The sequence below is a fragment of the Nicotiana sylvestris genome, chromosome 4, assembly GCF_000393655.2.
Source record: "Nicotiana sylvestris chromosome 4, ASM39365v2, whole genome shotgun sequence".
Taxonomy (NCBI): domain Eukaryota; kingdom Viridiplantae; phylum Streptophyta; class Magnoliopsida; order Solanales; family Solanaceae; genus Nicotiana; species Nicotiana sylvestris.
The window spans coordinates 9,089,174-9,161,262 of record NC_091060.1 but is presented as its reverse complement, the minus strand read 5'-3'; the positions used below and the strand labels follow the sequence as shown (position 1 = coordinate 9,161,262).

The 72,089-nt window shown below is 37.2% G+C and overlaps 3 protein-coding genes and 1 long non-coding RNA gene across 4 annotated transcripts; 2 read left to right on the top strand and 2 right to left on the bottom strand.

Moving 5' to 3' along the window:
* Positions 1–48,018: 48,018 nt before the first annotated feature.
* On the top strand, positions 48,019–49,863 carry LOC104234568 (14-3-3-like protein A). Its single transcript, XM_009788156.2, has 4 exons — positions 48,019–48,607; positions 49,127–49,249; positions 49,363–49,479; positions 49,574–49,863. Exons 1-4 carry the CDS (start codon positions 48,134–48,136, stop codon positions 49,625–49,627), a joined length of 768 nt encoding a protein of 255 aa, XP_009786458.1. The 5' UTR covers positions 48,019–48,133; the 3' UTR covers positions 49,628–49,863.
* Positions 49,864–52,783: 2,920 nt separating this feature from the next.
* Positions 52,784–53,644, top strand: LOC138888969 (uncharacterized). The gene is made up of 2 exons (XR_011406494.1): positions 52,784–53,252; positions 53,376–53,644. It is a non-coding gene; the product is annotated as an uncharacterized lncRNA (long non-coding RNA).
* Positions 53,645–55,584: 1,940 nt separating this feature from the next.
* Positions 55,585–60,299, bottom strand: LOC104234566 (receptor kinase-like protein Xa21). Its single transcript, XM_009788153.2, has 2 exons — positions 56,466–60,299; positions 55,585–56,292 (listed from the first exon to the last, which is right to left on the bottom strand). Exons 1-2 carry the CDS (start codon positions 59,518–59,520, stop codon positions 55,946–55,948), a joined length of 3,402 nt encoding a protein of 1,133 aa, XP_009786455.1. The 5' UTR covers positions 59,521–60,299; the 3' UTR covers positions 55,585–55,945.
* Positions 60,300–60,437: 138 nt separating this feature from the next.
* On the bottom strand, positions 60,438–64,471 carry LOC104234567 (probable LRR receptor-like serine/threonine-protein kinase At3g47570). Its single transcript, XM_009788155.2, has 2 exons — positions 61,204–64,471; positions 60,438–61,060 (listed from the first exon to the last, which is right to left on the bottom strand). Exons 1-2 carry the CDS (start codon positions 64,259–64,261, stop codon positions 60,714–60,716), a joined length of 3,405 nt encoding a protein of 1,134 aa, XP_009786457.1. The 5' UTR covers positions 64,262–64,471; the 3' UTR covers positions 60,438–60,713.
* Positions 64,472–72,089: the final 7,618 nt, after the last annotated feature.

The window sequence follows — 72,089 nt, the reverse complement described above, 5'->3', positions numbered from 1 at the left end:
ATAAGGGAGGATCTCGCTAACAAATAAATAAATAAATAATACAAAAAATTGCAGTCCTCCAATCTTATTTATTTATTTATTTTTATATAAGAAAATAACTAGATTTCAAGATGGGCGATTTAGTAAAATTCACGGTCTTACCGAATAATATCATAACGCGTAGTATTTTGGCGCATATTTAATAAGGTTATTTTATTGAATACGGGTGTACATTTATGTAACCCAAATCACAATCTCAACCGAGTCGAAATATGTCAACAACCATGGGTGCATTGATGTAACGTGGTTCGAGATATGTTTTCACGACGTTGCAATTCTTGATAAAATAACAGTAAATGACAAAAGCGGTTTAAAAGTTAAATTTTGCACATAAGTTCACACTTGTATAAAATCAGATAATCAAGCCGAATATAACAGTTGAGCGACCGTGCTAGAACCACGGAACTCGGGAATGCCTAACACCTTCTCCCGGGTTAACAGAATTCCTTATCCGGATTTCTGGTTCGCGGACTGTAATACAGAGTCATTCTTTTCCTCGATTCGGGATTAAACTGGTGACTTGGGACACCCTAAATCTCCCAAGTGGCGACTCTGAAATAAATAAACAAATCCCGTTTCGACTGTCCTTTAATTGGAAAAAACTCCCTTGTACCCTCGCGGGGGCGGAAAAAGGAGGTGTGACAGCTCCGGCGACTCTGCTGGGGACTATTTTTTTAAAAACCCAGAACCACTGGTTCAGGGTTAGAAATTCGAGCTTAGATAAATTGTTATATTTGGCTTTATCTGATTTTTACATGTTTGAGCCTAATGTGCTAAATGCTGCTTTTACCGCTTTGATATTATTTGACTGTATATATAAACTGTGTTGAACCCTTCTCTCTTCACCTCCGGGGATGTGCTTACTGGTTGAGACTCCCTATTCTGTTAGTGTTATACCCTGAAATAAGAAAGAGGTCGGACAAGTTACGAAGCCGGATGGCCTTTTGGTTCCCGGTAAGTTGCCCCCTCCTCGACTCGAGTTGTCCGCTCGGGTACACAGTCTAGTACACTGACCCAGGTTTTGAATATAGAATAACGTGACTTCATGCCGGATCCCTAGTAGGAACGCTTATTTGCATCACGTTGCATTTGACTTAGGGGACTCAACACAGGGGTTGGGTCCGTCTAGGACTAGCAACCTGAAATGAAAAGACCATTCTGATGCATCCTACTTGCTCTGTACATATATTTGTTTCGAACTTGCATGTTGACCGGTTTCTGAATCTCGGGAATGTTGGAAAATTGAAGAAAAAAAAAGGAAAAAGAATATATCAGTTAGGGAGTTAATTGATTATTTTAGAAAAAAAAATCAATGACCAATTACTGGCGAAACTCTGCCGAAATTTTGAAAAAAAAAGAGGAAAATATTTTATTTTATTTTACTAAAAAATATAGAAAAAAAAGAGTCTTTTATTTTTATTTTATTTTTTGAAAAATAGATTGTTTTATTGTTTGTTGAAAATGGAAAAAAAATCGTTATTTTGTCTTTTTCAAAAATAGAAAAGGAAAATAGATTGTCTTGCCAGGAAAAAATAAAAATGGAAAAGAGTCATGTTTTAAAATAGTTCGGTTAATTTGCCCGAACTACGCGGGTTTGATTCTCACCGGATGTGAGATACGTAGGCAACCCTCATCGGGTCCAACCCCCCTTTTGCTAAAAAAGCCAAAAACAAATATAAAAAAAACAAAAAAAAACATGTCAAGATTTTTAATTTTGTCATAAATAAGTCGGGTGATGTCAACTTCCCCTTTTACAAAAAATAAAAAATAAAAAATAAAAATAAAAAATAATAGCAAAATATATATGTCAAATTTCTAAGAAGTCGGGTGACGTTGTTTTATCAAGACATAGCCGAATGTTCCCGAAGGGGACGCCGAAAGGCTGACTTTGCATAAACAACCACTTTAGGGTCATATTTAAGATTTGGTCCAGTTGACCCACACAGCCTTAAAAATCTTCGTCCCCGAGACGTTGAAAGGCCGTATTTGCAATATTGAGTTTCCTAATTTGAAAAACGATAAAAAAGAGTCATAAATAAGTCAGGTGATGTTGTTATGTCATAAATAGCCAAATATTCCCAAACGGGGCACCGGAGGGCTGACTTTGCATAAACAACCACCTTTGGTCGTATTTTGATTTTTGACCCTCACAGCCTTAAAATTTTCGCCCCTGAGGCGCAGGAAGGCCGTGTCGCAATATCGGGTCTTTTATCTAAAAATATTAGAATTAAGAATTGAGTTCTTCATTTGAAATATAGGGTTAATTTTGAGTCGATAATATAGATAGTAGTTTTTGGAGTTAAATAAAAGTTTTCTTTTGCTTAAACGCTTTAATAAATGTGCAGGATGAGCACGACAATAAATGAGCCTTTTTCAATAATGACCAAAATCCCTTTTGAGCTGCAATTGTGGTGGAATGATTTGGGCAAAGAAGGGCAAGACGAAGTGAGAAAATATTTGAAAGACCTTCCGGATTTATTAGACATTCAGCCTCGGGGGGATATCATCAGGGCATTGGTCGCCCATTGGGATTCGGCACATAATGTGTTTCATTTTTCAGACTTTGAACTCACCCCAACAATAGAAGAAATAGCGGGGTACATTGGAAGTGACCAAGCTCCATTGAGATTCAAATACTTGATTGCTCCTAGAGCCATTACCATACATCGATTCCTGGATTCCTTGAAAGTACCCCGGACAGTTCATCACTCAGATTTTGCAAAGGGTTTCTGCAGTTTCCGCTTCGTGTATGATAGATATGGCCATGTGGGCGGGTTCAATAATCCAGACTTTAAGCTTTGCAGCAGAAATAGCCGACAAAAATGGGAGGAACACAGGCGAGTGGCATTTATGGTAGCTTTTTTGGGTCTCGTAATATTCCCAAGGAAAGATGGTAATATTGATTTGAAAGTAGCAGGCGTCGTCAGTACTTTGCAAACCATGGGGAAAAGCACTTTAGCACCTATGATTGTGGCTGATATCTTCAGAGCTCTCACTGCGTGCAAAGCTGGGGGCAAAGTTTTTTAGGGATGTAACTTATTGTTACAAATGTGGATGATTGAGCATTTGTGCCCGCGCTCTCAGTTATTGAGTTATGGCTCGGCTGAGAAAACTTGTATAGGGGAATTTTGTACGAGAATCAAAGGGGCTGGTCTACCTGAAGGAGTCACGGCTTGGGCATTATTATTTCGGAACCTCGAGGCTAGCCAGATACAGTGGGTGCTTGGATGGTTGTCTGTCGAGGAAGTCATATATATGCCAGCAGCCCGACCGCATTTTTTGTTAATGGGACTCAAAAGCATACAACCTTATGCACCGTATCGGGTTCTGAGGCAACTCGGTAGATATCAAGTAATACCAAGAGATGAAGATTTGAGTACCCAAGTGGTCGAAATTAGTCCTGACGGTCGATTCCCCGAGGAAGAGGTTCGTCAAATTTGGAGTGAGTGTCAATATCTGATGGCAAACACTTGTGTGTCTGATAGAGTCAGAGGGGAAATTGCTCCAGGGTATCACGAATGGTTCAGAGGTGATGTGGCATATGGGAGACCGGCTAAAAGACCTCATCTCGAAGATTTTTCCAAGTCGTCCCAAGAGCAGTGGGATTGGTTAGCAAAGGAAGAAAGCTATCGAGTTGAGATTGGTAAATTAAAGCAACAAGTCGAGAGTCTAAAATTTGAGAACAGTGTACAGGTTGCCGAGGATCAAGGTGAAAAGAATAGACTAGTCAGAGAAAATGATGCTCTTAAGGCCCAAATCCGACAGTTGAAGATAACCATCGATAAGCAACCGAGGAGCCGATCCGATGAACAATTGGTAAAAATATTGGAAGGCGAAGTCAGAGAATGGCGGGATGAGCTAGGAAAAGCTGAAAACGTCATGGAAGAACTTAAAGCACAGTGGGCGACAAAAACCGAAGAGCGTCGCCAATACTTGAATCAGTTGAAAAGGGACCATGAGAAAATTGTTGCCAATTTAATGAGAAAAGTAGTTGCCCTTGAAGGTAAAGCGGTTAGGCAGGCTAGAGACTTTGAAACTGAAAGCGGACATTGTTACAACTTGTTAGCCCAAATGGAGGCAGAAGTGCAACAGCTGCAAAACCAGCACTTGCAAGACTCCCGAGCTTTAAAGATGTGCAGCGATCAGATAAGACGCTTGCTCATAGAAAAGAAGGCCCGAAATATGCTATCAACAACTCATCTTTTCCCCCGGCCCCTCTCATTTTGCTACAGAAACCACGCAGATGGGCTACTGGGTCACCGTGCCCCTCATATAAGTCAAACTTCGGCATTTTAAACCCCGCAGGCAACTGTACATCAGGAAAAGGGCACAAATCTTTGTATGCGACACTAACTTGGTTTCCTAAACCATGCATGTTCCTGAAGGATTGCTCCAGGCTTTTGACTTTACGAATCACCTCCTCTTGTTCTGCATTCTTAACCGGTTTCTCAACTTCTCCCGGGATTTCAAAATGGGGAGAGGAGGTATATGGCTCAGGCGCTTTGAAAGTGGGTTCGGGAGGGTAATATTGGGTGTCGTGAGCTTGGAATAGCGGCTCACTGGATGATCTATGTAGTGGAGCTGGGGGAGGTGCCACAAAGACGGGAACCATGGGTGGTGGAGGGTTTTGTTTGGAGGGTGGAGCTGGGGGAGCGTATGACGTGGTACCATAACCCTGGGCCTGATAAGGGAAAGCTGAAGATTTGTGGGAAGTGGTAAGACTTCTGTTCATGATACGTAGGCAATCTCCATAAGATTCGACCACAAAAAAAAGGAAAAAATGAAAAGAAAAAAAGAAATCGAAAAAAAAAGATGTTGTTAATAATGAGGACCGACTGAGTCCATTCTAACCTAGTTTGTTTTGAATCACAAAGAAAGTTAAGGTGGTTGGTTTGTGGTAAGCCGGAAATACAAGACCCAAAAGCACACTTTGTAGGGATCAGGCCTGATAACAGAAGCACTCGAATCTTATTGGGACTTGTTGACTAAAGTTGATGATATTGAAGCTGGCAATGATCTGGACAATACTGATGCGAAGCTCAGTGGCTAAGATGCCAATTTTGATAAAGTAGGAGGACGCTCCGTTCCTTGGTTAGTAAGAGAGAAGCTTGTGGTGGCGTATTTTGTTGTCATTTCTGTTGTCTGGATTATTCTTAGGGTTGTAATCCGGATATTGTCTTGTGTCAAACCTTCTTATCTTTTCATTTCGTCATAGCGGTCTGTTTAAGTTTTGTCCAGTTAGTTTAAAATTTTATTCTGGTTTGTTTTGTTTGTCTTGTCATTCAAACCATTTCACCGGTAATCTAATGCAAAATCCGGCCCTTTTTATTTCCATTCATCTTTTTGTTTGATCCTTTTATCATTTTGTTCAGCGCCGATTCTAGTAACATGACATGCGCACACAGTTTGGACCTAGACTTTAAAGTTAATCATAAAACCCCGGAAAGGCAATCAGAACATTTAAAAGAAATAAGAACGGTTTGAGATTATTTGAAGCCCGATTCATGTGGAACTGGGGCAAGTAAAACATAAAGAAAATCGTTAAATGCAAGATTCATCAAATTGGCATGAGGGTCGTTCATGAGAGTGAGAGTGTCGCCCAACGGTGCTTTAGAAATGACAAATGAAAAAGCAAGTGTTTAACATAATTGTCAAGTCCAGCACCATCGGAAGAGACTATAAATCTATGATCAATTGTGTTGTTTGCACTTGGCATGTTTTGAAGACTGGAATGACGAAGGCATTTTGTTCTGCTATCTAAACATTTTATCCTTCGTTACCCCCCTTTGAGCCTTATTTATTTTCTTTCATACCCCTCGTTCGGAATCAATAGCAACGACTAGGAAATACGAGCCTGGAAGGTAAAAAAAATAAAAAAAAAACGAAAAAAAGAAGAAGAGAAAAATGATAACAAAAAAAAAAGTCAAATGAAAACAGAGGAATTGGGAACTACGTTTGACCTGATTCCTCAAAGAGGATACGTAGGCGCTTCACGGCTCGATCATAATTTTGAAAAATGAAAAATCAATTAAAATATCCCCAGCAGAGTCGCCAGAGCTGTCACACCTCCTTTTTCACATACCCGAGGGGGTACGTGGGAGTTTTTTCCAATTAAAGGACAATCGAAACGGGATTTATTTATTTATTTCAGAGTCGCCACTTGGGAGATTTAGGGTGTCCCGAGTCACCAATTTTAATCCCGAATCGAGGAAAAGAATGACTCTGTTTAACAGTCTGCGCACCAGAAATCCGGATAAGGAATTCTGTTAACCCGGGAGAAGGTGTTAGGCATTCCCGAGTTCCGTGGTTCTAGCACGGTCGCTCAACTGTTATATTCGGCTTGATTATCTGATTTTATACAAATATGAACTTATGTGCAAATTTTATCTTTTTACCGCTTTCATAATTGTTATTATTATTTTTACAAGAATGTGAACATCGTTTAAAAACATGTCTTTGGATTGCGTCACATAAAATGCACCCGCGATCCGGAACGTATTTTTATTCAATGTTTTAGGATTTGGATTTGGGTCGCATAAATGCGCACCCGTGTTTAAGAATGTATTATTATTAAATCGTGCCTAAAGCGATTAGCGTATTATTATTTATGGGTAAGACTGTGGAATTCACTAAACAGTCCATCCCGAATTCTAAATACTCAATTAAATATTTATTGAGGGCCCCACAATTTTGTATTTTTTATTCGGCGAGGCTCGTCTCATTTATTTTTAAAAGACAATCCTAAAATGCCTACATTATTCTCTATTAAATTTGTCTCTACAAAATAAAATAAAAAAAACGTCTTAATTTATTTACAGGCTGAAATTGACCAATAATATTTAATTAAACAACATTCTTCCAAGTTCCAAAATGGTCTATTTTGATAAACTAACGTGTTTTTTGAGACATGATAATCATCCAACAATAGCGAATTAACTAGACGAAGTTACTACACCATTTATTTATTTTTAGGCAATATATAGGTAGTTCGTCCGTTAAGCTATCATCCGATGTTTCACTATATGTATTAAATATCTACATGATTCTGATTTTTTGCAAGCTAAATAATTTATACATACAAATAAAATTCAGAATATAATTAAATATAATTCAAAATTTCAACTCTTCATTTTTCGTATTCATACTTCATATTTCGGATCACAATAACCAGCGTGTCAGTTTTGTACCTGATTTGGAAGCAAAAGAAAATGAAAGATGAGAATCAGCAATAGTAATAACAATACAGCACAACAGCAACAATCCAGCAACAATAACAACCCAGGAACAGCGTTTGCAAACCGGTGGAGTATTAATCCCAAAACAAAAATTTCAAGTTTTGATGACACAACAACAATTAATGTTAATTTCAAACAATGAAAGAAAGTAGAATATTTTTTAGTTTTTTTTTTATTTGAAAGTTTAAATAATTTTTCGGATTTTCTCTCTCTTAAATGTTCAGCCTTTTTTTCTCTCTCTTATTCTCTTTCTGTCAGATTTTTTCCTCTCTTTTTTCTCTATCTGTCCCCTTATAAATCAGTTTCAAGACTTCTATATATATCTCATCCCATAAATCTTTTAATCAATTAAAATCAATCCATTTTCTCTACCAAACCCATTATCTTCTCACTCATCCCCATTACATTAAATAAATATATCACACCACCCCATTATATTTTGTCCCTCATGCCTAACATAAACAAATACAAGATTCCCCACACTAAAATTTGTCTTGTCCCCCCTTTATATTAAATAACTATATCACAACCCACCCCATTTCATTTTGTCCCCCATGCTTCACATAAAAAATTACAAAATGTACAATTCCTAAACTACCCCTCCGACCTTATTGCAATTACTATTTTACCCCCAAATGTACTGCGATTTACCAAATTACCCCATCAGCTATAACAAATCAATTAATCAAACTTAACCAAAATATAGTCAATATGACCAATTTCTAACAATGTTCAAACAACAAATCACATGAACATGATTTCTTCAACATTTCAACAACAAATCACATGAACACAAATTGAACAACAAAGAACAACTAAAATTTTGATTGAACAATATTTTTAGCAACAAACAAACCTATTTTCAGATTCAACAACAACAACAACAACAAACAAGTATATTCAGATTTCTAAATTCAATAATATTGAACTTAAAATCAACTCTAACAACATTACAACCAACAATTCCTATATTAAACTTAAACAAGATTATGAGACAAATTCAAGAAATAATCATAAATGATAAACAAGAAATCAAACTATACAAATTTCGGATTCAAGATCAACCAAACAAAGTATGAACATGAATGAAAATATTCAATAACAATAACAAACAAACTTTATTCAAACTTCGAATTAAACTTAAACAAAACAAATAAACATATTCAAATCACTAATCTTCAAATAATCAACTAATCTTTCTTAAATTAAATCCAACAAAACTTATAACAAAGATACATGATCCAAAACATAACTTCGCATTAAATTACTAAATTAAAAACGAACTTCAAACAAGATGAACACGAACTAAATCTATATTAGCAACAAACAATGGATTTAAACGATTTAAACTAACACCTTTCTATATTAAAACTAAATCCTCTTAAAATTAATAAAACAAACTGAAAAATAATTAAATTGAATCTTCAACTTAAATCTAACAACAATATAATTAAACTAACAATTTTATCTAAAAATAAATAAGCAAACTTACACTAATTCCAAATCTGAAAATATCAAACAAATTACGGACAAAAATAAACTTAGAACAACTAACCATAAATGACCAACGACGAACTCGAACGAATTTTAAACGAATCCAAACGAAACTTTGACAGAACTTCGCCGGACTTTAACCGGACTGCTTTTGTTTTCCTCCGTGTGTGTGCGTGTAGTTGTGGAAGTTGCTATGGTGAGAAGCAGCAGCACTTGGACGTGAAGAACGCAGCGGGCAGCAGCGATTTGGAAGCTGGAAGAAGCTGCCATGGCAGCAACGACAACGAAGAAGAAGCAGTGGGCAGCAGTCCGCGTCGACGGGAAGAAGACGCAGCAAACAGAAGCGACGGGAAGAAGAAGAAGCCACGGGCAGCAGCAATAGGCAGCAGAAAATGCAGCAGCAGCTGCATGAGCAGCAGCATCAGCGGCTGGACGCGAACGACGTAGCAGCTGCGACGATGGTCGTTTGGATGCGACGACGAAGAAGAAAGGCAGCTTGCTTGGCGTTTTGTTTGGAGAAGATGTTGTTCGTTGGAGCTGCTGGTTTTGTCAACGTCGGGCAGCCATGGTTGAGCTTTGAGGGGGAAGCCATGGATGACCTTGGAGAAAAATAGAGAAGAAGAAGATAGGGAGGGGAGTGGCGGATAGCTTAGTCTTTTAGGGTTTTTCTTTGGGTTTTTTTTTGTTTTTGTTTTGTTTTGTTTTTATGAAAAATGAAAGACAAAGGGGGTTTGGGTCTTTTGGGTTATGGACTGGGGCGACCCAGTTCGAAATGGACTGGGTCGTTTGGGAAGATTGGGTATTTGTTGGGCTTGTAGCTTGAATTTGAAGAAGAGGCTCAATTCCGACTTTCTTTATTTTTTGCTCTCTTTTCTTCTTTTATTTTTCTAAAACTAAATTATAAAAATACTTAAACTATTATTAAGAACTAAATTAAGTTATAAAAGCGCAAATTAACTCCCAATAACAATTAACGCACAATTAAGTAATAATTAAGCATAAAATTGTATATTCGGACATTAAATGCTAAAAATGCAAATGATGCCTATTTTTGTAATTTTTATTTTTTTGTAAAACAAACTTAATTACTAACAATTGTAGAATTAAATTCTACATGCAAAATGTGACATATTTTTTTATTTTTATTAATTTAACAAATAAACATGCACAGACAAACATACAAATAATTACACAAAAATAACACAAAATATCAAAAAATTGCACACCAAAGAAAAATCATTTTATTTTTGAATTTTTGGGAGTAATTCTCATATAGGGCAAAAATCACGTTCTTACAGCTGCCCCTCTTTGCCCGAAGACACGAAGGGTTTTCGTGCAAAGATAAAGCGAGCGATTTTTGCCCATCCGAGTACTCCGTGTGAAGCATTTTTTTTTTGAAAAAGATTTGACCGAACATTTGCTTCAAAGGTTTCCTACATATCCTGGGCTAAACAGGAATCAGGTCAATGTAGTTCGGGAAGTTTTGGTAGCTGGGACTACCGTGGGACTGCAATGTTACTGTTGTTGCATGCTATTACCACTGCTTACCGATCTCCTTGTTACACCATGCTTAAAAGAAAACAAGAAGCTAGGCTAGAGTACAATTTGTTTTTGTTGCCTTGCTTCCTTGTCTGCTTGCATTTCTTCCGGTGCTTTTCTTCTTTTGACACATGTACTTGAGTTTGTACTGTGACCTCTTGTTGCAACCTTCTGTTTCCCGGTGCCGGGGAATTTTGTTGTTTCCTGCTGGGGATTCCTATTGTAACCCTCTGTTTTATTGTCCTCTGACTTGATCTTGAAATGTATGCCTCTGTTCTATGGGCGGGCTCCCAACTTCAATACTTGAAATTAAAGACTGAATGTATGCCTCTGTTATCTGGGCGGGCTCCCAACTTCAATGCTTGAAATGTAAAGACTGAAATGTATGCCTCTGTTATCTGGGCGGGCTCCCAACTTCAACGCTTGAAATATAAAGACTGAAATGTATGCCTCTGTTATCTGGGCGGGCTCCCAACTTCAACGCTTGAAATATAAAGACTGAAATGTATGCCTCTGTTATCTGGGCGGGCTCCCAACTTCAACGCTTGAAATGTAAAGACTGAAATGTATGCCTCTGTTATCTGGGCGGGCTCCCAACTTCAACACTTGAAATGAAAAGACTGAAATGTATGCCTCTGTTATCTGGGCGGGCTCCCAACTTCAATGCTTGAAATGAAAAGACTGAAATGTATTCCTCTGTTATCTGGGCGGGCTCCCAACTTCAACTCTTGAAATGTAAAGACTGAAATGTATGCCTCTGTTATCTGGGCGGGTTCCCAATTGCTAACTTCGAAATGGAATATCTCTATTCTCCAGGCAGACTTCTGACTTTTAAAATTTAAACTATGTGTCTCTGTTCTTCAGGCGGACTCCTGACATCAAACTTGAAAAGTATGTCTCTGTTCTCCAGGCGGACTCCTGACTTTTAAAATTTAAGCTGTATGTCTCCGTTCTTCAGGCGGACTCCTCACATCAAACTTGAAAAGTATGTCTCTGTTATCCAGGCGGACTCCTTATTGCTAAATTTGAAATGAATGTCTCTATTCTCCAGGCGGACTCCTGACAACTTGCATTTATCCTAATTAGTGCTTGTTTTTCCTTCCTGGAGAATTCCTCTTCAACAACTAACTTTTCTCCCCCTGCTCAATCAAAGAAAATTTTGTCAGTTTAAAACGGTGGTTAGTTGATGGCATTCTTGCTGAAAAATCCTTCCACTGCCTTGCTTTGTGTTGACTAATTTCCACGCACTGACCCTGAACCGCTTGACTTTCTGACCAACTTTTAAATTTTCCAACCTCTGGCGACCTAAATGTTTTACACCCCTGCTGTTATTTCACTTTTCTGACCTTTTTGTTTGAGCTTTCGCCTTTCCCACGACATTCCCCAATCATTTCACCGATGAAACTTCCGTTAATTCCCTGTATTCCACTTGACATCAAGTTATTTTTGACATGCTCTGACCACGTTGTGCTTTACAATTCTAGAAGCTGGTAGTGAACTTTGAAGTCCTTTCTGCTTGCATTGAACAAAACTGGCACTGAAACATCTCAGCTAGATAAAACCCTCCAAAGAAAATGAAATGCCATGATTCTTGAGTTAAGGATAAGAAGAATCCAAAACCAGATGACTGTTTGAAAAGAGAAGGAAAAGAAACTTATCTGAGCGAGACAAACTAGTACCAATGGTCATGACATGCATTTTGGATTAATCAGCCCAATCTGTCCAACCAAACAAACTCTCAATTGTCGTACCTCATTGCCCAGAACTTCCATCACTTGTTTGATTTATCCAGACCTTAACCTTGTTTCCCTGCGGTACCGCGAAACGGTTTCTATCAACAGACCTTTCTCAGTTTTCCAATTTCTTATCTCACCTTCGCCTTGAGGTGCCCGTAAAGGTTTTCACCAACAAGACTCTCTCATTTATTTTTCTCTCAGCTCTCGTCGCCTTACGGTGCCCGTGAGGGTTTTCACCCATAAGACTCTCTCATTTATTTTTGTTCTTCTTGCTCGAACCAGAGTGTTGCCCCTGTCGTGGGTTATTCCTACCTGTTCATCTTGGCATTTCTCAAAACTGATCATAAGGTCTTTCTTTGGTCCGTAATGTAGGCTTTTGGATTGATTTAGAAAGAAAGGTATAAAAGGCTCAAAACAATTCAAATGGGTTCAAATTACAACTTTCGGAATCCCACTTTCATAACAATCACCACTTCTGCCCCAGTTTCTTGCTTGGGGATTTTTGGATTTCTATTTGGTATTACTGAACCTCGGAGTAAGGCTGCCTACGTACCCTTTCGGGATCAAGTCAAACGTAGTTCACTTCATAGAGACTACGTTGTTATGTTTCTCTTCTTTCCCTTTTTTTTCTTTCACTTTTCTTTCTTTTCTTTTTCTTTTTTTTTTCTTTCCTTCTTTTCTTTATGTTCGGCACTAGTGTTCTCTGATAGTGCCACTGATTCCGAAAGAGGTGTATGAAAAATAAGTAAGGCTCGAAGGGGATAACAAGGGATAGGAGTGTTTGAATAGCAGAACAAAATGCCTTCATCATTTCAATCTTTAAGATATGCCAAATACGAACAGATACATTCAGAAAATAAAGAAATCATACATAATATCTCTTGACCGCATCGGAATTGATGGTCATTTCTACACATTTTCCTTCCACATCTGTCAAATACAATGCTCCGTTAGACAACACTCTGGTTACTACAAATGGTCCCTGCCAGTTTGGGGCAAATTTTCCTTTTGCCTCAGCCCAATGAGGCAAGATCCGCCTCAGTACTAATTGCCCGACTTCAAATTTCCTTGGACGTACTTTTTTGTTGTATGCTCTTGCCATTCTTCGTTGGTACAGTTGGCCATGACACACTGATGCCAATCTTTTCTCATCGATCAAACTCAACTGCTCAAGACGGCTTTTCACCCATTCATCATCATCGATCTCAGCCTCTGCAATGATTCGCAGAGATGGGATTTCCACTTCTGCGGGTATTACTGCCTCGGTACCGTATACCAATGAGTAAGGAGTCGCCCCTACCGAGGTACGCACGGTGGTGCGATATCCTAACAATGCAAAAGGCAATTTCTCGTGCCATTGTCTAGATCCTTCAACCATCTTTCGGAGTATTTTCTTTATGTTCTTATTGGCCGCTTCAACCGCACCATTTGCCTTGGGACGGTACGGAGTAGAGTGCCTGTGAGCAATCTTAAACTGCTCACATGTCTCCTTCATCAAATGGCTATTAAGATTAGCCCCATTATCTGTGATGATTACCTTTGGGATCCCAAACCGACAGATGATATTTGCATGCACGAAGTCAACTACAGCCTTCTTGGTCACAGACTTGAATGTCTTCGCTTCCACCCATTTGGTAAAATAATCTATAGCTACCAAGATAAACCTGTGCCCATTTGATGCTGCTGGATCAATTGGCCCAATAACATCCATGCCCCATGCAACAAAAGGCCATGGCGCGGACATCGTATGTAATTCTGATGGTGGAGCATGAATCAAATCTCCATGTATTTGGCATTGATGACACTTACGCACAAAACTGATACAATCTCGCTCCATCGTGAGCCAATAATAACCTGCTCGGAGAATCTTCTTTGCTAGAACATACCCATTCATATGCGGTCCGCAAACTCCGGAATGCACTTCAGTCATGATAGTTGTGGCTTGTCGTGCATCTATACATCTCAACAAACCGAGCTCTGGCGTTCTTTTGTACAGTACTCCCCCACTAAGGAAAAATCCACTTGCCAACCATCGAATTGTTCTTTTCTGATCACTGGTGGCCTGCGTTGGATATACTCCCGCTTTGATGTACTCTTTGATATCATGGAACCACGGCTCTCCATCGATTTCCTCTTCTATCACATTACAGTAAAGCATGCTGATCATGGACTTGAATCTGCAATGGATCAACATAGGCCTTATCTGGATGGTGCAACATTGATGCCAAAGTAGCCAAAGCGTCAGCAACCTCATTATGAATCCTTGGAATGTGTCTGAATTCTATGGCCTGAAAACGCTGGCAAAGCTCATGCAGACATTGTCGATACGGTATAAGCTTCAAGTCCCGTGTTTCCCATTCCCCTTGAATCTGGTGTACCAGTAAGTCCGAGTCACCCATGACCAAGACTTCCTGTACACCCATATCCACAGCTAATCTCAATCCCAATATACACGCCTCATATTCTGTCATGTTGTTTGTACAGTAGAAACGAAGCCGAGCTGTAACGGGGTAATGCTGACCTGTTTCCGAAATAAGTACCGCACCTATTCCTACGCCTTTCATATTGGCGGCCCCATCAAAGAAAAGTTTCCATCCTGACTTCTCAGCTTGTTCTAATTCTTCAATGTGCATTACCTCTTCATCAGGGAAATAAGTTTTCAAAGGCTCATAATCTTCATCAACGGGGTTCTCAGCCAAGTGATCGGCTAATGCCTGTGCTTTCATGGCAGTCCGTGTCACATAGACAATGTCGAACTCTGTAAGTAAGATCTGCCACTTTGCAAGCCTTCCTGTGGGCATGGGTTTCTGAAAAATATACTTCAACGGGTCCAAGCGAGATATAAGGTAAGTGGTGTAAGATGACAAGTAATGTTTCAATTTCTGTGCCACCCAAGTTAGGGCACAACATGTCCTTTCCAGATGAGTATACTTGACCTCGTAAGATGTGAACTTCTTACTGAGATAGTAGATAGCCTGCTCCTTTCTGCCCGTAACATCATGCTGCCCCAGTACACAGCCGAATGAACTGTCCATAACTGTCAGATACAGAATCAAAGGCCTCTCTGGTTCTGGTGGGACCAACATGGGTGGGTTTGACAAATACCCCTTTATCTTATCAAAAGCCTCCTGGCATTCATCAGTCCATTTGACCGCGGCATCTTTCTTTAACAATTTGAAAATTGGTTCACACGTTGCCGTGAGCTGAGCAATGAACCTGCTGATATAGTTCAGTCTTCCCAACAAACTCATCACCTCGGTTTTGTTTCTTGGAGGTGGCAACTCCTGAATAGCTTTGATCTTTGACGGGTCTAATTCAATACCCCTCCGGCTAACTATAAATCCCAACAACTTCCCAGATGGCACCCCGAAAGCACATTTCGCAGGATTGAGCTTAAGATTGTACCTGCAAAGCCTTTGAAAGAATTTTCTCAAATCTCTGACATGGTCAGATTGCTGTCTAGACTTCACGATCACATCATCCACGTATACCTCGATTTCTTTATGTATCATATCATGGAAGATAGTTGTCATGGCCCTCATATAAGTTGCCCCAGCATTTTTCAAACCAAACGGCATGACCCGATAACAATACGTTCCCCACGGCGTGATGAATGCCGTCTTTTCTGCATCTTCCTTATCCATTAGAATCTGATGATAACCCGCATAACAATCCACAAAAGAGCCAATATCATGTTTGGCACAATTGTCGATCAGTATATGGATGTTGGGCAGTGGGAAATTATCTTTTGGGCTTGCTTTGTTAAGGTCTCGATAATCGACGCACACCCTGGTCTTGCCATCTTTCTTTGGCACAGGCACGACATTGGCTAACCAAGTGGGGTACCGTGTAACCTGAATGACCCTTGCCTCAAACTGCTTGGTGATCTCTTCTTTGATCTTCACACTTATGTCTGTTTTGAACTTTCTCAACTTCTGCTTGACAGGGAGGAGTGCTGGATCAGTGGGCAATTTATGAACCACCAAATCGGTGCTTAGACCCGGCATATCATCATATGACCATGCAAAAACGTCTTTGTACTCATGCAATACTTTAATTATCTCCTCCCTGAGTTGTGGCTCCAAATGAACACTTATTTTAGTTTCCTGTACATTATCTTGGTCCCCTAGATTAACTGCTTCTGTGTCATTTAGGTTAGGTTTGGGTTTTTCTTCAAAGTGACTTAATTCTTTACTAATTTCCTCATAAGCTTCATCATTATTACAATCCACCCCATCATCACACTCGATCTCTTGTATTATTACTTCTGAACTAGATTGGCTTTTAAAACTGGGCCGAAGATTCCTCATGCATGTCATGTCATTGATATCAGCATAAAAAGAACTGTACAAAGAAAAGAAAAGAAAATGGAAAGAGAATTAGGGACGAAGAAAATTGCATTTCATTAAACGTAAAGACAACAAGGTTTTAACTCATCCAAATGGACGGAACATAACAACTGGATTACAAACCCTGGAATAATCCAGGTGACAAAAAGGAAAACAAAACCCACTACCACGACTCCCTCCGAACTGGAAGAGGAGTAGCTTCCCAATTGCTGATGTTAGCACGTGGTCCGATGTACTGTATGTCTGCTCTGCTTGACCCTTCCCCGGCCTCAACCATGTTTACTTCAGCAAATACTTTCTCAAACACCTTATCCAAATTCCCATCCGCCTCAATTAACGAACCTGACATCTTTGCCAATGATTGTTTCTTAATACTCGGTCTGACGAAGGACCTGGACAATCGAGGAATTGGTTTAGGGAGCACCCAAGCTTTCTTCTTCAATTTACGGGCCTTTCTGACATCTGCCGCTGTTGGTTTGAACCCTAACCCGAAGGTGTCCAGATTTTTGGGCAAAGACACAGGTTGAGTAATGCCCTGCAGTTCAACCCCCAAACCCTTCCCGGGCACGAACCCGTTATTCAACATTTCTGACACTACCATGACGGTCGCAGCTGACACCCTGGGACATGGCATGCTTTTACCCTCAGGCACCCTGCTCACCGGAACCGTGTCGAGGATCTGATACACCCATGGCCCCTTATCATCTTCGGTCTCTATAAAGGGTACAATGGCATCATTCATGGCGCATGTGGGATCTTCCCCATGTAACACAATTTCTTGTCTGTCCCACTCGAATTTGATCATTTGGTGCAGTGTGGAGGGCACGGCTTTTGCCGCATGAATCCACGGTCGACCCAACAAAAGATTATAGGATACTGCAGCATCCAACACCTGAAATTCCATCGTGAACTCGACTGGGCCAATAGTCAATTCGAGTACAATATCCCCTACCGTGTTTGTTCCCCCTCCATCGAACCCTCGAACACAAATGCTATTTTTGCGGATTCTATCCTCATCAATCTTTAACTTGTTCAATGTGGATAACGTGCAAATATTAGCGCTCGACCCGTTATCGATTAGTGCCCGAGTAACCATTGAACCTTCACATTTGACCGTCAAATAGAGAGCCTTGTTGTGTTCTGTGCCTTCCATAGGCAATTCATCATCAGAAAATGCTACCCTGTTCACTTCAAAGATCTTGTTGGCAATTGTCTCTAAATGGTTTACTGAAATTTTGTCAGGCACATGAGCCTCATTCAATATCTTCATTAAAGCTCGGCAATGCTCATCGGAGTGAATTAATAATGACAACAACGAGATTTGGGATGGTGTTTTTCTCAGTTGCTCAACAATGGAATAATCTTGTCCTTTCATCTTTTTCAGAAACTCTTCTGCCTCTTCTTCCGTTACAGCTTTTTTAACTGGCACTGGATTGTCTTTCGTGCTTTTAGCTTTTCTCAACTCTTCGGGGGCGAAACATCGTCCCAACCGGGTCAGTCCCTGTGCTTCACAACTTTCTTCCTCAATTTCCTTTCCTTTGTATGCCGCCACTACCTTGTCATATTTCCAGGGTACGGCTTTGCTATCAACCATGGGTAACTGGACTACCAGTTTTATGACAACCGGTTCTACATAGGCTCCCTTCACAACCACCACTGGCTCATGCTTTTTCTCGGCCGCAAATGGTCTTTTTCCCATTACTAGCACTGGCTTGTCTTTTATTGCTTTCGACTGAACCACTGGCCTTGCACTCACTGTCTTTTCTTTGGTTTTCGTAGAACGAATCGCCATAACCACCTGCGAAGGTTTCTTAGGCTCTGCCCCCTTATGTATCAGTTCTATCATGTTGACCTCATAATGCGCTGGTAATGGATTTTGATTGATGTTCGGGGCCTCTGGAGCCTGTACCTCAATACGACGATTATCAATGAGCTCTTGGATTGCGTTTTTCAACTTCCAACATTTTTCAGTATCGTGCCCCGGCATCCCTGAGCAATACTCGCAGCTAACAGAGTGGTCCAGGTTTCTGGGAAGAGGATTTGGTGCTTTGGATTCAACTGGGGTCAGCATCCCCAACTGTTTCAATCTGTGGAAAAGAGAAGTGTAAGATTCTCCCAGCGGAGTAAATGTTTTTTTGTTTGGGGCCTTCTCATTTCTAAAAGCTTGGTTTGGGCGGAAGCTGGTTCCTGGTCTGTTAGCCCTGGGAGGTGGATAGGTGTTTTGTGGGTGTGGCTGTGTATTTTGGGGACTTGGTGTACGCCATTGCGAGTGCACTGGGGGTTGAGTGTAGGTCTGGGCATGGTGAATAGAAAATTGTGGTTCTGGTGGTGGATAATAGTGTTGCGGTGGACCATATGAGGTATATTGATAGTTTGGGTGATGGGGTCTGGGTTGGTTGTAGTAGAGTGGACGGTTATTGTGCCTGGACCAAACATTAGCTTCAACTGCAGCAACTTCTTCTTTCTTCTTCTTTCCCAGCACACCACCAGTACCGCTTTGGATGGCCTGGGTGGTTGCTTTCAAAGCCGAGTAGCTCAAGATCTTGTTAGATTTCAATCCTTCTTCAATCATGGCTCCCATCTTTACCACTTCATTAAACGACTTCCCGACAGATGTCACTAGATGACCAAAATAGGTAGGTTCCAATGTTTGCAAGAAGTAATCTACCATCTCACTCTCCCGCATGGGAGGATCAACCCTTGCAGCTTGTTCCCTCCAGCGGAAACCAAACTCTCTAAAACTTTCCCCAGGCTTCTTTTCTAGTTTCAACAATGACAGACGATCAGGGACTATCTCGAGGTTATATTGGAAATGGCCAATTAATGCCTGGGCCAAATCATCCCATGTATACCATCGGCCGGGGTCTTGCCTCGTGTACCATTCTAGTGCTGACCCGCTCAGGCTTTGCCCGAAATATGCTATCAACAACTCATCTTTTCCCCCGGCCCCTCTCATTTTGCTACAGAAACCACGCAGATGGGCTACTGGGTCACCGTGCCCCTCATATAAGTCAAACTTCGGCATTTTAAACCCCGCAGGCAACTGTACATCAGGAAAAGGGCACAAATCTTTGTATGCGACACTAACTTGGTTTCCTAAACCATGCATGTTCCTGAAGGATTGCTCCAGGATTTTGACTTTACGAATCACCTCCTCTTGTTCTGCATTCTTAACCGGTTTCTCAACTTCTCCCGGGATTTCAAAATGGGGAGAGGAGGTATATGGCTCAGGCGCTTTGAAAGTGGGTTCGGGAGGGTAATATTGGGTGTCGTGAGCTTGGAATAGCGGCTCACTGGATGATCTATGTAGTGGAGCTGGGGGAGGTGCCACAAAGACGGGAACATTTGGTGGAGGAGGGTTTTGAGTGGGAGGTGGAGCTTGGGAATCATAAGCCTCTCTTCCCTGATAATAGTGATGGCTTGGGAAACTTGTTGAAGGACCGGGAGAGGGGTATTCCGGCGTGTGTACTGGTTGGAGGGTAGGAGTAACGGGTAGTTCTTGCCCCTTCTGGGCTCTAGCTAAGGCTATCTGCATTTCATTCATTTCTAGCCTCATTTTTTCCATTTTCTCCAGGGCTTCCTTCAGCATCTGATTGGCCTCAACCTTATTCGAAGGGTCTACGATGCTGATTTCCGAATCCTGCCCTGCCATTTTTACTTGATCTTTCGACCGGGTGTTGTATGGATGAGTTGCCAGAATTTCCAATCAATTAACCACCTGCCTGATATCACACATTTAGACAACCACTTTGTTAGCGATTAGGTCTTAACAGATTTAACAACCACACGTTGGCATGAATGCACTTATACAGTTATTCCTTTCTATTATGCGTTTTGCCCGATTGCATGCGTCATCCCGGCATTTCATTCCTTGTTTCATTTTTCTTCTCCTCGCCTTATCCCTCTCTTGTGCTTTTTCTTTTCTCTCTCTTGTTTTTCCGCTCTTTTCTTTCTTTCTATTTTTCTTGGTTTTCCTTATATTTTCCTTTTCATTCTTTTTGTTTTCTTTTCGGTTATGGTCGAATCTTATGGAGATTGCCTACGTATCGTGACCCCGCACGAATCAAACCAAGCGTAGTTCATGAAGATAAATGTAAAAATAAGGGTGGAAATAAAATGCTCAACTTTCATTAATAAACAGACTCTTACAAACTCGACATCTTTTGTTTTGGAAAGAAACTAACAAACGCAATCTGAAAGCAAACAAAAACTCTAAGCTTGCAAACATACTCAATCCAGAAAGATAACGGACGTACAAAAGACTGACTCGAAATGGTAGACACTCACAGACACGGACTATGCATATTCTAGTGCTTCAAACTTAGGTATCCGCGGGGCGTCGTTCGGCCTCGCCGCGGGTCTGGGATCCAAATCCCTTTCAAGCTGCTCTAACTCATTCATGGTTCGCTTCACATAGATCATCACTGCTGAGATAAAAGTAGTACGGGTCATATATTCACAAACCCGGCATCTCCTGACAATAGCATGAGCAATGGCTCTAATCCTGTCTTTTGTTTGCTTCTTTTCTAGGAGCAAGCGTCTTATCTGATCGCTGCACATCTTTAAAGCTCGGGAGTCTTGCAAGTGCTGGTTTTGCAGCTGTTGCACTTCTGCCTCCATTTGGGCTAACAATTTGTAACAATGTCCGCTTTCAGTTTCAAAGTCTCTAGCCTGCCTAACCGCTTTACCTTCAAGGGCAACTACTTTTCTCTTTAAATTGGCAACAATTTTCTCATGGTCCCTTTTCAACTGATTCAAGTATTGGCGACGCTCTTCGGTTTTTGTCGCCCACTGTGCTTTATGTTCTGCCATGACGTTTTCAGCTTTTCCTAGCTCATCCCGCCATTCTCTGACTTCGCCTTCCAATCTTTTTACCAATTGTTCATCGGATCGGCTCATCGGTTGCTTATCGATGGTTATCTTCAACTGTCGGATTTGGGCCTTAAGAGCATCATTTTCTCTGACTAGTCTATTCTTTTCACCTTGATCCTCGGCAACCTGTACACTGTTCTCAAATTTCAGACTCTCGACTTGTTGCTTTAATTTACCAATCTCAACTCGATAGCTTTCTTCCTTTGCTAACCAATCCCACTGCTCTTGGGACGACTTGGCAAAATCTTCGAGATGAGGTCTTTTAGCCGGTCTCCCATATGCCACGTCACCTCTGAACCATTCGTGATACCCTGGAGCAATTTCCCCTCTGACCCTATCAGACACACAAGTGTTTGCCATCAGATATTGACACTCACTCCAAATTTGACGAACCTCTTCCTCGGGGAATCGACCGTCAGGACTAATTTCGACCACTTGGGTACTCAAATCTTCATCTCTTGGTATTACTTGATATCTACCGAGTTGCCTCAGAACCCGATACGGTGCATAAGGTTGTATGCTTTTGAGTCCCATTAACAAAAAATGTGGTCGGGCTGCTGGCATATATATGACTTCCTCGACAGACAACCATCCAAGCACCCACTGTATCTAGCTAGCCTCGAGGTTCCGAAATAATAATGCCCAAGCCGTGACTCCTTCAGGTAGACCAGCCCCTTTGATTCTCGTACAAAATTCCCCTATACAAGTTTTCTCAGCCGAGCCATAACTCAATAACTGAGAGCGCGGGCACAAATGCTCAATCATCCACATTTGTAACAATAAGTTACATCCCTCAAAAAATTTGCCCCCAGCTTTGCACGCAGTGAGAGCTCTGAAGATATCAGCCACAATCATAGGTGCTAAAGTGCTTTTCCCCATGGTTTGCAAAGTACTGACGACGCCTGCTACTTTCAAATCAATATTACCATCTTTCCTTGGGAATATTACGAGACCCAAAAAAGCTACCATAAATGCCACTCGCCTGTGTTCCTCCCATTTTTGTCGGCTATTTCTGCTGCAAAGCTTAAAGTCTGGATTATTGAACCCGCCCACATGGCCATATCTATCATACACGAAGCGGAAACTGTAGAAACCCTTTGCAAAATCTGAGTGATGAACTGTCCGGGGTACTTTCAAGGAATCCATGAATCGATGTATGGTAATGGCCCTAGGAGCAATCAAGTATTTGAATCTCAATGGAGCTTGGTCACTTCCAATGTACCCCGCTATTTCTTCTATTGTTGGGGTGAGTTCAAAGTCTGAAAAATGAAACACATTATGTGCCGAATCCCAATGGGCGACCAATGCCCTGATGATATCCCCCCGAGGCTGAATGTCTAATAAATCCGGAAGGTCTTTCAAATATTTTCTCACTTCGTCTTGCCCTTCTTTGCCCAAATCATTCCACCACAATTGCAGCTCAAAAGGGATTTTGGTCATTATTGAAAAAGGCTCATTTATTGTCGTGCTCATCCTGCACATTTATTAAAGCGTTTAAGCAAAAGAAAACTTTTATTTAACTCCAAAAACTACTATCTATATTATCGACTCAAAATTAACCCTATATTTCAAATGAAGAACTCAATTCTTAATTCTAATATTTTTAGATAAAAGACCCGATATTGCGACACGGCCTTCCTGTGCCTCAGGGGCAAAAATTTTAAGGCTGTGAGGGTCAAAAATCAAAATACGACCAAAGGTGGCTGCTTATGCAAAGTCAGCCCTCCGATGCCCCGTTTGGGAATATTTGGCTATTTATGACATAACAACATCACCTGACTTATTTATGACTTTTTTTATCGTTTTTCAAATTAGGAAACTCAATATTGCAAACACGGCCTTTCAACGTCTCGGGGACGAAGATTTTTAAGGTTGTGTAGGTCAACTGGACCAAATCTTAAATATGACCCTAAAGTGGCTGTTTATGCAAAGTCAGCCTTCCGGCGTCCCTTTCAGGAACATTCGGCTATGTCTTGATAAAACAGCGTCACCCGACTTCTTAGAAATTTGACATATATATTTTGCTATTATTTTTTTTTTTATTTTATTTTGTAAAAGGGGAAGTTGACATCACCCGACCTATTTATGACAAAATTAAAAATCTTGACATGTTTTTTTTTTGTTTTTTTATTTGTTTTTGGCTTTTTTAGCAAAAGGGGGGTTGGACCCGATGAGGGTTGCCTACGTATCTCACATCCGGTGAGAATCAAATCCGCGTAGTTCGGGCAAATTAACCGAACTATTTTAAAACATTACTCTTTTCCATTTTTATTTTTTCCTGGCAAGACAATCTATTTTCCTTTTCTATTTTTGAAAAAGACAAAATAACGATTTTTTTTCCATTTTCAACAAACAATAAAACAATCTATTTTTCAAAAAAAAAGACTCTTTTTTTCTATATTTTTTAGTAAAACAAAATAAAATATTTTCCTCTTTTTTTTTCAGAGTTTCGCCAGTAATTGGTCATTGATTTTTTTTTCTAAAATAATCAATTAACTCCCTAACTGATATATTCTTTTTCCTTTTTTTCTTCAATTTTCCAACATTCCCGAGATTCAGAAACCGGTCAACATGCAAGTTCGAAACAAATATATGTACAGAGCAAGTAGGATGCATCAGAATGGTCTTTTCATTTCAGGTTGCTAGTCCTAGACGGACCCAACCCCTGTGTTGAGTCCCCTAAGTCAAATGCAACGTGATGCAAATAAGCGTTCCTACTAGGGATCCGGCATGAAGTCACGTTATTCTATATTCAAAACCTGGGTCAGTGTACTAGACTGTGTACCCGAGCGGACAACTCGAGTCGAGGAGGGGGCAACTTACCGGGAACCAAAAGGCCATCCGGCTTCGTAACTTGTCCGACCTCTTTCTTATTTCAGGGTATAACACTAACAGAATAGGGAGTCTCAACCAGTAAGCACATCCCCGGAGGTGAAGAGAGAAGGGTTCGGCACAGTTTATATATACAGTCAAATAATATCAAAGCGGTAAAAGCAGCATTTAGCACATTAGGCTCAAACATGTAAAAATCAGATAAAGCCAAATATAACAATTTATCTAAGCTCGAATTTCTAACCCTGAACCAGTGGTTCTGGGTTTTTAAAAAAATAGTCCCCAGCAGAGTCGCCAGAGCTGTCACACCTCCTATTTCCGCCCCCGCGAGGGTACAAGGGAGTTTTTTCCAATTAAAGGACAGTCGAAACGGGATTTGTTTATTTATTTCAGAGTCGCCACTTGGGAGATTTAGGGTGTCCCAAGTCACCAGTTTAATCCCGAATCGAGGAAAAGAATGACTCTGTATTACAGTCCGCGAACCAGAAATCCGGATAAGGAATTCTGTTAACCCGGGAGAAGGTGTTAGGCATTCCCGAGTTCCGTGGTTCTAGCACGGTCGCTCAACTGTTATATTCGGCTTGATTATCTGATATAATACGTATTATAAACTTATGTGCAAATTTAACTTTTAAAAACCGCTTTTATCATTATTTATTTTATACAAAATTGCAACGTCGTGAAAACGCATCTCGAGCCACGCCACAACCAGTGCACGCGTGATTTGTTGACGCATTTTGACTTCGTCAAGATCGTGATTTGGGTTACATAAATGTACACCCGTATTCAAGAAAATAACCTTATTAAATATGCGCCAAAATACTACGCGTTATGATATTATTAGGTAAGACCGTGAATTTTACTAAATCGCCCATCTTGAAATCTAGGTATTTTCTTATATAAAAATAAATAAATAAATAAGATTGGAGGACTGCAATTTTTTGTATTATTTATTTATTTATTTGTTAGCGAGATCCTCCCTTATTTTATGAATACCCTTTAATGACTACATCTTTATTATTACTAAGTTTGTCCATAATTATGAAGTCAATCTCTACATACTTAAAAATAACATATTAATTACTAATTCAAAACAAATATTAATGGAAGGTAATACTACTAAAATGATAATTACGAACAACATGGAATTGCCCAAAAAGTAAAAAAAAAAACTAATTATCTCATAGTTGGATTAAAACATATTGTTAGTATGACTTAAGCTTATTGAAATTAATTATTTATAAATACTGAAAATAAAAAAAAACTTGATTACTAAACCATATTTCTAAAAGTTAAACAATTTAAACTTAACTAACCTTGTTTTAATTCACATCATGTCCTAATACTTGATTCGCAAACTAATTCATGTTTTAACTGAAATTAACTACATGATTCCGATTAACTTAATGTTGACAAAAAACCTTATGAATAAGGAATTAATCAATTTTTGCCAAACTGATTCAATAACGCCATTTTTTACGTTATTTCTTCTATTTTGATTATTAAACAGTTTTAATTAGTAATCCATCTTGAATATATTTCCTAATAATCCGGTTAAGGCGTTATTTAATATATCGCTATAATATGTCTAATTATGCCAAATGACAGTGATTGACAGAATAATAATACATGAATAATCTAAATACAATACAAAAAAATTAAAACTAAATTAAAAATTTAACATTCCATTCTTCATTTCAGCTTACAAAATGCCAAAATTACAGTTGTGTACCTGGTATTGCCAATATAAGAAGAAGAAAGTCAGTCACGCAGTAATAACAATACACCACAGCAACAAAAGTCCAATAGCAATAACAACCCAGGAACAGAGTTTGCAAACCGGTGGAGTATTAATCCCAAAACAAAAGCTTCAAGCTTTGATGAAAAATAATTAATTCTGATTTCAAACAATGAAAGAAAGTAAAAGATTTTTTTTTTTGGTTTATTTTTTTTGAAAGTTTAAATATTTTTTCGGAATTTTCTCTCTCTTAAATGTTCAACCTTTTTTTTCTCTCTCTTATTTTCTTTCTGTTCAGATTCGTTCTTTCTCTTCTGTATTCTCTCGTCTTTGTCTCCTTATTCTGATTTCAAGACTTCTTATATATAACTCATCCCATAAATCTTTCAATTAATTAAAATCAATACTTTTTCTCTACCCAACCCATTATCTTCCCACTCATCCCCATTACATTAAATAAACATATTACACCACCCCATTATATTTTGTCCCCCATGCCTAACATAAAATAATACAAGATTCCCCCACTAAATTTTGTCTTGTCCCCCCTTTATATTAAATAACCATATCACAAACCACCCCATTTCATTTTGTCCCCCATGCTTCATATAAACAATTACAAAATGTACAATTCCTAAACTACCCCTCCGACCCTATTGCAAATTACTATTTTACCCCCGAAAGTACTATAAATTACCAAACTACCCATCAGCTATAACACATCAATTAATCAAACTTAACCAAAATATAGACAATATGATTAATTTTTAACAATGTTCAAACAACAAATTTCATGAACATGATTTCTTCAACATTTCAACAACAAATCACATGAACATGATTTCTTCAACATTTCAACAACAAATCACATGAACACAAATTGAACAACAAAGAACAACTAAAATTTGATTGAACAATATTTTAGCAACAAACAATCCTATTTTCGGATTCAACAACAACAACAAACAAGTATATTTAGATTTCTAAATTCAATAATATTGAACTTAAAATCAACTACTCTAAAAACATTACAACAAACAATTCCTATATTAAACTTAAACAAGATTATGAGACAAATTCAAGAAATAATCATAAAGGATAAACAAGAAATCAAACTATACAAAATTCGGATTCAAGAACAATTAAACAAAGTATGGACATGAATTAAATTTATTTTGAACAAAAACAACATGACGGATTCAAATGATTAAACCAACATACTTCCCTATCACAACTAAATTCTTTTAGGCAAATAACAAAACAAAACCTAAGAAGAAACAATTATGAATTTAAACTTGAACTTTAACAATATTGACCATTTTTGGAAAATACATAAAATACATAAAACAAATTGAGGAAACAATTAATTAAACTTCAATTTGTATCTAACTAACATTAAACTAACAACATTTACCTAAACAATAAAACAAACATGAAATAAACATGAAAAATTCACCAAATAATGAACAAACTAGAAAATTATTTCAACGAAGAACAAACCAAACAAGAATTGAATCATTTATCGATTTTGGATCCGAAAAATACCAAACAAAAATATGGACGATAAATGAGATTCAAAAACCAACTAACCGGAAATGAAACGACGAACAACGACCAACCAACGACGAACTCGGACAGTGATCGACGACATCGACCAAAACTCATCCATGTACGCGATCTCGACTGGACTGAAGCAGTAGCATCCGCTACTGCTGGACATCGGCGCTTGAACTGAATGATGAAGATGAAGCAGAAGCAGCTGACGATGAAGAGAAATGGACGCAACAGCAGCTTAATGAAGAAGCCATAGTCATCGAGGTTCGCGAACTCGACTGGACTGAAGCAGTAGCATCCGCTACTGTTGGACATCGGAGCTTGAAATGGACGCAGCAGCAGCTCAGACGCGAGGAGGAGCAGCGGCGACGGTGTGGTTTGGACGATGAAGCAGCGGGCAGTCCATGGTCGAGTTTGAGCTCGTCAATGGAGAAACAACGCTGGGGCGATGGACTATCGTGGTGGTTGTGTCGTTTGGTTGTGTATGTGTGTGTGAGTGTGACAACGTGAGGGGGTGTTCGTGGGGGAGGGTGGTCGATGTTGCAGGCTGGGGTTTGTGGGGGGGCAGCCATGGATGGGGTGTTTTGGAGTTTTGAGGAAGAAGAAGGAAAATGAGGGGGGGTGGCGGATGACTTAGTAGTTTTAGGGTTTTTTCTTCTTCTTTTTTTGTTTTATTTTGTTTGTAAAATAATAGGGGTGTTGGGTTATGGACTGGGTCGACCCAGTTCGAAATGGACTGGGTTGTAGGGAAGATTGGGCCATTTTTTGGGGCTATGGCTTGAAATCGAAGAAGAGTCTCAATTCCGACTTTCTTTATATTTTCGCTCTTTTTCTTCTTTTATTTCTCTAAAACTAAATTATAAAAATACTTAAACTATTATTAAGAATTAAATTAAGTTATAAAAGCGCAAATTAACTCCCAATAACAATTAACGCACAATTAAGTAATAATTAAGCATAAAATTGTATATTTGGACATTAAATGCTAAAAATGCAAACGATGCCTATTTTTGTAATTTTAATTTTTGTAAAACAAATTTAATTACTAACAATTGTAGAATTAAATCCTACATGCAAAATGCGACATATTTTTGTATTTTTATTAATTTAGCAAATAAACACGCACAGACAAATACAAATAATTATTCAAAATATCACAAAATTGCACACCAAAGAAAAATCATTTTATTTTTGAATTTTTGGGAGTAATTCTCATATAGAGACTACCTGGGAAGTCGCATCAGCTAGATTCTGGCAACTCATCCATACAACACCCGGTCGAAAGATCAAGTAAAAATGACAGGGCAGGATTCGGAAATCAGCATCGTAGACCCTTCGAATGAGGTTGAGGTAACAGATGTGGGTGCTATGAAAGAAGAGATGAGGAAATTAAAAGCACAAATGGCTGAAATGCATCAGGCATGGTCGCCGGGACACCCAGCACCACTATATCCTGCCAACCTATCTTACATCCCACCCTTGGCTCAAGTTCAGGAGCCTACCACTTCCCACACATCTTCAGCTTTCCCTTATCAGGCCCAGGGTTATCGTACCACGTCATACGCTCCCCCAGCTCCACCCTCCAAACAAAACCCTCTACCACCCATGGTTCCCGTCTTTGTGGCACCTCCCCCAGCTCCACTACATAGATCATCCAGTGAGCCCATCGTGAGCCAATAATAACCTGCTCGGAGAATCTTCTTTGCTAGAACATACCCATTCATATGCGGTCCGCAAACTCCGGAATGCACTTCAGTCATCATAGTTGTGGCTTGCCGTGCATCTATACATCTCAACAAACCGAGCTCTGGCGTTCTTTTGTACAGTACTCCCCCACTAAGGAAAAACCCACTTGCCAACCGTCGAATTGTTCTTTTCTGATCACTGGTGGCCTGCGTTGGATATACTCCCGCTTTGATGTACTCTTTGATATCATGGAACCACGGCTCTCCATCGATTTCCTCTTCTATCACATTACAGTAAGCATGTTGATCATGGACTTGAATCTGCAATGGATCAAAAGAGCCAATATCATGTTTGGCACAATTGTCGATCAGTATATGGATGTTGGGCAGTGGGAAATTATCTTTTGGGCTTGCTTTGTTAAGGTCTCGATAATCGACGCACACCCTGGTCTTGCCATCTTTCTTTGGCACAGGCACGACATTGGCTAACCAAGTGGGGTACCGTGTAACCTGAATGACCCTTGCCTCAAACTGCTTGGTGATCTCTTCTTTGATCTTCACACTTATGTCTGTTTTGAACTTTCTCAACTTCTGCTTGACAGGGAGGAGTGCTGGATCAGTGGGCAATTTATGAACCACCAAATCGGTGCTTAGACCCGGCATATCATCATATGACCATGCAAAAACGTCTTTGTACTCATGCAATACTTTAATTATCTCCTCCTTGAGTTGTGGCTCCAAATGAACACTTATTTTAGTTTCCCGTACATTGTCTTGGTCCCCTAGATTAACTGCTTCTGTGTCATTTAGGTTAGGTTTGGGTTTTTCTTCAAAGTGACTTAATTCTTTACTAATTTCCTCATAAGCTTCATCATTATTACAATCCACCCCATCATCACACTCGATCTCTTGTATTATTACTTCTGAACTAGATTGGCTTTTAAAACTGGGCCGAAGATTCCTCATGCATGTCATGTCATTGATATCAGCATAAAAAGAACTGTACAAAGAAAAGAAAAGAAAATGGAAAGAGAATTAGGGACGAAGAAAATTGCATTTCATTAAACGTAAAGACAACAAGGTTTTAACTCATCCAAACGGACGGAACATAACAACTGGATTACAAACCCTGGAATAACACTCACTGTCTTTTCTTTGGTTTCCGTAGAACGAATCACCATAACCACCTGCGAAGGTTTCTTAGGCTCTGCCCCCTTATGTATCAGTTCGATCATGTTGGCCTCATAATGCGCTGGTAACGGATTTTGATTGATGTTCGGGGCCTCTGGAGCCTGTACCTCAATACGACGATTATCAATGAGCTCTTGGATTGCGTTTTTCAACTTCCAACATTTTTCAGTATCGTGCCCCGGCATCCCTGAGCAATACTCGCAGCTAACAGAGTGGTCCAGGTTTCTGGGAAGAGGATTTGGTGCTTTGGATTCAACTGGGGTCAGCATCCCCAACTGTTTCAATCTGTGGAAAAGAGAAGTGTAAGATTCTCCCAGCGGAGTAAATGTTTTTTTGTTTGGGGCCTTCTCATTTCTAAAAGCTTGGTTTGGGCGGAAGCTGGTTCCTGGTCTGTTAGCCCTGGGAGGTGGATAGGTGTTTTGTGGGTGTGGCTGTGTATTTTGGGGACTTGGTGTACGCCATTGCGAGTGCACTGGGGGTTGAGTGTAGGTCTGGGCGTGGTGAATAGAAAAGTGTGGTTCTGGTGGTGGATAATAGTGTTGCGGTGGACCATATGGGGTATATTGATAGTTTGGGTGGTGGGGTCTGGGTTGGTTGTAGTAGAGTGGACGGTTATTGTGCCTGGACCAAACATTAGCTTCAACTGTAGCAACTTCTTCTTTCTTCTTCTTCCCCAACACACCACCAGTACCGCTTTGGATGGCCTGGGTGGTTGCTTTCAACGCCGAGTAGCTCAAGATCTTGTTAGATTTCAATCCTTCTTCAATCATGGCTCCCATCTTTACCACTTCATTAAACGACTTCCCGACAGATGTCACTAGATGACCAAAATAGGTAGGTTCCAATGTTTGCAAGAAGTAATCTACCATCTCACTCTCCCGCATGGGAGGATCAACCCTTGCAGCTTGTTCCCTCCAGCGGAAACCAAACTCTCTAAAACTTTCCCCAGGCTTCTTTTCTAGTTTCAACAATGACAGACGATCAGGGACTATCTCGAGGTTATATTGGAAATGGCCAATGAATGCCTGGGCCAAATCATCCCATGTATACCATCGGCCGGGGCTAGAGACTTTGAAACTGAAAGCGGACATTGTTACAACTTGTTAGCTCAAATGGAGGTAGAAGTGCAACAGCTGCAAAACCAGCACTTGCAAGACTCCCGAGCTTTAAAGATGTGCAGCGATCAGATAAGACGCTTGCTCATAGAAAAGAAGCAAACAAAATACAGGATTAGAGCCATTGCTCATGCTATTGTCAGGAGATGCCAGGTTTGTGAATACATGAACCGTACTACTTTTATCTCAGCAGTGATGATCTATGTGAAGCGAACCATGAATGAGTTAGAGCAGCTTGAAAGGGATTTGGATCCCAGACCCGCGGCGAGGCCGAACGACGCCCCGCGGATACCTAAGTTTGAAGCACTAGAATATGCATAGTCCGTGTCTGTGAGTGTCAACCATTTCGAGTCAGTCTTTTGTACGTCCGTTATCTTTCTGGATTGAGTATGTTTGCAAGCTTAGAGTTTTTGTTTGCTTTCAGATTGCGTTTGTTAGTTTCTTTCCAAAACAAAAGATGTCGAGTTTGTAAGAGTCTGTTTATTAATGAAAGTTGAGCATTTTATTTCCACCCTTATTTTTACATTTATCTTCATGAACTACGCTTGGTTTGATTCGTGCGGGGTCACGATACGTAGGCAATCTCCATAAGATTCGACCATAACCGAAAAGAAAACAAAAAGAATGAAAAGGAAAATATAAGGAAAACCAAGAAAAATAGAAAGAAAGAAAAGAGCGGAAAAACAAGAGAGAGAAAAGAAAAAGCACAAGAGAGGGATAAGGCGAGGAGAAGAAAAATGAAACAAGGAATGAAATGCCGGGATGACGCATGCAATCGGGAAAACGCATAATAGAAAGGAATAACTGTATAAGTGCATTCATGCCAACGTGTGGTTGTTAAATCTGTTAAGACCTAATCGCTAACAAAGTGGTTGTCTAAATGTGTGATATCAGGCAGGTGGTTAATTGATTGGCAATTCTGGCAACTCATCCATACAACACCCGGTCGAAAGATCAAGTAAAAATGGCAGGGCAGGATTCGGAAATCAGCATCGTAGACCCTTCGAATGAGGTTGAGGTAACAGATGTGGGTGCTATGAAAGAAGAGATGAGGAAATTAAAAGCACAAATGGCTGAAATGCATCAGGCATGGTTGCAGGGACACCCAGCACCACTATATCCTGCCAACCCATCTTACATCCCACCTTTGGCTCAAGTTCAGGAGCCTACCACTTCCCACACATCTTCAGTTTTCCCTTATCAGGCCCTCTCTTTTTTTTTTGTTTTTTTTTGTTTGTAAAATAATAGGGGTGTTGGGTTATGGACTGGGTCGACCCAGTTCGAAATGGACTGGGTTGTAGGGAAGATTGGGCCATTTTTTGGGCCTATGGCTTGAAATCAAAGAAGAGGCCCAATTCCGACTTTCTTTATATTTTCGCTCTCTTTCTTCTTTTATTTCTCTAAAACTAAATTATAAAAATACTTAAACTATTATTAAGAATTAAATTAAGTTATAAAAGCGCAAATTAACTCCCAATAACAATTAACGCACAATTAAGTAATAATTAAGCATAAAATTGTATATTTGGACATTAAATGCTAAAAATGCAAACGATGCCTATTTTTGTAATTTTAATTTTTGTAAAACAAATTTAATTACTAACAATTGTAGATTTAAATCCTACATGCGAAATGCGACATATTTTTGTATTTTTATTAATTTAGCAAATAAACACGCACAGACAAATACAAATAATTATTCAAAATATCACAAAATTGCACACCAAAGAAAAATCATTTTATTTTTGAATTTTTGGGAGTAATTCTCATATAGGGCAAAAATCGCATGCTTACAGCTGCCTCTCTTTGCCCGAAGACACGAAGGGTTTTCGTGCAAAGATAAAGCGAGCGATTTTTGCCCATCCGAGTTACTCCGTGTGAAGCATTTTTTTTTTGAAAAAGATTTGACCGAACCTTTGCTTCAAAGGTTTCCTACATATCCTGGGCTAAACAGGAATCAGGTCAATGTAGTTCGGGAAGTTTTGGTAGCTGGGACTACCGTGGGACTGCAATGTTACTGTTGTTGCATGCTATTACCACTGCTTACCGATCTCCTTGTTACACCATGCTTAAAAGAAAACAAGAAGCTAGGCTAGAGTACAATTTGTTTTTGTTGCCTTGCTTCCTTGTCTGCTTGCATTTCTTCCGGTGCTTTTCTTCTTTTGACACATGTACTTGAGTTTGTACTGTGGCCTCTTGTTGCAACCTTCTGTTTCCCGGTGCCGGGGAGTTTTGTTGTTTCCTGCTGGGGATTCCTATTGTAACCCTCTGTTTTATTGTCCTCTAACTTGATCTTGAAATGTATGCCTCTGTTCTATGGGCGGGCTCCCAACTTTAATATTTGAAATTAAAGACTGTATGTAATCCTCTGTTATATGGGCGGGCTCCCAACTTCAACACTTGAAAATTAAAGACTGAAATGTATGCCTCTGTTATCTGGGCGGGCTCCCAACTTCAACGCTTGAAATATAAAGACTGAAATGTATGCCTCTGTTATCTGGGCGGGCTCCCAACTTCAACGCTTGAAATATAAAGACTGAAATGTATGCCTCTGTTATCTGGGCGGGCTCCCAACTTCAACGCTTGAAATGTAAAGACTGAAATGTATGCCTCTGTTATCTGGGCGGGCTCCCAACTTCAACACTTGAAATGAAAAGACTGAAATGTATGCCTCTGTTATCTGGGCGGGCTCCCAACTTCAACACTTGAAATGAAAAGACTGAAATGTATGCCTCTATTATCTGGGCGGGCTCCCAACTTCAACACTTGAAATGAAAAGACTGAAATGTATGCCTCTGTTATCTGGGCGGGCTCCCAACTTCAATGCTTGAAATGAAAAGACTGAAATGTCGTATCATTAAGAACATCCATGCCCACCCGATATGGTACCATAACCCAACACCCCTATTATTTTACAAACAAAATAAAACAAAAAAAAAAAAAAAAAAAACCCTAAAACTACTAAGTCATCCGCCACCCCCCCTCATTTTCCTTCTTCTTCCTCAAAACTCCAAAACACCCCATCCATGGCTGCCCCCCCCACAAACCCCAGCCTGCAACGTCGACCACCCTCCCCCACGAACACCCCCTCACGTCGTCACACTCACACACACATACACAACCAAACGACACAACCATCACGATAGTCCATCGCCCTAGCGTTGTTTCTCCATTGACGAGCTCAAGCTCGACCATGGACTGCCCGCTGCTTCATCGTCCAAACCACACCGTCGCCGCTGCTCCTCCTCGCGTCCAAGCTGCTGCGTCCATTTCAAGCTCCGATGTCCAGCAGTAGCGGATGCTACTGCTTCGGTCCAGTCGAGTTCGCGAACCTCGATGACTATGGCTTCTTCATTAAGCTGCTGCTGCATCCATTTCTCTTCATCGTCAGCTGCTTCTGCTTCATCTTCGTCATTCAGTTCAAGCGTCGATGTCCAGCAGTAGCGGATGCTACTGCTTCAGTCCAGTCGAATTCGCGTACATGGATGAGTTTTGGTTGATGTCGTCGATCACTGTCCGAGTTCGTCGTTGGTTGGTCGTTGTTCGTCGTTTCATTTCCGGTTAGTTGGTTTTTGAATCTCATTTATCGTCCATATTTTTGTTTGGTATTTTTCGGATCCAAAATCGATAAATGATTCAATTCTTGTTTGGTTTGTTCTTCGTTGAAATAATTTTCTAGTTTGTTCATTATTTGGTGAATTTTTCATGTTTTTTTCATGCTTGTTTTATTGTTTAGGTAAATGTTGTTAGTTTAATGTTAGTTAGATACAAATTGAAGTTTAATTAATTGTTTCCTCAATTTGTTTTATGTATTTTATGTATTTTCCAAAAATTGTTAATATTGTTAAGTTCAAGCTTAAGTTCATAATTGTTTATTCGTCGATCTTGTTATTTGTCTAAAAAGAATTTAGTTGTGTTAAAGGAAATATATTGATTTAATCGTTTTAATCCGTCATGTTTGTTGTGTTAAAATAGATTCATTCATGTTCATACTTTGTTTGGATGATCTTGAATCCGAATTTTGTATAGTTTGATTTCTTGTTTATCATTTATGATTATTTCTTGAATTTGTCTCATAATCTTGTTTAAGTTTAATATAGGAATTGTTTGTTGTAATGTTTTTAGAGTAGTTGATTTTAAGTTCAATATTATTGAATTTAGAAATCTAAATATACTTGTTTGTTGTTGTTGTTGAATCCGAAAATAGGATTGTTTGTTGCTAAAATATTGTTCAATCAAATTTTAGTTGTTCTTTGTTGTTCAATTTGTGTTCATGTGATTTGTTGTTGAAATGTTGAAGAAATCATGTTCATGTGATTTGTTGTTGAAATGTTGAAGAAATCATGTTCATGAAATTTGTTGTTTGAACATTGTTAGAAATTAATCATATTGTCTATATTTTGGTTAAGTTTGATTAATTGATGTGTTATAGTTGATGGGTAGTTTGGTAATTTATAGTACTTTCGGGGGTAAAATAGTAATTTGCAATAGGGTTGGAGGGGTAGTTTAGGAATTGTACATTTTGTAATTGTTTATATGAAGCATGGGGGACAAAATGAAATGGGGTGGTTTGTGATAAGGTTATTTAATATAAAGGGGGGACAAGACAAAATTTAGTGGGGAATCTTGTATTATTTTATGTTAGGCATGGGGGACAAAATATAATGGGGTGGTGTGATATGTTTATTTAATGTAATGGAGATGAGTGGGAAGATAATGGGTTGGGTAGAGAAAAAGTATTGATTTTAATTAATTGAAAGATTTATGGGATGGGTTATATATAAGAAGTCTTGAAATCAGAATAAGGAGACAGAGACGAGAGAATACAGAAGAGAAAGAACGAATCTGAACAGAAAGAAAATAAGAGAGAGAAAAAAAAGGCTGAACATTTAAGAGAGAGAAAATTCCGAAAAAATATTTAAACTTTCAAAAAAAAACCAAAAAAAAAATCTTTTGCTTTCTTTCATTGTTTGAAATCAGAATTAATTGTTTTTCATCAAAGCTTGAAGCTTTTGTTTTGGGATTAATACTCCACCGGTTTGCAAACTCTGTTCCTGGGTTGTTATTGTTATTGGACTTTTGTTGTTGTGCTGTATTGTTATTACTGCGTGGCTGACTTTCTTCTTCTTATATTGGCAATACCAGGTACACAACTGTAATTTTGGCATTTTGTAAGCTGAAATGAAGAACGGAATGTTAAATTTTTAATTTAGTTTTAATTTTTTTTGTATTGTATTTAGATTATTCATGTATTATTATTCTGTCAATCACTGTCATTTGGCATAATTAGACATATTATAGCGATATATTAAATAACGCCTTAACCGGATTATTAGGAAATATATTCAAGATGGATTACTAATTAAAACTGTTTAATAATCAAAATAGAAGAAATAACGTAAAAAATGGCGTTATTGAATCAGTTTGGCAAAAATTGATTAATTCCTTATTCATAAGGTTTTTTGTCAACATTAAGTTAATCGGAATCATGTAGTTAATTTCAGTTAAAACATGAATTAGTTTGCGAATCAAGTATTAGGACATGATGTGAATTAAAACAAGGTTAGTTAAGTTTAAATTGTTTAACTTTAAGAAATATGGTTTAGTAATCAAGTTTTTTTTTTTATTTTCAGTATTTATAAATAATTAATTTCAATAAGCTTAAGTCATACTAACAATATGTTTTAATCCAACTATGGGATAATTATTTTTTTTTTACTTTTTGGGCAATTCCATGTTGTTCGTAATTATCATTTTAGTAGTATTACCTTCCATTAATATTTGTTTTGAATTAGTAATTAATATGTTATTTTTAAGTATGTAGAGATTGACTTCATAATTATGGACAAACTTAGTAATAATAAAGATGTAGTCATTAAAGGGTATTCATAAAATAAGGGAGGATCTCGCTAACAAATAAACAAATAAATAATACAAAAAATTGCAGTCCTCCAATCTTATTTATTTATTTATTTTTATATAAGAAAATACCTAGATTTCAAGATGGGCGATTTAGTAAAATTCACGGTCTTACCTAATAATATCATAACGCGTAGTATTTTGGCGCATATTTAATAAGGTTATTTTCTTGAATACGGGTGTACATTTATGTAACCCAAATCACGATCTTGACGAAGTCAAAATGCGTCAACAAATCACGCGTGCACTGGTTGTGGCGTGGCTCGAGATGCGTTTTCACGACGTTGCAATTTTGTATAAAATAAATAATGATAAAAGCGATTTTTTTTAAAAGTTAAATTTGCACATAAGTTTATAATACGTATTATATCAGATAGTCAAGCCGAATATAATAGTTGAGCGACCGTGCTAGAACCACGGAACTCGGGAATGCCTAACACCTTCTCCCGGGTCAACAGAATTCCTTATCCGGATTTCTGGTTCGCGGACTGTAATACAGAGTCATTTTTTTCCTCGATTCGGGATTAAACTGGTGACTTGGGACACCCTAAATCTCCCAAGTGGCGACTCTAAAATAAATAAACAAATCCCGTTTCGACTGCCCTTTAATTGGAAAAAACTCCCGTGTACCCTCGCGGGGGCGGAAAAAGGAGGTGTGACAAATCTTCATTGACATTGTGACGATTTGGGAGTGTTGAGATTTTAGGGTTTGGTCAGTTTTGAGATTGAAGATTCGAACAATTATGGAGGGATTCGAGGGAAGTTAGTTAGGGATTGGGAAGGAGGAGGTCATGTGGGTGTTGTGGTGTTGATTTGGGACGGATTGGGAGTGGCGCCGCCGGCGGGAGATGGTGAAGAATTGGGGCGGCGCATTAGGGTTTGGGGATGGTCTCGGAAGATGAAAGGGAATGAGAGAGATGAGTTAGAGGGGGGTCAATTATTCGAACAGTTATATATTAAAAGGGGCCCCAGTTCTCGACCGTTTGATCAAGTGAGAACAACGACTTGGATTGTGGGATCCAAAACGAAGTCATTTGGCTAGATAAGGGAGCAGACAAGATATGGGACACGGGTTTGGGCCTATTTTGAGCGGGTAATTGGCAACAAATCGTTTGGGCCTGGGGAAAATAATTAGAATGGTCCAAAAAATCAGATCTCTCATTTCCTTTTCTTTTTCTTTCAATTTCAAAATTCTTTTTCTTTTCAAATTAAAAATAAAAATCAAATTATCCTACCAAATTAGATTAATTACTCAAAATAATATTTACAACAACTAATTAATTACCAAATTAAAAGAAAACTACAAAATTCAAAGCTAAAAATAAAAAAATACAAAAATGAGTTATTTTTTGTGATTTTTCTATTTTTGTCAAACATATTAATTTACTAATTAATCTAAAATGTAAAATTAAGTCCTAAATGCAAATGCAATGTATTTTTGTATTTTCATGAATTAAGCAAAATTAAACATGCACAGACAAATGCAAACAATTAACAAAATGCTACAAAAATTTACAAAATTTCCAATAATGGGAAAAATTTATTTTTCTTGAATTTACGGGAGTAATTCACATAGGGCAAAAATCACGTGCTCACAGACTTGTTCGAGGACAAACGTTTGTTTAAGTTGGGGAGGATGTGACGACTCGGACAGTCGTCTCATGAGTTATCGCTCCGTTTTCCCCATTTATGCTTCTTATTGCTTTGTATAATGGTTCTATATGCGATCGGGTTGATTGGTTAGGGTTCGAAAAGAAATTGGTAAGGTTTGATATACTTAGTCTCTTTTGAGAAAGGTTAAGTGGGAAAATTCAACCGAATGTTGACTTATGTGTTAGAGGGCTCGGATGTGAGTTCCGATGGTTCAGTTAGCTTCGGGAGGTGATTTGGGACTTAGGAGCCTGATCAGAATGAGTTTTGGAGGTCCGGAGTAGATTTAGGCTTGAATTGGCGAAAGTGGATTTTTGGCGATTTTCGATTGGTAGGTGAGATTTTAATATAGAGGTCGGAATGGAATTCCGAGAGTTGCAGTAGTTCTGTTGTGTCATTTTGAATATGTGTGCAAAATTTCAGGTCATTCGGGCGTGGTTTGGTTGGGTTTTTGATCAAAAGCGGAATTCGGAAGATTTTGGAAACTTAGGCTTGAATCAGATGTGTTTTGGTTGATTTGATGTTGTTTGAGGTGTTTTGAATATTTGTACAAGTTTGAATAAGGTTTTGGGATATGTTGGTGCCTTTGGTTGAGGTCCCGAGGGCCTCGGGGGAGTTTCGGGTGGTCAACCGGATCATTTCTTGATGTTTGGAGTTGCAGATTTTGGTTTCAGCTGTTGCAAGTATTTTACTCTCCGCGTTCGTGAGTGGACCCTCGTGTTTGCGAAGAGTCAGTTGAGGAAGGTGGAATTTAAGCCTTCGCGTTCGCGAAGGGCTAAGTGGTTGTGCATCGCGTTCGCGGGGTGTTATCGCGTTCGCATAGAAGAAAATGGGCAGCTAAGCTTCAGTGGATTTTTATTCATCGCGTTCGCGAGAGGCGGAATGCGATCGCGAAGGTTGGTCTGAGCAAAGCATCGCGTTCGCAATGGGAGATCGCGATCGCAAAAGAGGAAAAATTGGTCAAAGTTAGTTTGTGCTTCGCGAACGCGAGGCTTTGACCGCGTTCGCGAAGAAGGATTTCAGGTCTAGGCAGAAGGTTTAAAAGGTTGTCTTGTCCGCGAATGTGGGGTTTATTTCTTCCATTGTTGGTCGTTTTTGGAGCTATTTGAAGGGGATTGAAGAGGGATTCAAAGGGAATCACTTGGAGGTAAGATTCTTGGACTTAAAACTCGATTCTAATGTGAATTGCACTTAAATAATCATGGAAATTAAGCCAAAAATTGAAGAACTAGGGCTTGGAAACTTAGACCTTTGCTTGAGGATTTGAAGGACCATTTGAGGTCGGATTTCAGAACTTTTGATATGTATAAACTCGTGGGAAGACAAGGAATCTATTGATGCAAAAAATTATCGAATTCCGAGACGTGGACCTGGGGGTCGGGTTTTGGTAATTTCAGAATTTGTGTTGTATACTGATTGTTTTCGCTTGGGCTTCGTCTCCTTAGCCTATTTTGACGTCCTCGTTCTTATTTTGGATAGATTCGACGCGAGTGGAGGCCGATTCGAGGGTCAAAGGCGTCGCGAGCTAGAGATTTGACCGGTTCGAGGTGAGTAATGATTGTAAATGATGTTTTGAGGGTATGAAACCCTGGACTTTCACATCATTGCGCTACATTGAGGTCACACACATGCTTGATGACGAGCGTGGGGTCGTGCACTGTTGGGGATTGTGACTTAGTCCGTCCCGAATGACTATTTTACCGCGCATTTGACTGAAATCCATTTGCTATCATCATTATTTGGGTTGAATGCCGTATTTGGCCTTCGTGCCAACTATTTGAACCCTTCGGGGGCTTTTATTAATATTTCCTCACTATTTTGACTTTATATTTGAACTCAGTCCTGATATATTTCACTGTTTTCGTACTCAGCCATGTTTACTCTGTTTTAATACTTAAATGATCTTTTAAATGATATTTTGGGCTGAGAATCATGTTTTACTATTGCCCGAGTGTCTTGTGAGGATTTTGACTAAGTAAGGCCAAGGGCCTATGTTGTGAGGAAACATTTGATATTGATTATGAGGCAGAGGGCCTGAGTTATGTATGCCACGAGGTGGCTTAATTGATATGAGGCCGAGAGCCTAGTGATGATGCCACGAGATGACTTAATATTGCGCTTGGGTCGTAATATCAGGATTGAGTTAAAGGATTTTTACCTATCTTTCACTAGTTTACTGTTTTTAAGGGTTTTACTGCTTCATTATAGCATGTCTTGTGCCTTACGTGATTTCTTTCTTTCAGTCTTTATTTATGATTATTACTCACTGAGTTGGATTACTCACTTTACTCCCTGCACCCTGTGTGCAGATTCAAGCATATCTGGTCCCGCTCCTGAGTACTACTAATCATTTTCAGCTCAGGGGGATCCGAGGAGTCTCTAGGTAGTTATCGGCGTTCACAACCCGGAGTTCTTCCCTATCTTATTTATTCATGTTCTTAGTTTCTGTATTAAGCTCTGTAGTTTGATTTGGAGTATTTCGGATTGTTTAGATGCTCATGACTAGTGACACCCCGGTATCGGGCTGTGTTGGGTTATTTTTCGCGAATTATGCTATTAACTGCTTAAACCTTGGGTTATTTATCATGCTTTAGACTTGAATCTTATTGTTTAATTGCTTTAAAAAAAATCGAAATGGGAAGTGTCTGCTGGCCTTGTCTTCACGAGAGGCGTCATCACGACCGAGTTTGGGTTTAGGGTCATGGCACTTATAAATTCAATTGTTCTCCGATTTTGAGGGTAAACAAGCATACATGATGGTGAAGTTTTTCCATGTGCACAATAGGGAGGCTCAAGTACATGTGTGGCGTAAAGCCAAAGTTTAATGTGAGGCCTAAATTTAAAGATAAAAAGAAAAAGGTTATGATTGTTATGATAAAAATCAAAATATGGTGGATGTCTACTCTTCCTCCATGATCTTTCTCTCAAATGGTTAATGACATATTCAATGACATATTTTCTATGTTCAATGACATATTCCATGACATATTTTCTTCACTTTTTATGTCTATATAAAGGCTTTGTAATAGATAAAAAAATACACACAATTTAAGAAGAAAATATCTTCCTTTCTCTCTATCTCTACTTCTTGTTTATGTTTTACTAAATTGTCTTTATTTCTTGTTCATGTTTTACTAAATTGCTTTTATTTCATAACAATGATATATATTTCTATTTGAAAAGAAAAAGATAAAAGGCCGGCACTGGTGCACTAGATAGACGCGACTATTGAGGGAAAATTACGTATTGGAAGCTTGCATTAACCAAAGAAACTAAGGACCACTGATTTTTAACAATATTTCTCCGGTTTAGTTAGTGGGAAATAATGCATGCATGGAGTGGTTCCAATTTTAAAGTCCCAAAAACATGAGTGTATATATATATAGCAGAACCTTAATTTGGTAGGGCAGTATGCTCGATTATAGTGTTTGTTCATCAAAAGGAAGAAGAAGGGGACCAGTTAATATAGTACTGTGTAATTTGGTTGCGTGACAGCAACACAGCAATATTTAATTCTCAATTCCATGTTAGTTCAAGACTTGAAGCCAATTGTATGAATCCTCTTCGTACATTTCACTTTATTTGGACAAGTTCTATTCTAGTATTCACAAATTTTCTTTTTAAACTAATTAGATGTTACGTTATCCAATGCTATAGATTAACATTTTCTAACTTAAAAAAAAGACAGCCCAATGTTCATAACATTTCGAGTTTATGCAGGATTCAGGAAAGGCCCGCATCTCAGTGAATATGACGTAGACAACTTATCCTAATGCAAGCGTTAGTGACTGATTTCACTGCTCGAACATGTAACCTATAGATCAACTAACATTCAAATTTCTGAATAAACAATACCTTTAGTCATCGTATGTTAGACCCTGTGTATTTTGAAAGTACGTAACACATAAACAACCTATCTAACACGGCAATATTTCACACAAACGGAAATACAGATTGGTTTTTTCTTCCTTGTTGTGACTGCTTCAAGTATACAAAGTTAATATATTTTTATGGAACAGGGGCAGAGTATTAATTTACAGGATCACGCGAATCCAATAACTTTTCCGTATATCCTATATATTAAATTGTGAACTCGATAATTAAAATGAGCTATGAATTGGATGTCAAATTCCTAATTTATAAACTTTAATTTCTGACTCTGTCTCTAATATTGGAAATCATAGGGGTGTCGAATATTTAATTATCAAATAAGACTTTTTTCTTTTGTTATGATCATATATAATATATTAAATTAAAAAAAAATATTTTAAAGATATTTTAGCAACGTTACTCATGAATCAAATTGGGCTAATTTTTAGCCCAACTTTAGATGAGCTGAAATGAATTGGGTCAAGATAGGATGTGTTCAACAAAGAGAAATTTTCATAAATCACTATCTTTTATTAGTAATTAGCCATCTATAAATACCATTTGTTATATTACGGATTATAGATACCTTTTTATGTGGTTATAAGATGTATTTGATGTATTTAAGTTATTGTATTCATGAATACAGTAGCAAAAATAGGCGTGAATCAGGGAAGTCCAGCTAATCAGTTCTTGTATTCGAGTGTATTCGACTGTATTCATGGAGTGAAACATGGGATTACAGTTGTACAGATTATTGTATTCGATTGTATTCACGTTTTGAAATAGGGGATTACACTGTTTTTAAAAGGGAAAGTGAATCAATTAACATAATAGACTCCTAATATAACTCAACAAACTCAATTATAATACACAAATTTTGTATTTTCAGTTATAAAAAAGATTCTCAACCAAAAAATACCCCCAAAACATAACAATCTTCAGAGAAATTATTTAATACATATGAATACATAAATTATATTAATTAAAAAAACTTATGAATACATTCATGGCATATAGCGAGATAGTGAATACAATGAAATACATAGAATACAGCGGGATACATTGAAATACAATGAGAAAAAAAGACAGTGAATACAATGAAATACATGGAATACAACGAGATACATTGAATTACAATGAAAAAAAGACAATGAATACAATGAAATACATGAAAATACATTGACATATATTAACAGAAAATCATCCTACAACATCCATATCTCAATTTTCAATTGGCAGGGACGGTATTCACGAGGCTAGTGGAGCCAACTTATAGCAGTGAGGAACGAGTTTAGGAGGAGAATGGGAAGGAAAACGACAGTGACAAACAAGCCTTGGCGGATTCGACACTTGCTACACAGTCCCCATTACAATTCCAACAATTACGCTGATGTTTGCGGGCATGGAAATACGCTGCCGCAAGACAACTTCTTGATCCGTACCAATTCAAGCAGTACCACTTGCCTCGCTATGGTTGTTTCCCCTGCTGACCCAGTCAATTCTGTCCTCAACGTCATCACGAGTGCAACTATACTCTAACAATTCTCCTATTACAATGGAGGATATCGACGGAGGAGAAATGACAAGCGAACTAGACAGAGAAGAGGAAGAAGCAGCCACCGACTTACTCCGCGATCGATTCCGATTATGCACTTTTTCCAGGGTATTTTTTTTTTAATCAAAACACATACAGTAATTTCTGAAGTGGGCTTTGCACAAATTCGGTGGAAGGAGGAGGAGATCGAAAATTTTAATGGGATGGGGGAAGAGAATGGGATGTATCAAAGTAGAGAGAGAAAGAAAATAATGTAGTTGATTAGCGTATTTAGTGGCTTAGGGCTAGGAGGTAACCAAAAATTAAATATTTTGCTATAAACCTTAAAAGGTATCTATAGAATATATTTTTTTAAAATTGTATTTATTTAAAATAAATAAGGTGTTAACCTTTGCTATAGGTAAAAATTCCTTCAATAAATGAGTGTGTCAATAACCAACCCAAACTTGAACGAATTGGACGGATCAAATAGGTTTGGTCTCAAATTGCCTCCACTAAATGTAATTTACGATTAGAGGCATTTGTAAACCTGTGTTCTGACCATGAAAGAGGACTTACAACTGAATTTCATCGGAGTTAGGCCGAAAAAGTTGGGCCTTGTTTAACAGTGGGCCTAAAGTTTGGTCCTAGTATTTGGGCTAAGTGCACAAACAGTCGCTTTTAGGACCGTTAATTAAAGAGAGATTTTTATAAAACACTATCTTTTAGTGGTAATTAGCTATCTATAGATATTATTTGCTATATTACGGATTGTAGATACGTTTTCTGTTATTATAAGATGTATTAGATGTATTTAAACTACTGTATTCATGAATACAGTAGCAAAAATAGGCGTAAATTAAGGAAGTCCAGTTAATCAGTTGTTGTATTCGAGTGTATTTGACTGTATTCATGACATGAAACATGGGATTACAGCTGGATGGATTATTATATTTGACTGTATTCACGGTGTGAAATAGGGGAATACACTATTTTTAAATGGAAAGTGAATCAATTAACATAATAGACTCCTAATATAACTCAACAAACTCAATTATAACACAAATTTTGTATTTTCAGTTATAAAAAAGATTATCAACCGAAAAATACCCCAAAAACATAGCAACCTTCAGAGAATTATATAATACATCTGAATACATAAATTATATTAATTAAAAAAAATATATGAATACATTCATGGCATATAGCAAGACAGTGAATACAATGAAAAATATAGAATACAACGGGATACATTGAAATACAGTGAAAAAAAGACAGTGAATACAATGAAATACATGGAATACAGCGAGATACATTGAATTACAATGGAAAAAAAAAGATAATGAAATACATGAAAATACAACGTGATACGTTGAAAATACATTGAAATATATGTAAAAATCCTCATTGATCTTCGGGTACGCATCCAAATTCTGTATTTTACTGATGAAACTATCCATATTTTGAGATCCTTACACTCTAATTTCTCTACAAATTATTAAAATATATACAAAAATTCAACCACAAAAAGTGGATTTGAGTTTTTCTTAAACGCCTTGTCGATGAAAGATGGATCGCTGATTGTTGATTTTACGAATCACGCGTTTCAGCGAATTTCGACATAGAATTGGCGAGTTTTGCTCTTCTTCCTCGTCCTAATCCTCCTCTGATGTTATGAATCTGAGAGGTTTTGTTATTATGAGGAAAAGGACAGAGAGGGCGAGTTTTGCTCTTCGTCCTCGTCCAAATCCTCCTCTGATTTTGTGAATCTTAGAGGTTTTGTTATTATGAGTGAAAAGGACAGAGAACATTCACCGGAGAAGTGCGTCATCAATGGGGGAAGAGAATGACATGTATTAAAGTAGAGAGAGAAAGAAAAATAATGTAACTGAATAATGTATTTAGTGGCTTAGGGGTATGAGGTAACCAAAATTAGATATTTTGCTATAAACATTAAAAGGTATCTATAGAATATAATTTTTTTAAATGGTATTTATTTAAAATAAACAAAGTGTTAACTTTTACTATAGGAGGTAAAAATTCCTTAATTAAAGGAGCGAGTGCCCATATAACTATTCTCAGGGATGCTATTTAGAGATTAGCCAATCTTGTTTTATCCTGAAATTTTAAGCTAAAAATCTTAAGTTCAGGACGATTCATTAAACTGAAAAACTAAAATTCATGGCGTACTGACTAATTCCTAAATAGCAGCCTTTTAAAATGGCATCTGACATCATTTCTACTTAATTAAAATATACTCCAATCAAAATTTACAAAGTATTTAAAGTTTAGCCGCCTTAGAATCAAAATTCAGACCTCGGACTTGAAGTTTAAACTGCCAAAGCGATGAAATGGCAGTTCAAACTTAAAACTTCATACCACGAGTCTGAAGCAAGGATTTGGCAGCTCAAAAGTTCATACCCATGATTTGAAATTCGAATTTTCCTTAGTTTTTTCCCAAATATCTTAGTTAATTTCTTTGTTCTTTTATAAGTATTTCACTCTTAACTATCAAGCTCATGACTTAAAATAAGTGCCTACACCACCGAACAGAACATAATTTAGAACTGAAAAACGTTTTGCTAAACACAGTACCTCCATCTTTGAATGATGTAAGCATTTGATAAACAATGGCCTACCAATTAGAACTCACCAAGTATCTCTAATTGCAAATTTGATGAATTTTAAATACTATGAAAATTGTGGATATGTTCTAAATAGGGGTGCTAAAAAGGGCTATAAGTCCAATTTTTTTGGGGAAAAAAAATCAGAAATAAGATTTACAACTGGTAATTGAAAAATAGCCACAATTTCAAAAGTAATTCAAATTTAACTATTTTTTCATGTAAAGATAAAATTTAAACAAAAACACCCTTAAAAATCTGAAAAATTTAAGCATAATATGCTGGAGTTCGAATTTTTTACATATGAGATTCAGCATAATATGTTGGAATTTCATAATGTGCTGGAGTTCCAACATAATATGCTAGAAGTTTATACATAGGATCTACATAATCCAGCATATTATGCTGGAACTTTTCGTGTTTCGGCTAGAAACAATAGCTATTTTTTAATGACTTTACAACTACTGATTATTTTTCGATTACCAGTCCGAAAACTGGCTAGCCATGTATTTTCATAATTTTCCCCAGTATTGGGAGTATTTGCAACAAAACTACCAGAAAGGCTTTAGGCTCATAATTTATCTTTGGGTATTATCACTTTTAGCCAGCGCTAGAAACTATTTACATATGATAGCCGAAAAAGTGTATAAAATTAGTATAATTTTTGTATATAACATATAGAATGTATATATATATATATATATAAAATATACAAATTTTATATATTTTTTAGGCTATTATTTTTATTTACATAAATATCCGGTCACATTAATTGTTTACTTTCTAGCCATATACATAGTTTATACATTATTTATACACAATTATACATATATAATACATAAATTATGCATATATTATACCTCCATTGACTATTTTTAGTTTATGTGGCTGGATAAGCGACTATTTTGATTAATTATTCTTATTTTTACAACGGCTATAAAGTGTTATTTTTCCTTTTATCTTTCGGTCCTGTTAGGAGGCCCAAATGAAGCACTCCGAACCGGAAGCCCGGCCCACGAAGCCAAAATCTCCCCATTTACAGATGAATAAAACCAAAATGGGAAGGAGGAGAACCCCCAAAACTGCTCTCTTTCCGCATTCTCTCAACTTTCTCTTTCTAAAACTCTTCCTTTCTCTTTCTAGGACACAGACCATCAATGGCATCGCCACGCGAAGAGAACGTGTACCTGGCGAAGCTTGCTGAGCAAGCCGAACGCTACGAGGAGATGGTAGAATTTATGGAGAAAGTCGTCGGCGCCGGCGACGACGAACTCACCGTCGAGGAACGCAACCTCCTCTCCGTCGCGTACAAAAACGTGATCGGAGCGAGGAGAGCGTCGTGGCGCATAATCTCATCGATTGAGCAGAAAGAGGAGAGTCGCGGTAACGAAGATCACGTGGCCTCCATTAAAACCTACAGATCTAAGATCGAATCTGAATTGACTTCGATCTGTAACGGTATCCTTAAGTTGCTCGATTCAAAACTCATTGGCACCGCTGCTACTGGTGACTCTAAGGTTTTCTATTTGAAAATGAAGGGAGATTATTACAGGTACTTGGCTGAGTTCAAAACCGGAGCTGAGAGAAAAGAAGCCGCCGAGAATACTCTTTCGGCTTACAAGTCGGCTCAGGTTAGGGTTTCATTCTGTATCATTTTGCTAATTTTGGAGAAAATTCTGATACAATTTCAGTTCTGCAAAAGAATGGCGATGTTGTCTGTGTCTCAAAATTAGAAATTGCATAGAAATCACAATTTTTATACTCCATAATTGAAATTTATCAAATGACATAGTCAATGGAAAGGATTTCTTATGCTAAACATTATACTCCCTAAGTTCCATTCTATGTGATGTTGTTTGACTAGGCACATGTTTAAGAAGGAAAGACTTTGAAACTTGTGGTCGAAAGCATGTCATAAGTATTTGTAGCTATAAATCATCTCATTAGTAGAAATGAGAAGTTAAATTGCTTTTAAATGTAAAAAGGTGCAGTTTTTTAGGACAAACTAAAAAAGGAAAGAGAGTGAGGTCAATTAGGACATGGAGTAAAATATATTGAAAGTTGTCATCAAAGGAGAAAAATTTATTGTGCTAAACAATGTAGTATTATATCGTGGAAGCATGAAGTTGACATATTTCTATCCTTTTCAGGATATTGCTAATGGTGAATTAGCCCCTACACATCCAATCCGATTGGGGCTAGCTCTCAATTTCTCAGTGTTTTACTATGAGATATTGAACTCTCCTGATCGTGCTTGTAATCTCGCCAAACAGGTAGTTAATTTATTGTATTTCTTATTTTAGAACATTCAAAGGACTTCTCTAAAAGAAAAAAAGATGTTTGGATCTATTTACTGATGTTCATGGTTTGTTCGGCTGTTTAACAGGCATTTGATGAGGCTATTGCGGAGCTTGACACCCTGGGAGAGGAGTCCTACAAGGATAGCACTTTGATTATGCAACTTCTTCGTGATAACCTCACTTTGTGGACCTCAGATATGCAGGTAAGTTATTGTGTTCTCTTGTTTATGAGATTGATTTATTTGTTCTTCTTTGATAGTTCGGCTAATCCATATCTTGTTGGCTTCTCTTCTTCAGGATGATGGAACTGATGAGATCAAAGAACCATCAAAAGCAGAGGAGCAGCAGTAATGTGAGTGAAGCCTCTTTGCTTAGGATTGAAATCCTATGGACTTTGCTCATTGATCGAAATTTGCTGTTTGTGTAGTTCTGAATTCCCTGAATTGTAATACCTAAAAGCACTGTTTCTTGCCATTTGTTGTTTTCAGCAAAGATTATTTTTTTCTGCAGTATTTCCCTTGTATTTGGATGCTCCGGTGAAACTCTCTTATTTTCGTGGAAATGAATTCTTGTTTTTACGGAGCAAATTATCATTTTGTATTTCCATTTTCTCTAAGGAATGGGGGAATTGCTGATTTGATCTCCCTTTTAATTCAGCATTTTGATTGCCTACTCCATCTTGTATTCACATGGATATGTGCTTAGTGACTTTGTATCAAGTCAAGATTGAATTTTCTTGAGACACATCCTTTATGTTGCATTAACATACTCTCCTCAGATAGTACTACCAAATAACATCCCATCTGTCCAAATTGTACTTTTTCTTTTGTTATTTGGTAGTATTCACAATTAGTGTAGGATAGATCTATGTAACAATCCTTGGGAAGAACTTTTTGCTCTGTTTCTTGGTTGGCAAATCTCTGGCTGTTGATTTCTGGTTTCTATCTGCCCCACTTTAAAATGTTTCCGTGCATAATGTGCACAATTGTGCTGTCATTTTACCTAATAAAAGGAGTCCCATCATGGCCCTTGCCTTGTTCATTGAATAAAGTTTTTTGTCGGGGCGGCAACATCTCATTGGCTAGATGTCTGGTTCAGTCAAGATTCTCTGATGAATTTTGGGTTTGAAATTTGAAACTTCAAATGCTAATGCTGGTAACAGTATTAGAGATTTTTTAGTACCAAACTCTGATAGACTGCTCTTTATCTTCTAGTAAATATATGAAAGTGTTTCCAGCATCAGCACTCAGAAACTTTGTTTTGCCAAAGGCAAAATAATACGTGATACTAGCCAGTACTTGAATTGATATGTTAAAAGCGTTCTTCTTGATGATTAAAGCTGGCACTTGCACCTTTTCCAAACTTTATAGTTCGATTCACGTGACTTGCAAACCTAATGTTAGGATTCTTAACTGAACAGTTTAATCCACAAGTCATCTGGTAGAATGCATTAGAGAAACTAATGCATGCATTAGCTTTTGGTATTACTAATCTCCTGTTTTGTACACTTTTTCAATCTATGTATTACTAATGCAAGTATTAGTTATACAACCTATTTGGTATTATCCTATGTATAACTAATACATAGCAAACCACGGTATTAGCAAATACCAAGGCTATTAATGCATGCATCAGCATTGTTTAAGACAAAATTGTTCTTAAAGTCCCTTAAAGCTAAAGAATATGAAGGGCATTTTTGTAAACAATTAATTTTCTTAAAAATTATGCAATTTATTTTAATTTTTAATATACTACATCAAATAGTGGATAAGAAATAATCTCTGCATAACTAATGCTTGCATTGCTAATTCATGCATTATTAATACACCTTATTCAACACTATTCTGATAAATCCTGCCAAACGACCCCCAAGTGCTTCATTGGCTACCAGTTTTGTTGTTTGGGTCGTTGATGTCTTCTCCAATATGCAGATATGTGGGAATACAGAATTTTGGAGCGCCTTTGAATGTGAACTTGTGCTTGGTTGACTTGCAGAGTTGCAGTTATCTAAAGCTGTCCTTTGACCCTTACAAAAGGGCATTGAATGGGTTGACACAATGTAAAAAAAGAAAAGAATTGGCACTGATTAATTCTTTGAGGGGTCGTTTGGTATGAGGCATTAGGTAGGATGTAGGATAAAACGTGGGATTAAATTTATACCTTGTTTGGTTGGAGGTATAAATTTATTGATAAATTTATACCTCCAACCAAACAAGGTATAAATTTAATCCACATCTTATGCCATCAAATGTGGGATTATTTTATTCCATATTTCAAGTGATATAAATTAATACAAGAATTATAATCCCACGATAATTTAGTTCGCGTACCTAAGTTCTAAATGTCAAGTGGGTCTAGGTTTTAATCCATACTTTGCAGCAGGTTGATTCCTTCTCAAATACCACATATATGAAGGTGGGCAACTTAAAAAATGAAAACATCAACTTTAAGTTTATGCGTTGATGGTGTAAAAGATTTAGACAACCAAGTCTAACGACAATAACAAACAATTCTCTCTATATAATTTCTGATGGCAATAAGGGAATATAATTAAACTATTACGACTATTTAGTAACACTTATAGCTTAAAAATTCTTATCGACTATAATATTCAACTCGATGCATGTTTAGCTACAGTATTTCTCCTTTTTCTTTTGGGAAAATAATACTGTATAGCCGCTTTCAAAATAATAGTCGAATATATATATATAGCGCTTTTTGGCCCGGGTTAAAAGTGAAAATAGCGCTTTTCTCTTCGGCAGGGAAGGTGGTTGACATGTACATTTTCATTAAGACTATCTCCAACACTCCAATTAATGTGAAGAAATGCTTAGTTTAATCATAGGGAATAATCCGTTTTAATGTAATTAAGATGGGTTAAGTGTTTTTGGTTTAGATCGATCTCTTAGAATAGATATTTAGGTGATGTTGGTGTTCTTAGATGTTTTCAATAATTCTCCAATTACTACTGAAAAAAATTTCTTGGATCCTTCCAATTATTTGTACTTTGTTTGCAGCTCAATCCAGCTCAGCTTTGTGCTGGATAGCATTTTAAAAATTAACTACAAGTGAGAATGATATATTCAAAATTTTGGCTGTTTGATAGCCCATGTGAACAGCAAGACACAAAGTACATTCATATAAAATTTTGTTGCAGAGAAACTTGTTATTCTAATTAGCACCTACATCAATATTTGAGTTCAAAAACTCAAGTGGGCGGAGCCAGAATTTCAACTTTATGAGTTTTGCATTTAATAACGATGACTTCAAGTATTAATGATTGAGTTCTAAAATTTAATATTTTTACATATTTAATGAATTTCTTAATAGATGTACTATTTGAACAAAATCTATTGGGTTCCGCTAATGCTTCTGCCTCCGCCCTTGCAAGTATGGATATATGACCAATGCAGATAAAGTAATTTTATTTATTAATATTTAGGCAAAAGAAAAGAAATCACTAAATTTTTTTTCCTTTGTTAGGATCCGGATCATGGTCTTCCACGATCTTGATTCCAGCTTTATCGACTATTAACTATTAGGCCACATTGTTTGGTCCCATGGCACGAACCTTTTTCTTCTCCACTCAGTCCATTTCAAGATCTCAATAATATACTGGAGTCTGGACTACTCTGCTATGTTCAGGCAATCAATTTCAAATCAAAATTTAAAGCCAGAGGTTTCGGGTTCGAGCCTTGGTTATAGAATTGCTTTTGTTAGGGAGCGTTTATCTCCCAATGTGGAACTTCTCGGCGCGAATCCGGATTTAGCCGGGCCCCAATGCGGGTATCGGACACCGGATGGGAAACTAAAAAGGAACATTGAACAAATGTTTACACTTAGATCTCATGGATTTCAAATACAAGCAGAACCTATTAAGATTTTAATTAATTTTGTTTTCAGGAAACAAAAAGGAGCTAATACTGAAGAGTAAAGGAAAAGATGAATGCAATAAGCACAACCACTTTGCTCTCAGGTTTGATCTTTTTATGTTAATTAAGTAACAAAGTGATTTGGTGCGATTATGTGCGGTAAATTACTTGCTTATACACAAATAGTTTACTACAAGATTTATAGCACATGTAAACTATGAAAACAGAGAGGTCTTTCAGAAACATCTGGCAATATAGTTTACTACAGAAGCATCCTGGGAAATATGGAGATCAAGGTGTCGCGCAGACTGCAGAGGCGGATCTAGAATTTTCTAGAACATAATGCATCACTAAAGAAAGGAAAAAAAAGTATTTAGTGGAAATTGATCCCTCTTCCTTTGGATAAATAATTCCAACATTCAAAGGTGTCGTGCTAAATTCGGAACCGAAAGAACCTATGTCAAGTGGTCTCTATCTTTCATTATTGTTCAGCTAATGAACCACTTCTTCTGCAACATGAAAACAGCAAGAATAACATACCCAATATAATCTTACAAGTGAGGTATGAGGAGGATAGTGTGTATGCATACCTTATTCTTATCCCGTGGAGGTAGAGAGGCTATTTCCGAAGACCCTCAGCTGGGGCGTATGTAGCTTAGGGGGGTATGGGTTCACGTGAACTCATACTTCTTTTCTTAAATCATGTATAGTAATGTTATATTTCTTTAAAATTACTTAAATATATGTGTGTGCACCCATGCTTAAAAACTCCAATATTATAATAATTATTGTATGCACCGCTACAAGTGAACTCACAGCTCAAATCCCACGAAATATATGAAAATTACTAAAATTTCAAAAAGAATATAATTTTGAACCTATAATTTCAAAAGTGTAGTGGATTCATGGTAAAACGATACTAAAGTTAAACCCGTCAAATATAAAATCTAGATCCATTTAGATATGAAATTACAACATGAAAGAATACAACAATCTCAAGTACACACAGTAAGTACTGGACAAGTAGTAGGGACAACTTCATTAAGAAACTTGGTTTAGAAAAAGCAACAAATTAACTTGCAGGCTGCAGCTCTGCTGGGAGGGGGAGCTTTAGCGTAACTGGTAAAGTTGTTGTCATGTGACTAGGAGGTCACGGGTTCAAGCCGTGGAAACAGTCTCTTGCAGAAATGCTGGATAATGCCGCGTACAATAGACCCTTGTGATACAATCCTTCTCCGGACCCCGCGCATAGCGGGAACTTAGCGCACCGAAGTTCTTTTTCTTTTGGAAATTGGCCTGTTCTTCCTCTTGAAAAAGATTGATATCCACAACTTCCATCATTGTCCTGGGAAATGCTCGTCTTATCCACTGCCTCAGGCCAAAATCTTTGTATATCTGAATTGTCATAATATTTATAATACGGAGAATAGAAGATTGTTGAGATTTTTGTCCTGAACTTAATATAGCAACATCCTCACACCTATCCCTCCTCCTAACTTTCCAAATGGAAAACTGATAAAATACTAAAAAATAGGGTGATCAATTAAAAATTTGAGTTTAAGTTCTATGCACAGACGTGAATAAAATATTGAATCACTGGGTCTAACTGATGTTCCTCTATATGTCCTTTCTAAGTGCATTTCCACTTCTGCGGCTAAAGTGACTGCCTAAAGAATCAAGCACTATTGTTTTTTTCTCTCTAAATTTGAGTATCCTGACTCATCTTATATGTTCCCCAATGCAACATCTTCATATTGTTGGGACAGTAACTCCTTGTCGTCGAGGAGCAACCCCATTTTTCACCTTGAATTGATCAAAATATGCGAAATTTCTTACTTTCCGTGGAGGATTAGATCCTATAATTGGGGTCCTGGGAAAAATGGCGACCATTCTCAAAAACCAAAAAAATTGAGCTAGAGGAAAGCCCTATGAGTCACTAAAACGACGGCAGAAGTGCCTTTTTTATATCAATAGAGGGAGCAAAAAACGGGCTTTGCTCCCCTTTACAATATGAAGAAAGAAATAAGGGTGGAAGTTTAGACCACTCAGAGTAGTTCTACCTATAGAAAGAATCATGCTGAAGGGGTTTCTTGATTACTTTGATGTGAGAATTTAAATATTCCCTCCCAAAAAATAATGCACAAATATTATTTTTTCCACTAACACATTGAGTTAAAAAAAAGGTTATTAAATTATTGAATGAAAAGGAATAAACTACAGCAACAACAACAACCCTAAAATAATCCCACCAGTGGGGTCTGGGGAGGGTAGAATGAACGCAGACCTTACCCCTACCCGGAGGGTTAGAGAGGAAAAAGGAATAAACTAATGAATCAAAAATAAGTATTAGAGGCGATAAGAGGTGGAAAAGATATTTCCAAGCTTGCAAGCAGAAAGCCAAACAGAGCAGCTAAACACCTTCATAATATTTCTCGATTTAATGCTGGTTCAAGCATTCAAACCATAATTACTATTAAAAAGAGGTAAAGCTGGTTCAAAACCACTCAAATATGAAATTTACAACATGAGGGAATTCAACACTCAAAAGTACAAACAGTACATGACACCAAAGTAGTACGGACGACTATATTAAAGAAATCAACAACAATCACAGTATATTTCCACAAGTAGGGTCTGGGAATGTTAGTGTGTACGCAGGCCTTACCCTACCTAGTGAAGGTAGAGATGTAGTTCCCAATAGACCCTCGGCTCAGAAATATTAAAGAAATCAGGTAAACAAAAAGCAGCATATTAACTTGCAGCTCAGAAAGCACACCACCTTAAGAGATGCTAACTTCTATGTTGCCAAAAATGTGTTCTTGATTTTGTGAAGCCTCTTGACTACATCTTTCATGGCTATCCTTGATTCTGGCCTTTCGTTTGTGCAGTCCAAAGCCAATTGTATCATGGACGCTATGCAAATTTCACTTTTAGAATTGACCTGTTCTTCCTCAAGAAAAAGATTGGCATCCACAGCTTCCATCATTGTCCCTGAAAATGCTCGTTTTATCCACTCCCTTAAGCCAAGATTTTCATTAAATATCTCTTCATCTGCTGGCCTTCTTTTTGCCAGAACCTCCATCAACATGATTCCATAGCTGTAAACATCACCGCTAGTGGACACTATTCCCTCCGAGCCATATTCTTAAAAGAACGAAAATGAAAAAGAATTACTCATCCGATATATAACAATAATTATGTAGTAACAAGTACTTGCTTTTTATTTATTTAGAGAATCCGGAAGTACTTAATTTTGATAAGACTAAGTCAAAGAGAAAGGATTTATGATAAGTGAGAAAAGAAAGAGACAAGTATACCTGGTGCAATGTAACCAAGAGTGCCCAATGTCTCGGTGTGTGCCATGGATTTGCTTACCGCTAAAATTTTAGAGATGCCAAAATCACCAACATGAGCCACCATATCTTCATCCAAAAGAACATTGGCTGGCTTTATGTCGCAATGAACTATCGGAGTGTCATGAAAATGATGTAGATATTCAATTGCCACTGCCACATCAAGCATTATGGTGACTCTTTGAAGAAGGTTCAAGTGGCATTCTTCTCTGTACAACCAATTATCAAGACTTCCATTGGACATATATTGCAGAACGAAGGCTCTTATGTGTTCGCTAGAGCAAGTAGTGATAACCGTGACGAGATTTCTGTGCCGAACATTTCTCACTACTTCACATTCAGTATCAAACCTTTTGCATGCTTCCTCATTTTGTAAATCCAGAACCTTCATTGCCACCACAATTCCACTGGATAATGTCCCTTTGTACACAGAACCAGAACTTCCCACACCAATTAAATTTGATCCATCAAAATTATTTGTTGCTCGCTGAATCTCGTGATAGGAAACTAATTGATGAGTTTTGATCTCCGGTACCTTTTCGACATCTTTAGACTTCCCTTTCTTCTGTCGTTTCACTATCCAAATTGAAGCCAACAGGAACATTAGAAAAGATGAAATAACCACTGGAATAACGACTTTTAGCAGAAGCTTCTTAGAGTTTGATTGTCGTCCAGAATTAGTGATAGGGCAAGCAGGAACCCCCAGTACTTGCATTCCACATAGACCACTGTTCCCTAGGAAAGATTGCGAAGTGAAATTTGCAAATACGCCACCACTGGGTATTTCACCTTCTAAATCATTGAATGAAACATTGATACTTATAAGGTGTGATAGTTTTTCCAATGATTTAGGAATAGTGCCTGACAAGGCATTAAAAGACAAATCCAAAAATTCCAAGCCTATCAAGTTGGCAAAGGATAATGGAATTGGGCCTGAAAATGAATTGTTCGATAGATTAAGAGACTTCAAGTTTTGGAGCTCTCCACATTCGCTTGGTATCATGCCCCAAAAGTGGTTACTAGAAAAATCTAGTTCTACAATGGCTTTCAGTTCTCCAATGTCAGGTGGAACTTCTCCCTCTATAGAATTTTCTGATATGTTTAGATAGAGAAGTCTACTCATCTTCCAAATGCTCAAAGGAAGCTTTGATGAAAAGTTGTTAGAATCCACATAAAGTTGTTGTAGCATGCTAAGATTTCCTATACATTCTGGAATTAACCCAAAGAGCTCATTATCATTCAGAGTTAATCGAACCAAATTAGATAAATGACATACTGCCTCTACGATATGCCCTTGTAATTTATTTTTAGTGAGAAATAACCCTTGGAGCTGTGTAAGCTTACTAACCTCAGAAGGAATACTTCCCGTCAAGTTGTTTTCTTCAAAGTCTAGGCCTAATAGACCGCTTATGTTGCCTATACCTGTGGGAATGAGGCCGTTGATGTGTGCATCTGACATATGAAAATTTTCTATAGTAGATGAAAGATTTCCAATAGCATCAGGCAGAACACCATTCAATGGATTGGAACCGACGTATAGATATCGCAACATTCTGCAGTCCACCAAAGAATTGAAGAATCGCAACTCATGTTCACCTGGTTCATTGACAAGTTGATTACCCCACAGCAGCAGATTTTTCAACCCACGAAGATTTCCCAAATTAGTAGGAATACTGCCTCTGAGATAGTTCCCGGATAGTTCTAATGTCTCAAGCTTGGAAGCATTTGTGATGTACGGAGGAATTTCCCCTTCGAGCTGATTTTGTGCCAAGAAAAGTTCTTGAAGGTTCGGAAGATGAAGACCTGTAGTGGCTGGAATTCTCCCCGAGAGTTTGTTGAAACTGAAAAAAATAGTCTCCAAAGAAGATATGTTGAAAATAGCCTCTGGGATTTCGCCAGTAAGATTATAATTTTCCTGAAAATATAACAGCCTCAAGTTTGATAGTTTCCCTAACTCTGGAGGAATTAGCCCCTCCATGTGATTGTTTGGACAACTAAGATATTGCAGAGCGGTAATATTTCCCAATGAAGTAGGAATAACACCATTTATTTTATTAAATCCAATAAAGAACATCTCAAGCTTGGCTAAACATCCAATATTTCTGGGTATTTCTCCAGCTATGTTGTTGAAAGATATGGACAAAATTCTGAGCTCTGTGAGCTGACAAATGTTGGAAGGAATATAACCGGAAATCAGATTGTAAGATATACTTAACTCCTCCAGATTTGACAAACTATTCCCTTCATCAAGCAAGAGAGGACCAGAAAGCCTATTGATTCCCAGAGCTGCTGCAATTAGCGACGAGATTTTAAACATTGTTGCAGGAATGGAACCTGTTAACTGATTATCGTACAAGGACAACACTGCAAGTTGGCTCAGATTACCAATCTCCTTTGGAATGTTGCCGCTGATTTTATTCCCAGACAAACTGAGGTTCATCAATTTTGTGGCGTTTCCAACAGTAGGAGGGATCATACCCGTGAGGCTATTGTTCATGAGATCCAAGACTTTGAGTTCTGGTACATACCATGGCCCATTCCACATTTCACCATTGAGTTCATTGAAAGCCAAAGAAACTTTTTCAACTCTCTGGTGTTGGAAAAGATTTCTTGGAATACTTCCTTGGAGCTGATTGTTTTGAATATCAATCACTCGCAAGCGAGGTAAGTTGCCAAGGCCATAAGGAATGCCACCATGGAAGAAGTTGTTCCCAAGATTGAGCTCTCTGAGAAAGGACAAATTAGCCAAAGATGGAGAAATTGTGCCTTGAAGTTTCAAATTAGGAAGGGTCAAGGCTACAACCCTTTGCCTTCTTGAACTGCACGTGACACCGAACCACGAGCAAAAAGAAGTATTGCTAGTCCAGTTCTTGGCCAGGAAGAGACTTGGACTTGTAACAAGATTTTGGAAAGCTAAAAGAGCTTCTTGGTCTGTCTCATTTGAAGGAGCAGCTGATATAAAAACTGAGTAGTATTGAACTAGAAAGAGAAGAATCAATAAGAAAATGTGCTTCTCCATATGCACTTGGAAACAGATTTGTTTGGTTTCCAAAGTTAACTTACTCCATTATATAGAGCACCAAGAATGAAAAAAATAAGAAAGAAAGTAAGGAATGGAAAAGGATAGTGGATAAATAACATATACAAATGATAGTAATTAACTTACGGTCAGAATGAGAAAGTTGATTAACAGCTGACTCAACTTAGATTATTTCCACAAAACAGAAGATAAGGTGTTATCTCGTACTAGAAGGAACTAAAATTAAACTAAATACAATTAGTATAAGCAAGCTATTATCATATTACTCACGCATATGCTTGTATCCACAACCTTGGATTGGCTATTTAAAAAATGCTTTTCAGAAGTTTTTCCAAATTTAAATACAACACATTATAGATGTGGAATATCTCGACCTCTTGACTTGACTATTTGCAGTTAATAAATTCCAAATTTAAGTTATCAATTTTACTCATATAATATGCCTTATTCACCTAACCAGCATATAAACAATGGATAATCAATACCTTTCCCAATGGAAAACTGATAAAATACTAAAAAAACAGGGTGATCAATTAAAAATTTGAGTTTAAGTTCTATCTGGGTCTAACTGATGTTCCTCTATATGTCCCAAAGAATCAAGCACTATTGTTTCTATTTTCTAAATTTGAGTATCCGGACTCATCTTATATGTTTCCCAATGCAACATCTTCATATTGTTGGGACAGTAACTCCTTGTTCTCAAGTGCTGAAGGGATTTCTTGATTACTTGGATGTGAGAATTTAAATATTCCTTCCCAAAAGATAATGCACAAATACTATTTTTTTCCACTAACAAAAAGTTTATTAAATTATTGAATAGAAAGGAATAAACTAATATATCAAAAATAAGAATTAGAGGCAATAAGAGGTGGGAGACATATTTCCAAGCTTGCAAACAGAAAGCCAAACAGAGCAGCTAAACACCTTCATAATATGTCTTGATTTAATGCTGGTTCAAGCACTCAAACCACAATTACTATTAAAAAGAGGTAAAACTGGTTCAAAATCACTCAAATATGAAACTTACAACATGAGGAAATTCAACACTCAAAATTACGAACTGTACATGACTCCAAGTAGTACGGACGACTATATTAAAGATATCAGGTAACTAAAAAGCAACATATTAACTTGCAGCTCAGAAAGCACACCACCTTAAGAGATGCTAACTTCTATGTTGCCAAAAATGTGTTCTTGATTTTGTGAAGCCTCTTGACTACATCTTTCATGGCTATCCTTGATTCTGGCCTTTCGTTTGTGCAGTCCAAAGCCAATTGTATCATGGACGCTATGCAAATTTCACTTTTAGAATTGACCTGTTCTTCCTCAAGAAAAAGATTGGCATCCACAACTTCCATCATTGTCCCTGAAAATGCTCGTTTTATCCACTCCCTTAATCCAAGATTTTCATTGAATACCTCTTCATATGTTGGCCTTCTTTTCGCCAGAACCTCCATCAACATGATTCCATAGCTGTAAACATCACCACTAGTGGACACTATTCCCTCCGAGCCATATTCTTAAAAGAATGAAAATAAATAGAATAAATCATTCCAAATATAACAATAGTTCTGTACTAACAAGAACTTGCTGTTTATTTAGTTCTAGAATTCGAAGGGCTTAATTTTAATAAGAGAAAATCAAAGAACGAGACTAGTATACCTGGTGCAATATAACCAAGAGTGCCTAATGTCTCGGTATGAGCCATGGACTTGCTTACAGCCAAAATTTTGGAGATGCCAAAATCACTAACATATGCCACCATTTCGTCATCCAAAAGAACGTTGGCTGGCTTTAGGTCACAATGTACTATGGGGGTGTGATGACCGTGATGTAGGTATTCAACTGCCAAAGCCACATCAAGCATTATGGTGACTCTTTGATGAAGGTTCAAGTGGTGATCTTCTTTGTACAACCAATTATCAAGACTTCCGTTGGACATATATTGCAGAACAAAGGCTCTTATGTATTCACTAGAACAAGTAGTAATCACCGGGACAAGATTTTTGTGCCGAACATTTCTCATCACTTCACATTCAGTATCAAACCTTTTGCATGCTTCCTCATTTTGTAAATCCAGAACCTTTATTGCCACCACAATTCCACTAGATAATGTGCCTTTGTACACAGAACCAGAACTTCCCACACCAATTAAATTTGATCCATCAAAATTATTTGTTGCTCGTTGAATCTCGAGATAAGAAACCAATTGATAAGTCCTGATCTCCGATACCTTTTCCACATCTTTAGGCTTCCCTTTCTTCTTCTGTCGTTTCATTATCCAAATTGAAGCCAACAAGAATATTATAAAAGATGAAATAACCACCGGAGTAACGACTTTTAGCACAAGCTTCTTAAACCTTGATCGTTGTCCAGAATTAGTGATTGTGCAAGCAGAAACCCCCAGTACTTGCATTCCACATAGACCTTTGTTCCCTAGGAAAGATTGTGAAGTAGAATTTGCAAACACACCACCACTGGGTATTTCACCTTCTAAATCATTAAATGAAACATTGATACTTGCAAGGTGTGATAGGTTTTCCAATGACTTAGGAATACTACCAGACAAGGCATTTAAAGACAAATCCAGGAATACCAAGCTTATCAGGCTCGAAAAGGATAATGGAATTAAGCCCAAAAAGGAGTTGTTTGATAGGGAAAGATACAGCATGTTCTCGAGGTCCCCTATTCTACTTGGTATCATGCCTGAAAAGTGGTTGCCAGAAAGATCTATTGCTACAATGGCCTTCAGTTCTCCAATATCTGGTGGAACTTCTCCTTGTATGGAACTTCGTGACATGTTTAGTGTGAGAAGACTACTCATTTTCCAAAGGCTCAAAGGAAGCTTTGATAAAAAATTGTTAGACGCCAAATCAAGCTGTTGTAGCATGCTAAGATTTCCTATGCATTCTGGAATCACCCCAGATAGCTCATTTTCAGGCAAATGTAATACAACCAAATTAGATAAATCACATACTACATCTAGAATACGCCCCTGTAATTTATTGTTACTTAAAAATAGCCCTTGGAGTTTTTTAAGCCTACCAACCTCATAAGGAATACTTCCAATCAAGTTGTTGTCTTGAAAGTTTAGTTTCGTTAGTCCGCTCATGTTGCCTATACCTTTGGGGATGAGACCATTGATGTGCGCATCTGCTATATGAAATATTTCAATAGTAGACGAAAGATTCCCAATAGTACTGGGCAGAATGCCATTCAACAGATTGGAACCCACTGCTAGAGATCGCAACATCCTACAGTACACCAATGAATTTAAGAATTGTAGCTCATATTCACTTGGTTCATTGTTAAGTTGATTACCAAATAGGAATAATCCTCGCAGCTCACGAAGATTCCCCAAATTTGTAGGAATAGTGCCGGTGAGAAGGTTCATATCTAGCGCCAGTGCGTTAAGCTTGGAAGCATTTGTGATATACGGAGGAATTTCCCCTTCAAGCTGATTGTATGACAAGTAAATTCCTCTAAGGTTTGGAAGACGACGACCTGTAGTGGCTGGAATTCTTCCCGAGAGGTTGTTGAAACTGAAACCAACGAGTTCCAAAGAAGATATATTGAAAATAGCATCTGGAATTTGACCAATAAGATTATGATTTAGATCAAAGCTTAATTGCCTCAAATTGGATAGCTTCCCTAATTCTGGAGGAATTGGCCCCTGTAGACTATTGTTCATACCATTAAGATTTTGCAGAGTCGAAATATTGCCCAATGATGCAGGAATAGTCCCACTTGTTGGATTATAACCAATATAGAACTCCTCGAGATTGGCTAAACAACCAATATTTCTGGGTATTTCTCCATTTATGTTGTTGAAAGATATGGACAAAATTTTCAGATCTGCAAGTTGGCAAATGTTGGAAGGAATGTGACCAGAAATTTGGTTGTAAGATACACCTAAAAACTCTAGATTTGACAAAATCTTCCCTTCATCAAGCAAGAGAGGACCAGAAAGGCTATTTCTTGCTAGAGATATGATAATTAATGAGGAGATATTAAACAGTGCTGCAGGAATGGAACCTGTTAATTGATTATCAAACAAGGATAACACTGCAAGCTGGCTCAGATTACCAATCTCCTTTGGAATGTTGCCGTTGATTCCATTCCCAGACAAACTTAAGTTCATCAATTTTGTAGAATTTCCAATAGAAGGAGGAATTATACCTATGAAGCTATTGTTCCAGAGATTTAAGACTCTGAGTTCTGGTACATACCATGGCCCCTTCCACATTTCACCACTGAGTTTATTTAAAGCCAATGATATTGTTTGAACTTTTTGGTGTTGAAATAGACTTGTTGGAATACTTCCTTGGAGTTGATTGTCTTGAATATCAATCACTCGCAAGCGAGGCAAGTGGCCAATGTCATAAGGTATGCTGCCATGGAAGAAGTTGTTCCTAAGATTGAGCTCTCTGAGAAACGACAAATTGGCCAAAGATGGGGAAATTGTGCCTTGAAGTTGCAAATTAGGAAGAGTCAAGGCCACAACTCTTTGCCTTTTTGAACTGCAAGTGACACCAAACCAAGAGCAAAAAGAAGTATTCTTGGTCCAGTTCTTGGCCAGAAAAGGACTAGGACTTGTAACAAGACTTTGGAAAGCTAGCAGAGCTTGTTGGTCTGTTTCATTTGAGGAAGCAGCCGATATAAAAATGGAGTAATATTGACATAGAAAGAGAAGAATCAATAAGAAAATGTGCTTCTCCATGCAGTTAATATGCACTTGTAAACTGGCTGCTTTAAAAGGATTTGGAAACTTGATTTGTGTAGTTGCCCAATTTACTCCATTTATATATGCTCTTTCATATGGTTTAGACTTCAGAACTAAGTGAACAGGAGCCTATTGTTTTCTAGTGAAGCTTAGATATCACCAATTTTTCCCTGACCACAACCTAAACAATAGCATGCATTATCTATTGCAGAATCTTAATAAACCAGCAGATAAAAAGAACGACCACGGATGACAGCACCCACAATTAGGTCTTCCTGTTCTTGGAGGAGGGCCCGTTTCCTGTCTTCCAGGACGCTAATGCGGTCCCGGATCCACTGCATGGCTGCAGCCACAAGTGCAGGATCGATGGGAGGCAGGTGCTCCCAAAAGGCAGCCAGGGTTTGCTGCCTTTGTTCTTTTTCGTTTTCGACGGCTTGAATTGATTCTTGAATTGTTGCAAGTCTTCCGACGATATCCATTTCAGTGTTGTTGGAATAAGTGTTACTGAAAGTATTTCTTTTTGACTTCTACGTCTCTCTTTGAAATATACTAACACTAATACTCTCGACTACCTACTAGCAATTTTTGAAACAATAAAAAGAAAAACTATACTAGGTTTCTCTCTCACTTCTTCTTGGTGGATTTTCGCCTTCTCCTCAATTAAATGTATTCTAATTAGATAAGTGGATGTAAAAATAATACTCCTACTAATTTCAAACCATATTGCTTTTAAAATTTCTTTAAGAAGCTTTTCTGAATCAAATTCAATTCCATGTCATAGTAATCATGCTGAGGGTGTGGAGGTCGAGGATTAGGGTAGATGATTAGTAAGTAGTTGAGAGTTTCCCCCTTTCTTACCAGTAGTACTAGTAACACGCATGTACTTTCCCATTTCTCAGATTTATATTACATCATGTTGTTTAGTTTGTTTCAGTTATTGTATATTCATGTTCTTACTATTTTGGTACTACTTATTCTTTATTCCCCTCTTCTTCTTATTCTTCTTCTCCTCCCTGAACCGAGGGTCTATTGGAAACAACCTCTCTACCTTTACTAGGTAGGGGTAAGGTCTGCGTACACACTACCCTATCCAGACCCCACATGTGGGAATATACTGGGTATGTTGTTGTTGTTGTTGTTATCATAGCAATCACGCTGAAAATTCTCAACTTCTAGACTTGACAGATTCCACAAGTATCTTGGCATTAACTTCACAGAGCAATTGCCATTCTATTGCCCAAATCTTCACGGCAAATGCAAGAATTCAAACATATGTGTGGCTAAATAAAAGCTTCTTTTTTCAACAGATAATGTCACAGAAATTGGAATGAGAGAATGTTTAATATATCGAGAACACTTAATTACTTTCTTCTAAATAATTTTGTTCTATTCAGGAAAAACTTATCCAAAATTTTCCCCTTTTTATGTGGTGTATAATATACACATTATTGCAATGTCATCTCATTGAGGAATACATTGGCCAACTTTAAAAAGACAAGAAGACAAGTGAATTGCGGAAGCTAAAGGGAAATAAAGATGAGGAAATTGATTGACATACAAATCAAATTAAAGCACGAGGATTAGGGTCCACTTGCCTTGATAGTTTGACACAACTTGCAATTTTTTCCATAAATTAAAGAAGAAAAGTCAATAGAGGATCCGAACTCTATCCTTCTGCGCCACTCTTCGAGCTGCGAACAATGCCGATGCTTTTCCACTCATCGCTCTGCTCTGCTCTCTCTCTCTCTCTCTCTCTCTCTCTCTAGCCTCTCTCGCCTCAATCTCTGAGCTGAGTTCTCCATTTTCTGTTCTCAGTCGCTAATCCCTTACGATTTGTAAAATTTATGTGTAGAAGTCGCCTTCATATAGGTCGCATTTACCGATGCGACTTATAATTTGTATTTCGAACGAGTTATAGTAATTGCACTTTATAAGTCACATTTAACTATTACGGTATATAACTTGTTTGGATGGTTGTTACCCATTATATTGTATCGTATTGTTACTTTAAATAAGATATTTATTTTGATTGTTATTTAAATTTTATAATCTTGTATCGTTAAATCTGTGTCACTTTATGTAACGACCGATTTGGTGCGGTCGTGTTGTTACCTTATCTTTTTCTCTCAATTTTACCTTTTATTATTATTAAATAATTTTATTTTATCATTTACCCTACTTTTTTATATAACTAGTATCTGTACCCGCGCGTTGCGCGGAGAATATTAAATATAATTTTTATAAGAAAATATTGCTTGAAAAATATAGTAGACATAAAGGAGTTTGCAAATACTATTATTTTATGTACAGGTAAATCCACTGAATATTCATACAGTCAAGTCGTAAATAAATATATGTATCCATTGAAAAATAGCTAGTGAGGAAAGCATTCATAAGAAAATGCTGTCTTTGATAATTTGGCCATATTCTGACTCTCACAAATTTATTAGTACCATTTGAAAAGGCTATTTTTACTACATCATATGTTAGTACAAATTAATAAAGTTCCTCTTAAAGGCACAAAACAAAATGTTCCTTCGATCCAGTTCCAACTGTCAAGCATTGATGGAATAGACGTTCGAATATCAGCCACTAAAAATAGAATAAGCTCTTGGTTAAGAAATTTAATGGGTGAAATGTACTTTTCTTTCTAGTCTAGATGGGTATGAGGCTGCAAAGTATAAAAAATAAAGAATGATGAGTCAAATTAGGAATATTTGGATGTATGCTAATCAAAATAAAATAAAAATATTAATGGTCCCAACATCAAGTTTGTCTAAGTCAATTCTTTATTGCTTATATCCTCTTCTGACCGAAAGCAGGTTCTATGGATTCTCCATCTTAATATTACCTGCCCAGACAATTTTTACCGTGTTTCTAAAGGTCTTGAAAGTACTCATTTCCTTATTTTGAAGTACTTGTTCCCGACTCTTATCAAAGCAATAAAGAGAATAATAAGTAGAAAACCAAGTATGATGGTTTTATAAAATATTTGGTGTAAAATCTTGTAGTACTTAATGGACCAACCACTTTAATTGGCACCCAAACTCTACCTTCATGACTCATATCAGACATGGTATAATATAACAGTATCTTCACACTTGTGTAATTAGCATCAAAACGCCTTATAGTGACTGATCAAGCCATGAAATAATTATTTAGCTATAGAAGATACATATTATAAATAGGGATTTGAATTTAAAGATAAAAATATGTCCTCAGGTGAATTAAATTGATAAATTTTGTATGCATAATAGAAATAATACAATCAAACATAGATGAGAAGAAGACTTCAGTCTAATCCAATCTGTTAGAAGTAGTTATTTAAAATCGGAGCTAAACACTTTCTCATCTATAGCAAAAATTTATCTTTTGATTTAAATTCAAAATTTTCTTATGTTATTCCATTTCTAATTTATATTAGAGTTTTTATAAATTTTCTTTTGTTATTCTACTTCAACGTTATATTAAAAAATTTATTAACTTTGTCCTAAGGTTTAAAAGTATTTTATAATGCACGAAAATTCTCTTGAATATGAATTTAAAGAGAAAAGTAAAATCATAGATTCATAATCTACAAAAAAAGAAGAATTTATTGAGTAACCAATATACCCCATGTTTAGTTAAACTTAAAGCGTCTATATTGAACATTTTACAAAATAAATTATTGTACCTTTTTAGATTGTGATTTAACATTTATATTGTGACGTACTCGCATATATGGTAAAAAATATTTTTCTTAGTTTTCTTTAATTCGTTATTCTTTCTTTATACTAAGGAATCACTCAACTAACCAGTATTGTGAAGGAATGCAGAAACACATTTTGTTGGTATCAGATAAATCATGACTAACAAAAAAGGTGTCAAAATAAAGGACTCTCAGAATCAGTAGAAAATATTCCATACATGAATATAGTTCAAGGAAAATCAAGAAATCATAAGCTAATCAAGCAAAGAAAAATAAACGTACATAAAATATTTATTTATGTTGAAACCGATATTTAAAACCTATAAACACAAAATAAAATATCTTGCTTAGATGGGCAGGTTAATCAACAAAGAAAACATATAGTTTTCAAGCCTTCCATCAGTTTTCTTTCAAGAAATCATAAGCTAATCAAGCAAAAAGAATAAATAAACGTACATCAAATATTTATTTATGCTGAAACCGATATTTAAAACCTATAAACACAAAATAAAATATCTTGGTTAGATGGGCAAGTTAATCTACAAAGAAAACATATAGTTTTCAAGCCTTCCATCAGCTTTCTTCCCTCCCATGGAAAACAAACGCCATCATTCCATAGAAAATTTAGAAAGAAGATTTTTAAGAACCTATATAACAAAATTCTTAGAAAACTTAACTATTAAATAAAAAAAAAACTACCACAACTGCTCAATAATCATCTGGCATATTATTAAGTTAAAACTTAACCATTTATAGGCATAACTGTAAATACTATAAAATTTAATTTACCTTTCAAAAATATTTCATGAGTATAAAATTGGAATAAAGAAGAAGAAATAGAGGACAACAGAAAAGAAGAAAGTAAAAAGAGAAGGAACACCAACAAAAAAAGGACATAAAAATGATAGAATTCTTCAATGACAAAATATTATTTACAATTCTATATTTGGATACTCAATCTCCTTCTTATAACCATGACCAAACAAAAGAAGAAGATAAGCAGGGGAAAAAAAGGGATTAGAGAAATGAAAATCATAAAAAAAATGTACAAAATTTATAAAGATTCTTACCAGCGCAAATCATTAATTTTACTTGTTTTTTGCTCCAAATTCTTTTCTAACCACGACCTGCTATACAAACCACTCCTTGTCCTAAATACAAATGTAAAATCTTAAGATTTTGGATTAAGCAACCAATCATTAACCAAGTTACAGTTTAATTTTTGTGTGTGTTCATTTAGTAGTCTCCAAAGTAGTTTAGCGAATGGAACAAAACTAACATTTATACTTTCCAAAGCAATTGTTTTAGTTACTATAACACGAAATAAAAGCAAAAATTACAAGTAATGGGAAATTAGAAGTGCATGCGAAAGAACAATTATACTGCAAAAATTGGAAGATATAATTATAGAAACCTCACGATGAAAAAGTGAAAAAAGAAAGATTTCCACATTCAGATCATCTTCATTGGTAAACTTCTTTTCCTTCGTTGATTTTTTCTCTACCTTGAGTGCCAATGTGATTGAAACTTGAGGCATTTGGAATTAAAAACATATGCTTTTGGTTGAAACGGCAAGTGAAAACATGAAGGCTTTGGCTTGAAATAGTACTTCAAGAGATTGTAACTGTTGCCTTGTCTATCTCTTTATTATTAGGAATTGTAACCGTAATTAAAGTAAACATGTAAAGATTTTGACTTGAAACAGTAGTTCAAGAAAATTGTAATTGTTGTCTTGTCCATCTTCTTATTACTAGGAGTTGTAACTATAATAATTAAACGTAAACTTTAAGATAATTGATTGATTATTCTTAACTAAAAATAATCTAATTTCCAATTCTAATGAATAAATAAAATAACTGCCCAACATGGGAGGCAGTATCCATTGTGAATAATTTGTTCCCCACGTTTGAAACCACGATCAAATCGTGGAGTTTTTTTTTTTTTTTTTTTTTGCTTTATTACTATTTTTATGTAAAACGTTTTGCGATGAATTTTTAGGTTTATAATAATAATAAATTAAATAAAAAACTAATGAAAAATGTGGGAGTTTGGAATTGGAATAATTAATTTTTTTAGTTTTCAGTTTTAAAAAGTACTTTCCAAAAAACGTAGGACTCCATGATGTTAATAACTGAATTGGTTAATATTAAATTTGTAATTTTTCTATTTTAAAATTTTTTGAATCTCCAAAAGTATTGGAGTTTTGTCCTAAAATATGACATGTGTTGATATTTCATTTTGACACTTGGCATAATTTTTCTTTATAATATTGCAAGTTTATTCTTCATATTGCTGGCGTGATATCATGAAACGATGGCAAACAACACAATTTATCCAAACATTGTATTTATCAAACGATACAGTACAATACAATACAATACGATACAATACATTATAAAACGATACGTAACAACCATTCAAACAAGCTGTAAGTCTCATTTAAGTCGTATTCTAAATAACAATTTATGAGTCACATTACTCAAAAGTGATATATTAGTCACATTCCTCAAATGTATTATATAAACTAGGTAATTTATCCGCGCTTCGCGCGGTTATAAATGATCTCATTAAACTACAAATTATCCTTTTTTAATATCCAGTTCTTGAAAATTTCGAAAAGTAAATATACTAAGAATATCTCGAGAGCCTCTAAATTCTAATGAATAGTTGAAAAGGCCTTATCGATTTTGTCTTTTACATATTTCCCGATCGTAATGATTTAATTGCCTTCTCAATAATAATTGATCATTTATGAAATAATTAATAATCGGTTCTTCTTACTTTTGTGTACATGAAAAGTATAGAATTCGATTTTATGGTGTATGTCGTTCTCAACCACTTCATGATATGAAGGTTTGTAAAATTCGTCATTGAATAAGATTAATGGTGAGAGTAAATAATCTAAACCCGTTAATAAACAACAAAAAAATCTTTACTAAAAACTAAGTCAGCGATAATTTAGATTCAGAATTGCTTGGCACGTTATTCTTCTGTTAATCGTCACCCTTCAGGGTTTTTTAACCCTTTAGGTCATCCTCGGAATGATAGCATTAATTCTAGTGGAAGAATGCAAAAAGAAAAATTAGGAAATACCAGATTTAAAGAATATTTAGCAACTTCTTTTCCTGGATTGAAAAGAAAATCAATTCAAAATAGCATAGAAATTAAAATTTAAAGTTAATATTCAGAATTTAGGCCTTTGATCAGTTGTTCCAAAACAATTACATCACTTCCATTGCCAGACTCTATTAGACCCTAACTCCAAAGACATGTAGATTATAAAAAGAAATGATGCCAATGGTTTCGATAGAGGTTGTATTCTGAAACCTCTCCTTGAGACTCTTTCGTCGGTATTTGGCACAATTAAATGATCCTTGCAGGCTTTGTAAATCACCGCAACAGGAAACACGATGTAAGGAAACATACAAAGTTTTCAAGAAGACCTACATAAATATGTAAGAGGAGGATAAAATAATGTCTACCAAGTGAAACACAAAATAATGGGTAACAAATTAAATAATTTATTTAAACAATTGTACTCTAATCATACATATATGATATAACAGAGAGAGAGTAAAGAGATCATGAAAATTAAAAAAAATAACTCAATGTATTTTTATAATCTCCACTTTCAGGCATAAGATGAAAATTCCAAAACAGAAACAAAAGAATTCACATTCCTTGGCAACAAAGCTAGCAAATGAGGAAGACAAAGGTAGTCGAAACTCGAAAAGAGGCTCCATCTCCCTTGCAAATAATCTTCCACAAAAATGGTTGGTTCAGTGCTGTTAGAGGAAAGAGACTATTCATCCTCCAAATTCAGCAATGCAAGATTAACACTCAAGGATTCTATATTTGAGGCTGGAGAATTAAAATAGTAACGGTTACAAAAGACATTTAAGGTGTAATTATTTAAGAATGAATGAGAAAAGAAGGCAACGTTTGGGTTTTACCGTTTTTCTCATGTTTCATTTATTGACACGGAGAGACATGACTTTAGGCTTGTTAAAACAAAACAAATAAAGGAAAAAATGGTAAGAAACGTCGAAGTCTGAGAAAATAGATAAATGTGATTCTTGGCCTAAGAAGAGTGCCAAGTCACATCTTCCAATTTAACCTTTTTTATATATATAGATC

Coding starts and splice junctions, on each gene's coding strand:
- LOC104234568 (XM_009788156.2), top strand. CDS start 48,134: ATGGCATCGCCACGCGAAGAGAACGTGTACCTGGCGAAGCTTGCTGAG. Junction 48,608..49,126: donor CGGCTTACAAGTCGGCTCAG/GTTAGGGTTTCA, acceptor TATCCTTTTCAG/GATATTGCTAATGGTGAATT. Junction 49,250..49,362: donor CTTGTAATCTCGCCAAACAG/GTAGTTAATTTA, acceptor GCTGTTTAACAG/GCATTTGATGAGGCTATTGC.
- LOC104234566 (XM_009788153.2), bottom strand. CDS start 59,520: ATGGAGAAGCACATTTTCTTATTGATTCTTCTCTTTCTAGTTCAATAC. Junction 56,293..56,465: donor TCTTGGTTACATTGCACCAG/GTATACTTGTCT, acceptor CGTTCTTTTAAG/AATATGGCTCGGAGGGAATA.
- LOC104234567 (XM_009788155.2), bottom strand. CDS start 64,261: ATGGAGAAGCACATTTTCTTATTGATTCTTCTCTTTCTATGTCAATAT. Junction 61,061..61,203: donor TCTTGGTTATATTGCACCAG/GTATACTAGTCT, acceptor CATTCTTTTAAG/AATATGGCTCGGAGGGAATA.